This window comes from Amblyomma mixtum, chromosome 8 (assembly GCF_055824585.1).
Source record: "Amblyomma mixtum isolate Tamu chromosome 8, ASM5582458v1, whole genome shotgun sequence".
Classification (NCBI taxonomy): domain Eukaryota; kingdom Metazoa; phylum Arthropoda; class Arachnida; order Ixodida; family Ixodidae; genus Amblyomma; species Amblyomma mixtum.
The window spans coordinates 108684585-108748990 of NC_143019.1; the positions used below are offsets into that span (position 1 = coordinate 108684585).

The 64406-nt window shown below is 48.4% G+C and overlaps 2 protein-coding genes and 2 pseudogenes across 2 annotated transcripts; 3 read left to right on the forward strand and 1 right to left on the reverse strand.

The window, feature by feature from the left end:
- The first annotated feature begins 27868 nt into the window (after positions 1-27868).
- Positions 27869-29801, forward strand: LOC149333846 (uncharacterized). Its single transcript, XM_089556129.1, has 4 exons — positions 27869-27981; positions 28045-28250; positions 28494-28551; positions 29456-29801. The coding sequence occupies exons 2-4, from the start codon at positions 28158-28160 to the stop codon at positions 29734-29736; spliced, it is 432 nt and encodes a 143-aa protein (XP_089412255.1). The 5' UTR covers positions 27869-27981; positions 28045-28157; the 3' UTR covers positions 29737-29801.
- A 2117-nt stretch (positions 29802-31918) lies between these two features.
- On the reverse strand, positions 31919-37520 carry LOC149333847 (uncharacterized; annotated as a pseudogene).
- Positions 37521-40734: 3214 nt separating this feature from the next.
- On the forward strand, positions 40735-42715 carry LOC149333848 (uncharacterized; annotated as a pseudogene).
- A 16664-nt stretch (positions 42716-59379) lies between these two features.
- On the forward strand, positions 59380-60657 carry LOC149333849 (uncharacterized). The gene has a single exon (XM_089557813.1). It carries the CDS (start codon positions 59380-59382, stop codon positions 60655-60657), a length of 1278 nt encoding a protein of 425 aa, XP_089413939.1.
- Positions 60658-64406: the final 3749 nt, after the last annotated feature.

Here is a 64406-nt window from a genome sequence, read left to right on the forward strand (position 1 = left end):
GCCATGAAAAGGTGAAAAGGTTGGTTACGAGTCACAGATTTTGCTCAATAGTTTTACTGGAGGCAACGAGACCTTCCTTGATATTTGTATGTAATCTCTCTGAAGCGCTATTGTTAATTTCAGTTATTGTTAATACATCCTATTGCTGCTCTGTAGTGCATTTTCCTGTTTTTATTGCGAAAGCAATACTGCTAGCACTTTTCTGCCGTCAGTGGAGGTCGTTCCTTCGCTCCGGCGCAGCTGCGGCGCACGCCCACGTGACAGCGTGACGTCACGACCAGAGGAGAGCAGGGGCCCCAACTCGTCTCTTCGGCCGTAGTCGTTCCTTCGCTCGGCGCGGCGGCTACCACGTGACGGCCTCCTCAGCCCGCCTCGTGAGGGCGCTCGCTTGGAGAGAATAAACGGGGCGCCGCAGGCGCGCTCCGCTTAGTCATGTCTGAGGAGTTGTGCAAGGCGTCGCTGGAGCGACGTGCTGCGCGCAAACGCCGGCGCCGTGCCGAGGAGACATGAAGAAAGGAAAGAGCGGTTGGCTAAGCAACGCGCCTATGCCGCAGAATGGCGAGCCCAGCGGCGTTCTACAAGTTCAGTGAGCAAGAGTAGTTTCATGGACTCTCTGAATGCCGAAGTATCGTCTATATGCCAAACCACCAGCAGAGCCAAGCGCAGCCAGGGACCTAATGCTTTTGCAATCACTCAGGCTTAACCAGAGCTAAGCCACAGCTACTTTTTTTATTGCTCCTTGATTCTTACCTGCATATTGTTTCATTATATTTACTTCCTCGTATTCTGCTCGACTGTGCACACCTGCTACAGGTGATTTTTTATATGTTGTGTTACAGTCAATAATTGACTCACTACATTCGTATAAGCGTTTCTCGTCCCCTGTCACTGCCATCTGTACAGGAGCTGAGGGCACTTATGCTTGCTGCCGCTATTTTTCCCCCCTCCTCGCTCAAATTGTAACCCTGTTCCGACGAGACCACTATGTAGACGCTTAAATAAAGCAGCGTACGCAGGCATATGCTGAAAACTGTAGGCATGCCTAGCTTTAAGTGTTCACATTGGGGAAGTCAGTAATGACGCTAACCAGAAGACAACATGAGCCAATGTACAATTGTCAACAACTTGAAATATTATGATACTACACCATTATTCATGCAGTATTTCAGGGGAATCTCTCAACGGTGGAGTAGATTTGTGACAACGAATTAATTGCTCATAATCATCCACCCAAGTGCAGCCTTAATGCCACAAATAAAAGCTACACCGCTGTGCAGCCTTTTCTTTCAGGCAAATATGCTCCCACTTGTGTTTATGCTAATGAGCATTTACTGCGTTTACACAAAATAATTACACCACATGGGCAGGGAAGCACCATGTGCATACACAGTGTTGAAATCGTACCTCAAAGAGACGCACAGGGGGATGAGAATCAACCGACTCATTCCCAGTTGCAACAGAACTTATAATTTTTCTATGCGTACCAACTCTACCAATCTGCACAACGTCAACATGATGGGACGGAAGGCCCAAGGCTCACTGCAGTGCTCAAGTCACCTCTTTCAGCCGACATATGCTAAAGCTGGTCCGAAATTTAAAACCGAATACATTGCATGCGCCTCTTCTTTCTACTGTGTTAACATTCTTTTGATCAGTGCGACCTTCATGCATGCTGTAGACTGCTAAGACCGAAGCCAACCTGTTTTCAATATACACTGTAAACTATACATCATAGCACTAAACAACGGAAACACCAGAGAAGCTTCTTCTCTATTATCTTCGTTGTTTAGCACTATGGTGTATAGTTCAATCCAACCAGCCCAACTTTCCGTTATTGTAAAATGCCCCGTCAACAAATGGGGAAGGGGTGTAGTGTAGGTTTCAAAAGCGCCAAGCTTGGCGGGCATGATGCTACACTTGCAAAAATTAACGGCCTAAGAAGCTTCAAGCTATAGAGTGGCAGAATCGCTTTGAATACATAACTTCACGTGATCAGCATTGCTGCAAATGTGCTGCAACTAAAGGAAAGTAATCTTACTGTTCAGCAGCACATGCAGCATGGCATCATTTGAAAATATGCATGGTGCAAGGCCACTGCAATGCTTTGTACTGCAATGTACACCTAGAATGCAACTGTCAAGTATCGCCTCGACCAGTTCTGTCAGAACAAACTGACTGAAAGGTTTATGTGCTGCTCAAGACAAAAATGCCCCGTCGGCAGCACAGCACCTTGAAACACACGTTCTAAGTATACACTCACAGGAGTCTTCAACATGTTGCTGTGAATTTTTAGGTTCTCTTGAACTATAAGGAACATTCGCTACGCAAGGTGTTCCAGAGCTTATATGCACATGTCACGCTACATGTATGTCAGTAAATCGCACCCAGGCAGGAGGCTGCATGAATAAGGAATGAACACTCTGCAACATGAGCAATAGTTCTTTCAAACAGCTTGTTTATAATAATAACTTGTTTATTTCTATCAGTGATGGGGGAGACTGCGGATAAAAACCGCTTGACAACAAGCGACTTGACTGAACCCCGCAGCCTCCCTACAAAGCCGGCAGCGATAGAACAACAACAAAAAAAAACGTAGGAAGCACAATATTCAAAATTAATACACGCACACTTGATAGTCACAAGAGGTAAATAACAAAAGGCAAGATAACACTTTTAGTTGTTATTGTAAGCAAGGATTGTTAATGAAATGTTGGCGTAGGGTTCGTACAGAAATTGTATGCAAATCTATACCTGATTTGTGAAATGAATTTAAAAGGGTTGGCAGTGTGTATGACACTTTTTGCCTGGAATAATTTACCCGCGCAGTGACCACCTTCCACGGTTCTGTGTAACGGGTGGTGCAGAAATGTGTGTTTTTATCGAGATCTGATAATTCATGAAAAAACTTGAGATTTTCTTTCACATCCCGTTTGAAAGCCAGACTTACCTTATAGTTATAAAGATTAAATGCGCGTATTATGTTTGCTTTCGAAAATAGCTCTGAAGTATGGGAATGATAAGGTACATTAAAAAGTGCTCGAACAATTTTTTTTGAAGTATATGTATTCTTTCAAGATTTGTACGTGTCGTAGTACCCCAAACCAATACACAATAATACAAAGAAGAAAAAAGAGAGTATTGTAAATAAGAAGCTTTATATTGAAAGGTAATATAGCTCTGTGTCGCGCCGTCATACCAACAACACGAGATAGCTTCCCTGAAACAGATTCAATGTGCGCATCCCAAAGCATATTCTGTGTGAAGATAAATCCAAGTATTTTAACACTACTATCTATTTCGATTGTTTCGTTCTCGTAAAGAAAGGTGATTAGACTGCTGTTTATTTGCTTCGATTTCGGCCTGAAAATTACGGCTTTTGTCTTTTTTGTATTAATTTGTAGACTGTTTGCTGCGGAGCATTTATGAAGGGATCTTACAGCAGAGTTGGCTTTATTCTGAAGGCTACTAGGTTCAGGTGATGAAAAAAATATACTAGCGTCATCAGCGTACAAAATGTATTTTGCATCTCTGTAGATATGAACTAAGTCATTTATATAGACTATAAAAAGGAACGGGCCAAGAATACTGCCTTGAGGAACACCTCTGTTGATTTCTTTCAAATCTGAATGGCAGTTCTCTATTTGTACATATTGATGGCGATGGTCTAGGTACGATTTTAGAGGTTTTGACTGTGTCCTCGAACGCCGTAAGTCTCAAGCTTTTCTAGTAATATGGAATGATGGATACAATAAATGCTTTAGTGAAATCTATGTAAAGGCCGAGCACAAAATTCTTGTTGTCAAACTGCGACAGAATAAATTCTTTTTGCTCAAGTAGTGCTAATTCCGTCGATCGGCGTTTTCTAAATCCAAACTGGGCAGAGGAAATAAGATTATGCATATCGAAAAAATTAGACATTTGCATATGTATTAGCTTCTCTAATCCCTTGGATAGCACCGGTAAAATGGAAATAGGCCTGTAATTTTTGATATCGTTTACGTCACCTTTCTTAAACAGGACCGAAACTCTTGCAATCTGCATCCTCCTCGGAAAGACATATTAAAGATACAAGTGAGATATGGAGAAAGAATATCGAGCACATATTTGATTGGCCGGACCTGCATGCCTTCTACGTCGCAACTTGAGCTATTTTTGAGTGAAAGGAAAATTGACTGTACCTCAAGTTCCGTAAAAGGTCGAAAAAAAGTGAAAATTGATTTCTATCAGGCAGCAATCTCGAAATATCAGTCGATGCACAACTATTGGAGTAGCCCACAAAATAATCGTTAAACGTATTTGCTAGAGCACTTCCCGATATTTCTTTGCCACCAAGAAGTAGCTTTTCTACACGCGAAGATGACCTGCGACGATTTATTTATTTATTTTATTTATTTGGTACCTGCATCGCCTTTCAGCATTACAGCAGGGGGGCACTTTCACATTTTAAAAAAACAAAGAAATCATGCACTTAACGCGTGAAAAAAGGCATCATTAGGTAGAACATTAACAATATGTGGCGGCAAAGCATTCCATTCGCGAACTGTTCGCAGAAAAAACGAATAACGGAGTACGTCACCTTTAAAAGGAAATTCATGAAGCTTTAAATTGTGGTCCCTTCGCTTCGAGACATAGAAAGGCGGCTTCAAATATTTTGATCCGTCTATGCCAGTCTTGGAATAGAAAATATTATGCAAAAATTTTAATCTCAGATTTCTTCTTCGAGTTTTAAGTTCTGGCCACTGAAGATTCCTTTTGCTTTCCGAGATACTGAGTGTCCTGGAATAGTTTCCAAGTACAAAGCGGACTGCCCTATTTTGAATTTTTTCCAATTTGTCAATAAGTTCTTGTGTGTGCGGGTCCCAGCACACTGATGCATATTCGAGTACTGTGCGGACGCGAGTAAAATATAGCTGTTCTTTAAGATGCTGTGGAAGGTGGCTGAAATTTCTTCTTAACAAACCTAATATACCAGCAGCTTTCTTTACGACGTAATTAACATGCTTTGACCACCTCAGGTCAGCAGTAAGATAAACGCCTAAGTATTTAAAATTCTGTTCTTTTTTCAAGGCCGCATGGTTTATAGTGTAGATATAAGCAGGGTAGGAGCGCTTCCTCGAAAAGGTGACGTGTACACACTTTTTAGTATTCAAAGTCATGTCCCAATTATTACACCACAAGGCTATCTTATCTAAGTCGTCTTGCAGGCTTTGCACATCAAGTGGACAATCTATAATTCTATAAATCACGCAGTCGTCTGCGAACATTCTGAACGAAGAAGTAACATCAGCATTAATATCATTTATATACAACGAAAAAAGAAGTGGCCCCAGAACAGAGCCCTGGGGGACACCTGAAGTGACAGAGCCATAGTTCGAGGAGCGACCACCAACAATTACACACTGCTGCCGTAGGGATAGGTATTCAGAGATCCATACAATGACTCTTTCATTCAAATTGTAGCTGCGTAATTTAGAGACAAGCAGATCATGCGCAACAACATCAAATGCCTTCTGGAAGTCCAAAAAAATGCAATCAATAACTTTCTGTTTATCAATAGCAACTGCGATATCATAAGTAAACTCAACCAACTGTGTAGAGCAAGACAAACCTTGGCGAAATCCGTGCTGAGCAGGGTTAAGTAAATTATGTTTAACGAGGTGCGACATGATAGAACTGTAAATTACATGCTCCATTGTCTTGCAAGCTATACATGTTAGAGACACTGGCCTATAGTTTTCTACCAAATTTCTCGGTCCACTTTTATGGATGGGCAAATGTATCAGCGCAATTTTTGATAACTGCTGCTGGTAAATCATCTGGGCCGCTTGCAACCGACGGGTTCACATTGCACAATAACTTGCGAATTCCTGCTGTACTCAAGATAACTTCGGGCATCAGATCAGCACTTGCTGGAATCTGTAAAGCTCGCGAGTGGGATGAAGTAAATACCGACAAGAAATATTTGCTAAAGGTGTCAGCCTTACATGCCTCGTCTTCAATGAGCGTATCACCACTTTTTATCGTTGGTACCGAGCAGTCATCTTTGCCGCTACTGCGAACATGTTTCCAGAATTGCTTCGAATCCTGTGCCAGCCTGTCTCCAAGTGAAGAAAAGTAACAAAGTTTCGCTGTTCCTGCTAGCGATTTAAACTCAAATTTCAACCTTTTTAGTTCAGCTAGATTCCCAGGGCAACGCCTTTTTCTAAGTTTCAGATAAACTCGCTTTATTCTTTTCGTGAGAGCGCGTAACTGGCTGTTGAACCATGGTTTGTTTTTAGCTCTTCTCGGAGATATAGTTTGCGTGGGGATGAACATATCTTGTAGCTGTAAGAGTTTTTCTTTTAGAATGCTCAGTACTAACTGCTCAGTACTAAGTTAACTGCTCAGTACTAAGTTCATCAGCCAAAGTATCGAAAACCAAAAAATATGATTCTAACTCTATGTTAATGCTATCATAATTTCCCTTACTAAATACATAGACCTTTCGCGCGAGTTTCTTTGCGACTGACACATTTCCAATAGAAATGTCGGCTATCACTATATTGTGATCACTTATTCCCGGCAGTACTCTAACATCTGTTATAACGTTCGGGGTATTACACAGCAATAGATCAAGAATATTTCCAGAGCCATCATTTCGAGACGCATCATGAATGTACTGATGGAACCTGAATGAATCAATTAAATCGAAAAATGTCGAGTACAAGGAACCTTGAGCACTGTCTCTCGGGGTACTGGCTGACCAGTCTATGCCAGGGAGGTTGAAGTCACCGCCCAACAAGATAAGATCACCTTCAACAGTGTCGAGAATACTTGATAGGTGCTCAAATTCTGCTCGCGATGAACCAGGTGGGCGGTAGAATACCCCAATTTTCAGGCTTTTTCCATTCGATAATCTTAATTTACAAAACACGGACTCCGTAACAGTAGAAGAGTCTAACATTACACATGGTATTCCCGAAGCAACTAGAATGAACACACCCCCGCCTCTTGTGCAACGATCGCGACGAAAACACTGATATCCGGAAGGGAAAACCTCAGAATTCAAGACAGACGAATCGAGCCATGACTCAGTACCAAGAACAATTGATGGATTGGTAGATTGAACGAGAAGACAGAATTCATCAATTTTATTTTTAATGCTCTGGCAGTTTATGAGCAGCAAACTCAGCGGCCTTGTTTTCGGGGACGAGCCCAGTGGTCACAGCTCGACCACACCCCCTGAATCGCTATCATACTGATAACGTTTTCCGTTTAAGTGCAGCGTATCGAACTTTAGCACTGGTTTCTTTCCATCCTGTTTGTTTCTTTTTGCGTAGCCCCACAAAATCTTTCTTTTTTCGCCCACACCACGTGAAAAATCTTCAGATATGCTGTAAGAAGTGTCCTTCAGCTTATGCGCACTTGAGAGCACCGACTGCCGTACTTTAAAAGAGGCAAATTTTACAATGACAGGCCGATCTTTGCCAGCTTCGAATTTACCTAGCCTGTGAGCGCGTTTAATTGCCAATGAGGGAAGTGAAAGTTCGGAGGCGCATAGACTAAGAACAAGTTCTTCTGACTTGGCAGCGGTTTCGTTCTCAGAGTCCTCGAAACCAAAAATGATCAGGTTATTCCGCCTTCCTCTGTTTTCTAAATCTTCAATTTTTGCATTGAGAAACTTCAGCGCTTCATGGTCCTGACGCTGTTCTACTGAAATAGAATCTATTGCTTTGCTCATGTCATCCATTTTTGTAAGCTGCTTTTCAAGAGAGCATAAACGCTCTTTCAAATCATTCATTTCCGTTGTAATCTGGTTTTGTTTTGCTTCTATTGATGTTAATTTCGACATCATATTTTTTTGGCCTTCGAGTAATTGAGTCAGCTGTTCAGAGGTACCTGGGTTCAATTCAACATCTCCGCAACACACCAACAACAGGAAAAAATAAAATGCAGGATTACGAAACAGAGATAGTTGCCGTCTAACATGAACATTCCGCGACCGCACATAATTTCGCTGTGATGACACAATCAAAAACAACGTGTGGGGTGGAACCGGCAGCAAAAAAGCTTGGCGCGTAAGAGAACGATGACGAAAACCAACCTGCATTAACAGCAGAACAGTTGAGATGGGCATTGCCATGTCGCCGGTTCCACGCCCCGCTGGTGATGTGCCGCTTCGCAGCATTTGTAGCCGAAGATCGTTTACGCCCAGTGCACATTGTTGCAAACACAACGTTGAAAAAAGTTCGGCTTTGTCGGTAGCTGGGCACACTTGATTTTCGGGCTTGAAAAAGGGACGGAGATTTTCGTCCTTGAGCCGGCACACGTCGTCCATGAAGGTAGGCTCCGAAGACGTTCCTCCAGCAGTCTGGCACGCAGATAAAACCTGCATTAACAGCAGAACAGTTGAGATGGGCATTGCCATGTCGCCGGTTCCACGCCCCGCTGGTGATGTGCCGCTTCGCAGCATTTGTAGCCGAAGATCGTTTACGCCCAGTGCACATTGTTGCAAACACAACGTTGAAAAAAGTTCGGCTTTGTCGGTAGCTGGGCACACTTGATTTTCGGGCTTGAAAAAAGGACGGAGATTTTCGTCCTTGAGCCGGCACACGTCGTCCATGAAGGTAGGCTCCGAAGACGTTCCTCCAGCAGTCTGGCACGCAGATAAAACCTGCATTAACAGCAGAACAGTTGAGATGGGCATTGCCATGTCGCCGGTTCCACGCCCCGCTGGTGATGTGCCGCTTCGCAGCATTTGTAGCCGAAGATCGTTTACGCCCAGTGCACATTGTTGCAAACACAACGTTGAAAAAAGTTCGGCTTTGTCGGTAGCTGGGCACACTTGATTTTCGGGCTTGAAAAAAGGACGGAGATTTTCGTCCTTGAGCCGGCACACGTCGTCCATGAAGGTAGGCTCCGAAGACGTTCCTCCAGCAGTCTGGCACGCAGATAAAACCTGCATTAACAGCAGAACAGTTGAGATGGGCATTGCCATGTCGCCGGTTCCACGCCCCGCTGGTGATGTGCCGCTTCGCAGCATTTGTAGCCGAAGATCGTTTACGCCCAGTGCACATTGTTGCAAACACAACGTTGAAAAAAGTTCGGCTTTGTCGGTAGCTGGGCACACTTGATTTTCGGGCTTGAAAAAAGGACGGAGATTTTCGTCCTTGAGCCGGCACACGTCGTCCATGAAGGTAGGCTCCGAAGACGTTCCTCCAGCAGTCTGGCACGCAGATAAAACCTGCATTAAAAGCAGAACAGTTGAGATGGGCATTGCCATGTCGTCGGTTCCACGCCCCCAAGAGGGTATTTAGCTTCTGCCATAAAATATCAGGTTTATTCGAGCAGCGGTCAAATTCGGCATGAAAATAGAATTTCCTATGCATGTTTAGTTTTCTGTTCAGTTTGTTTCTAAATGATTTATATTCCTTTAATACGCATGGATCCTTGGTCTTAATAAACTTGTGGTAGAGTGCATTTTTACAATTTATTTGTTTTAACAATTCGGGAGCTAACCATGGCTTTCTTATTTTTTTACCCAGTCTAAACTTCTGTTCTGGGAAATGGCGCTTATATATTCGAGAGATCTCATCAATAAGCTTGCTGTACGCGATGTCTACGTTATCTGTTTCCAGAATTTCCTTCATATCGCAACACTGTAACTCAGCTCTGAAACTATCTAAACCAGTCTGTGTAATGGTCTGTATGTGCCCCTGTTTCTTTTAAGCCTTGTGACAAAGGTAGCTGTGAAGCTGTATGGAGGTGTTGCAGCCCACAGTGCGGTCGTGTGCATATCCTTTTCCGAGATATTCAGTTTTAATACGAAAGGAGCCCACAAGACGGTTGCCCGCGGTGCTCCTAAGTGAAACTGCATCTTCCTGTTGGTCCGCGAGGTGGAAGCACCACTACTGTAGACTGCCGCCGCGGTGGCTCAGTGGTTACGGCGCTCGGCTGCTGACCCGAAAGACGCGGGTTCGATCCCGGCCGCGGCGGCCGAATTTCGATGGAGGCGAAATTCTAGAGGCCTGTGTGCTTTGTGATGTCAGTGCACGTTAAAGAACCCCAGGTGGTCGAAATTTCCGGAGCCCTCCACTACGGCGTCTCTCATAGCCGGGGTCGCTTTGGGACGTTAAACCCCATAAACCAACCAAACCAACCAACTACTGTAGACTGTGCTTGTCACTGCATTGAACTACAGCAGGCCCCCTATCCGCCACATGGGGACCGCACTCTCTAGCAGGCAGGTTCTACCAACAGTGCCACTGCATGGTCTGGTTTCCCAGCCGTTCAAAAAATAGGAAGGTGGAAACGTGAAGCACTCAACCATATAATTAGGGCACATACACAATAATGGTACTGGCGAAGGTGATACTCGACACAGTCCAGAGAACAAATGTAGTGGCATATGCACAGGCAATAATCTCGGAAAAGGATATGCACACGACCGCACTGTGGGCTGCAACACCCCCTTACAGCTATACAGCAACCTTTGCCACAAGCCTGAAAAGAAGCAGAGGCACATAAAGACAAACACAGGCACACAGAGGCAAAGGGGCGAAACAAATAAAGTGATGTCATCAGTAGGGCCCGGAAATTTAGGCCCTAAAGAACCCCGAAATAGGCAGGCATCTAGGCTCTAAAAAATATTTAAATAGGCGCTATAAAGCAAAAATAGGCGCTTTGAATAATACTCTTCATTGATAAGTACAAGATTTGTAATTCAAGCACGGAGCGTACGCAGTCCTCACCTGAAGCAATAAAGCGCACTTTCAGGCTTTCGAACTTGAAGCACCTTCGGTTTTCGCTAAGCATAGCTTTGTACTTTAAAAGGCTTCTTTTGACATCACATGAACTTAATGGCGCGAACCTAAAACATGAGAGTTGACAAAGGCTTAGGCCTTCAGGTGATGTGGCCGTATCGTCTCCGTGTAGAAAGTGTCTGATTTGGGAAATTGTTTCTTGGCATTTATTTTTTTCTACCAATTGTTGCATCTTCGTAGAAGCAGCAGCGTCCTTTCCTTCCAGTCCCCGAAGTGCTGCTGGTACTTCTGCCACAACCTTTAACGATTCATCTATTGAGAGTACAGCGTTTTCCAACTTTGTCATCCTTTCCGTCATTGTTGTGAAGTTTGCACTATTGTATGTCAGGTCTCTTTCCAAACTCGCCTCTTGCTACACTTCGAGATAAACACTTCGTTGCACTACTTTCAAGTTACAATTCGAGAAAAACGTTCGGCGAGACCCACGCCTTTGGTGCGTGCATCGGTGCGCGCCTTTCACCATACATGGACAGATGTCTCAAAATTCAAAAACGGCACCGAGGACCGAAGTGCCGGATTTAGGCATTTATAGGTAAAAAGTGCGGTTAAATAGGTAGTATGTCCTAAAAAAAACGACAAAAAGGCAGGCAAGTGCAAAAATCCCCCGTTTAGGCATTTATAGGCATGTTTAGGCAAATGCCTGAATTCCCGGGCCCTAGTCATCAGGCATGGCACACGCAAAAGATGAAAACCTTGAGGCAACTTTCACACAACAGACTGACATGCACATGTAGGTACATGTGATGCGAGCTCTGAAGCCAGGCCAGGGCACTAAACGAGGCCTGTTAGTCTGAACCGGGGCCATCCGAGCGCATGTGAAAGGGCCCGTTGAACCAGCCTCAGGCCAAAACCTGGTAGAGGCAGTTTAACTACAGCAGTGTTGCCTTTCATTCTGGTCAGTCCTGGCTGTCGGCAATGTCCTGCATGACCCGGGCCAAAAGCTGTGCGTGCCTCCTCCCTGGAACATTCTTTATTAGGTGGGCTGCATGTAACAAAAGCAATTCTAGGTGATGAAGGACCGAACTGTGCCTTTTCGTGCACATTCGTTTGTTCTGGTTGTCTCCTTAACCATCTGCTTGGCGCACAAGGCAAGCAGCAGTTCGCCCTCGGTGGGCTCGGTGGTCTGCCGCTTCCTTTTCGGGACTCGCCGTCCAGGCGGACCAACTCCGCCTGGCAGCCTCTTTCCACCTTGTGGTGAGTCGTTGGAGGGGACAACGTCGACTCGTCGATGAATGCTACTTGACTCCAGTCGTCCACTGTCCTCTGCAGACGCTCGTGCGCAAACCGCAGGCTTTCCGCCTTGCTGGCGGCCGAAAGCACTGAATTTTGGGCCGCACATCTGTTCGTGAGGCCTGCTTCACGAAGCCGTTTTCGCACAAGCTCATCACCTGTGTTCAAGCCGACAATTCTCTTCACCTGGCCCGCAGTCATGAAGCGTTCTGCAGCAGCTACAGCAACATTGGCCATATCTTGCTCTGGTATTGTCATGCGGTTCTAACATATAGGTGTGTCTCCAATGCACCCTTCATCACGGAAGGCTAGAATAATCCTACTAACTGTTGCCTCCCTTACGCCAACTTCCCGTGCTATCTGCCTTAGAGATTTTTCCACTGTCGCCAATGCTACAATACGCAGCCGCGTTTCCTCCGGGAAGCGTGCGGGCATTCTTCTTGCTCCTTGACAGCTAGTGAAAAAAATCCGACGGGCCGATGGCATTTTATACGCACCACAGCTGCCCTGTAAAGAATTGGGTCTTCGTAGTGAACGTTTCGCTGAATAAAAGCTACCGACATGACTAAAGCCTTATCAGAGATTTGTCCATGCTGTCGTTCGCTACTTTTTTCTTCCCCATGACGCCGCTGTTATTAGCCGGGGGGAGAGGGGGGGGGAGGACACGGCCGAGATTGGTCGCGATAGTGGGAAGAGCCAAGCAGACGGCAGTCGTTGTGTGGGCAAACTTGCGCGCACGCGGTTACTGTCGCTGGCTTCGCCACTCGGAGCCGGGAAGGCGCCGACGAGTAGCTTGGTCGACGCTCGCGCGGTACTGTTACAGAATTGACCGGGTGTACAGGTGCGGCCAGAATAATACCGAGCACAGGAAGGGTCGAGGAGCAGAGGAAACATGCTTATGCGCATTGCCTAGCAGTGGCGACAGGAACTATCTTAATTTGGACGCGGCGAGATGCCGCCGGTAGCACGGACTCACTTTTTCCGCAGGCCGGTCAACCTCACAGCATATCACATGCAATCCCTTGCTCTATTATCGACTGATCCTCTGCTGACAGCGCCATGCGCTTCGTTGCCCCGTTTCTCGCATAGAGAAGCGGCGCGCGCTGTAAACGGGCGCAAGACGGCCGTTTTGGCATTACTGTCTTATCTCGGCCCTTCAGTCCGCGCGGCCACCGCTTTGCAGTTTAGTCGACGGCGCGCGACACCGAGGCTGAAGTGAGCACGCCTGGATGAAGACAGCACCTGGCGGTGTTGCCGAAACCAGCTCAGCATCTTTCGTACAGTGATAACGGCAGGGTTGCAGCAAAGAGGGGGACTCGGCGGCAGGCATGCACTCTCGCTGCGCGCGGATAGCCAGGGGTGTCTTTGTTGTGCTGATAGGTGGCGCTTAGATGCACTTTCTGCTAGCTTGGCCGCCTTTCGCGTGCTCCGTATTATTCTCGCCGCACATGTACGTACATTTAATGCACGTGATAGACATTCACCGAGAAAGTAGCTTACCACATAGGAAGCGCACAAACGCGGGCACAAGAAACACGGTCGAGCGGGGACTAAAGCCCCTGCGCGGCCAGCCACATAGGCAAGTTCTAACGTTGCAAAGAGCTCGTAAGAAAAAATGGTCAGTGCCTGGTATAAGTCGAACAAGCCAATTATTCGTTAAAATTTCGATTTAAACACGCAATAACAAATACATTTTATCGCACCTCCATGTCAGAGCAAACAAAATTATTGGGGATTTCACTTAGCTCACGCCGCATGGTGGGCCTGGTCGGCTGATGGCGTCGGTTGTAGTACTCTTTATGTGCGATGCAGGAGCAGAATTCGTCGGCCCGACCGATCGAAAGGAAAGATCGGCCTTAGTACCATGGCCTACGCTTTATGCAGAATATGGGAAAGAACGGCGAGAGACCAGTTCAAAGCCGGAGCTCCGAGCGAGAACACCACATAGATTGGGGGCGGGAGCGTCTATAGCTGTCCTCGGGCCTAAGAAAGCTATGCTCTGCACCTTTTTCTGGATTTACGATGCCGCAACATTTAGTTCACTGCTGGCGGCTACCCCTGCTGGGGTACTCCACTCAACACTTCCCCCGTCCGCCACGTCATTGCAAGCGAATGAACACAGGCGTTTTTAACAAGCTGTTTCGTTTGCGTTTTCTTCTCTGGCTAAAGCCACTCATTCTAAATAACAATGCTCTCCACCCTATTGTTTTCCCCCGTCTCTAGTATGTTCAACTATTCCACCAATTCTTTACATATTATCAGCGTCTAATGGAATGCGAACCACGGAAAGCGTGGCCACTGGCATAGCTTGTGCCTCAGCCTGTCGACAGGAAGCATAGGCGCGCCTATCCGGTTCCCGACACTTTTGCTTCTTTCTTTTGACGTTCGTTAACGCCTTTTGCCACTGGAGTGCCACATCCATTCTTTCTACAATACGTGCGGAAACTTACGAAGCGCGCTTTCGCTGGCTGCAGCGGCTCAGGCCCGCGTGGTTCAGTAAATCGGGCGTTCTTGGCTCGCTTGCCTGAAACGCTGCAATTTTGCTTCTGTCATCGCCGTATTATCAGCGTCTGGCTGCAAAGCGAACAATAAAAACTGATCGGGCCATAGTCGGGATTCTCAATCCTTTCTTTCTGGCAGCAAGTGATTATGAAATCCACAATGCTTGAAGACGTGCGCATGAAGTCGAGAGCGACATACATTATGCTGTGTGCGCCGTTTTAGATTTCTTGGCTTCGTCTGCAAGCGGTGTGAATCCTATGATGACTGAAGGCAACCAGCTCACCCTGCCAGCAACCAATCCTCTTCTGTTAGTGAGCACAGCTTTGTTGCCGCCGGGAACACCGTACTAAAATGGGAAGCGCTCTTCGACGCGTCATGTGAAAGCGACCAGGCCAAGCGTCCGGGCGGAAGATAGACGGCGAATCGTTTCCCTTTACCTCCACGGTGTGCAACAACGTGCCATTGCAAAGGAAATGGGTCGACGACCGTCGACAATTAACAAAAGTTGCAAGGCATACCGTGATGAGGGACGGCTCTGTAACTTGATACGTGGGCACAGACAGCGGGTGACAAGCAAGGAACAAGACGAGCTATGCAGCCGACGCACCCAGTATTACTTCTCGTTAGTTAAAAGGGACACACGCCGCAGACCTCATCGCGGCACACAGTGGTGCTATCTATTCTCTGATTGTGAACATTCCGGTATTCGCGTATGTTGCGAATACATCTGTCTGCGGCAGACCATCAAACATAAAAGCTGATCGTGCGACAAGGTGCTACCTGCAGAGGTATAAACAAATGGTATACGTTGCGCAGGGGTGCGTAATTAGAATACAACGCCCGGGGCTTTTTCGCGGTGATGTTGCACCGAAAATATCTACTATATACAAAAAGCGAGAACCCTTCGTACGAGCCACACGCGAAAGACCTTCTCTCGGAATGCAATGGTCTTGTCGGTCTCTCATTGTGAACGTTGCGTATGAAATTCGCGTTTGGTGCGGATACATCTGTTTGCACCACAAACCAATGAACAAAAACGGATCGTGCTACAAGGCGCAACAGAGTGTGCTATGTAAACTGAGCGCTCAGAGAATCTTGCGCAGAAGTTTCAGCGAAAATTACTACTATACAAACAGCAAGTGCCAGACAGCGCCGTCTGCGTTTCCCCGCCAACTCTACAGTGGCCGAGATTGCTGGGCTTCACCTTGCCGCTGATGTTATACTTGATTCCGTAAGCACAGAGACGCCCATCGCAATTCTCTGCGACTGCCAGCTGGCACTTGGTAGACTCCAAAATCTAGAGATGGCTACCCAAGGAGAGATCAGCCTTGCCAAGGAGAGATCATAGTCATGGTCTACCGGATCTCCATCCATTGGATTCCGTCCCACGTAGGAATTACGGGAAACGAAGAAGCAGACTTTCTGGTCAAGAAAGCCCGTACCGCCTGTATTCCTTTGAGTGACGCGGTAAACGAATCCGACTGTTTTCGTCAACGCTGCGATGTCAAGCAAAAGGCACTCCACTCCAAACCATGACACCTCCAACGTGCTTCAAAACTTGGGAAGGAATGAAAAAAAAAACTGTTAGGAGATGTTGGGTGTAAAGCTTTAATGCGTTAGTATTTTAAGTCGCTGTCGATTCTGTTGTTTATGAATAAAGTTTACATATACATTTGCGAACTTTCGTTTCTTGTCTTTGTTTTCATTTTTTACAACACAGTGTATCGCTTCATTCGATCACATACGCACTTATTTTCCTTTTCTGCAGTTGGTATTGTTAGGTCCGTTATCGGTGAGGTGTATGCGCTAATCGTCGTTACATCCGAGGTGATAAACTTTGGTTCGCTACATCTCAGGTCAGCAGACAGAAGTTCGTTATACCACAGGTGGAATACTGGGGTTCGGTACGTCCGAGGTAGGAATGTGAAGTTCATTGTATTCCAGGCGACCCGCTCGATGACAGACATTTGCGACCTTTCTAAATCTGATGCTTCGACAAAAGAAAGCCCCTTTCGGCATTACAACTGGCCACCCTCTGCTTCACTCATCAAAATCGCAAAGGCCCTCCTCTGCCAACACATGATACTCCCGCGCCACCACACATCTCTAGCTTGCTAGGCCGATTACCAACGTGACTTTCATAAATGTGTTGTGTTAAATGGCACATAAGCTGCTAAGGCTATCAAGCACCAAACTCAAGATATACGATAAGTCTTTGCAGTTTTTTTGCGAATATGTCCAAAAACAGTGATTTAGGGGTTCTAAAAAGATAGTTGGTTCTACCTGGTAAAGTGAGAGGAAGCTAATTTTATGAATGGCTACTAGTAAAAAGCTTGAAAAAAGGCCGGGAAATCTCATTTAATTTCATTTCTTTATTCCACTTTTTCACGGAATACAAAAAACTGAGGACGGCGAGAAAAAATCAGTGTTCCACTACTGCTTGACAATCCTCGCCGCCCCTGATTGTTGGCAGCAGCACTTAATGCAGGAAAAAAAATACATAGGCATTGACTGATGTATGAGCATTCAGGGATAGAAAATTGAAACAACACTTGGTATAAAATAGCACGGCATGATATAGAAGAACACGTCATATATTTATAATACCAGTTGCTTCTGTAGAAATAGAAAAATTAGAGAGTACATTCTTATACTATCACGAACAGCATTTCGAGCATGGTGCTTTCCAGAAAAAAAATACCGTTTTAGTTAACAGTGAAGTTAGATACACAGGTTACGAATTGAAGACAGTGACATGATACTAAGTTCATTAGCGAAAGATGTGTTTAGAAACCGAGGCAAGATAGACCCGAGCATCATGAAACCATAGTTGGTTCTGATTTGTGAGGTTGCATACGAGCCACAGCTTCTAATGTGATAAGAAGAGTGGCGAGGTGTAAGTGTAACAAGATTAGAAAAGTAGGTGTCATCTTTGGATATTTTTCGTTTATAAAAGCATGCAAACCTCTAATCAAACAAGTGTCACACACAAAATCCTGTTCTCGCGGAAAATTGACGGGATCGGTGAATCATAAGGTAAATTGGCAACAGCAAGCAGCATTTCTTTTTGTAGAATGGAAAGTTTGTTAACATTCGTCAAAGCCGTACTTCCCCACACAAGAAAACTAACTAAAATACGAATGAAAAAATGTGTTATACAGATTCATCCTGACACGCAAGGGTAAAAGATTTTTAAGCCGATAGACAATTCCAATAGGTCTAGAAAGGGTTAGAGAGACAGCTTCTACCTGGACATCCCATGTCATTGTCGATGTAAACAGAATGCCAAGAGATCTGAATCTATCTACGTATCCGATAGTACCATGACCTAAATAAAGCGGGGCAGATGTAGCACGTGCTTTCCCTTGGGATAGAAAAGTAACGCAGCAGTTTTTTTCTTATTTATTTCTAGAACACTGTTGAGTGACCATGTTTCTAAGGCGAATGGTTTGCAGTGTCAGCAAGTGATTGGATATGATCGGAGCTAAAGGCTTGTGTCGTCCGCGTATATGATGTAAGTCGCTTTGTCGTACAGATAGGGAATATCATTTGCATATATGTTAAAGAGCAACGTACCCAGGATACTACCCTGAGGTACAGTGGTGAGCAGCCTTGTCTAGAGCGCTCGGGCGGTGCACTTCCTTGCAAACAAATCCAGATTTTGTGGCAGCCTCTAGGATCCAGCTGCAACGCTTGCACGGAAGTAGCGCCAGATAGCCTCGTAAACAAAGCAGGCACGAAAACTTTGCCCTGTAATGAGGGGCTGCTCTCTAATTTCGGTTTTTGTTACCAAGTGCGCACTGCTCAAGCGCTCTAGACAAGGCTGCTCACCACTGTATGCCTTTTGTTACGGCCAGCATGTCGGAGCAGTAGCAGTCAATTTGTACGTACTGAGATCTCGAGCCTAGATATGATATAAGGTACAGCGGTGGACCGCGCATGCCATAATGTTCCAATTTTGCGAAAAGCATACGACGGTTAATGATAGTGAAAGCTTTGGTGAAGTCTACAAAAAATACCAAGAGCCAGTAACTTTTTTTACAAAACAATTAAGCACGTATTCTTTGTGTGCAAGTATGGCGTGTTCTGTCGATCTGTGGGGTGTGAATCTGTATCGATAATCGGTTATTAATGAATACTTGTTAATAAATTTTCGCAGCCTCAGTAGAATTATTTTTTCCAAACCTTTTGAAAAGTACGGGAGGACCGATATAGGCCTGTAGTTGCCAAGGGCATTTTTATCGCCTTTCTTATAAATTATTACCACTTTTGCCAGTTGCATATCGGCAGGAAAGACGCCTGTCTGAAGTGCTAAGTTATAAATGTGCGTGAAACACTGAACTATTTCGGGAAGGATGTATTTAACAGGCCTGCTCTGGTTCTTATTAGCGTCGAGGCTATGTGTGTTATTTATGTTACTATAAATGGAGTATACCTCTGGTTCGACAGTTGCCTCAAAAAACATAGAGTCTGAGGTTTTTGCAGCCAAAAAACGATATATACCTGCGGGAACACTGGAACTGTGACTAACGTCTTGTTCAGTGAAGTACTGATTGAAGGCATTAGCGAGATCTATTCCTGAGATAGCACAACCGTTATTCCGAGACTTGTTGGATACTGGGTACATAATTATTTGTTTAAGACTGTATTCAGTTCCCTGCATTTTCTCTGTGATATCTAGCAAGGCGATATGGAAACAGATTTGCATAGTATTCATTTCTCGCAGTCTAGATTTCTTTATTTACTTTATTACGGAAAGATTTGTGTCGCCAGTAGTTTTCGCTCTCATAAAATCTGCGTATAGTTTGTTTCTTGCTAACAAGGCAAATAAGTCGATGCGTCATCCATGGTTTACGTGCCTTCGTACATAGTGTGACCGTAATTATAGGGAAACAGTCATTATATCTCGGAGTAAGAAGGCTGAGAAATCTTGAAGAGGCAATGTCGGGGGAAGCCTCACTGTACAGGGGAGTCCAATCTACGTGAGAAATTCGGTGAATTCCTCAATCGCCTCTGAGTGACAAGCTGCCGTCGAATGGCGGAGGTAGGCTGCGGGCAAGGCAGCTTTGCGATGCATGAATAGAAATGCAGATGATCACTAATGTCCGCCGCAATACGCCCCATAAAAGCACAAATGATCAGATCTAGTATAGAAGAGCAAGCGATTGTGATACGGGTCACCTGGTTAATTAGGCGTCCAAAGCTGTGGCTTCCTAAGTTCTCATTTGCAGCTGTGCAGTTTCAGTGCTACCCATATCGATATTGAAATCAGCTGCTGTGTAAGACCGGTAGTTTACAGGCGAGAAAAAAGACAGCTGGCGCTCGAAGCCATCAAAGAAATTGGTTGTGTTTCCCTGAGGCGGGCGATACACGACAGAGAACGCCAGGCGACCTGACCGCAGAGTAAGCATTTCTATGTCACTGCTTGAAATGCTACGGCTGGATAGCTCTTCGCACATGTAGCTGGTCCTTATCAAAATATGGACACCACCGCCATGTTTTTCACAGCGATGTAGAAAATATGAACTACATACAGGTATATTTATACCGTCAATGCCCGACTGATACTATCTTTACGATGGGAATACAACATCAAAAATAGGTGACAGACTTTGCAAAAAGCAGATAAGTTGGTCCGCCTTCTTCACTGCTGATTGCATGTTGAGGTGTATTATTTTAAGGAACTCCGTTTCATCAAGCCTTAGAAAACAGTTTAACTGAGCGGGAGCAAACAGAGGGCACTCATCCACTTTAGTGAGACAAAAAAGCGTCTGTATGTCGAGATCATGAGAGAGCTCATGTCATTTTTGAAATGTCATCTCGAGAACGAATTCGAAGAACAGTAGATACATCTGTCTTACGGGCAAGGATGATGCCATTTTTGGTCCACACGTACTTCCATTCAACTTCTTTCTTTTTCTCAACTGCACCCCAAGCAAGCGTTTCGTTTCTGGTGTGAGATGCTCGTTCCCTTAAATATTTTGTGCAGGTCTTGTGAATCCAAGATATGTAGTAGTGATTCTCTTTTTTTTTGCAGCACCCAGATAGGCGTCACGCATGGTTTGACAGCAGAGTCGGATGATCATGTTGGCCTCATTTCCCTTCTTTGTCGGGACACTGTGCGCAATGTCGATGTCAGATTCATTTATTGCGACGTTACTCACCTGCGAAACATTCATAGCAATCTCAACTGCTTTGTCCTTGACCGTGGCTGCCAGTCTCTTGATTTCGACATTGTTTAATAGGCTGTACCGTTCCAGGTCCGCGATCCGGTCCTCTGCATGACTCAATTGAGCGCTTAGATTCTTATTTTCGAGCCTTAGTGCAATACAATCTTCCCTCACTTTCTTTAATTGAGTGGTGGTATCATGTAGCTCAGTAAGGGGCTGCTTGAGACATCTGCAGAATATGAACAGTCCTTGATGCGTTGATTTACTGTTCACAATTCGGCTCGCATTTCGTGTTTAAAGTCTTGCAAAGCCTTCATAACCTCTGATATATCTGAACGCATAGCAATATAAGAACAACAAACATGAAATAAGCAGGGTAGGGCAGCAGCGACAGCGAAATACTGAAGCAGTGTTCGACAATACAAGACTAACCTGGGATAACACAACAGAGTTTGAGCGTTGGTGGCTTCGCTACCACTTGTTGCCAATCTCAGCGACTGTCTTTGGCTATGCAAGGATCCTGAGGTTCCTAACCAACCAAAGACCTCTGCCTTGTTCTCAGAACGAGAAAATGGCTGAAGTGTATCATACACCAAATGGGAGCAGTGGATCAAAATATGCAATTTCTCAAGAACGCTTCCTTATTATGAAAAGCTTAAAAAGCAAGACGTGCTACCAATGGCATTTTCACCTCGGAGCAGGACTATGTGCAAAGGAATGCATTCATTAAAAAACTTACTCAAGTGCTTCTTTCTTGTTTTTCAGAGTTCTAAACAAGAAAATAAAATTTCTTATTGTGAGGTCGTCTCTACATCTTTCACAAAGAGGTTTGTCTTGTTTCGCGGTAAGAAATTATGCCTAATGTGTGTGTTCCTATGCGGAGACGACATATAATTCTATAAATCGTTCCTGGCGCCTACAAATCTTCCACTCACCCAGTACAAGCATTACAAAGTGCACCTTGTTAACTTCGTTGTCCCAGCAAGCCTGCCATTTTGCTCGCAGTTTATTTTGGACAAACTTCATGCAGTCTTTATGTGGTATGTTTAATGTTTACTTGTTTACCATTGCGGGCAAGTCCGGCACATACTTGAGCTCTCTCGTTCCCGTTGCTTCCCACGTGACTAAGTGACCAGCAGAACTTTATTGCATGTCCTTGTGTATCAGCTTTTATCACCTTATGTAATATGACTCATATTATGGGTTCAACTGCGTTTCTAGGTTTATTACTATAATTAGACTGAGGAATCAATCTAGATAACACTGTTCTGTATGTTTTTCTTCAATATTTGTTCCATCGTTGCTGCAATGGCGAATCATTCTGCTGTAAAAATTGAAGCGCACTGCGGCAGCCTGACTACTTTCTGCCACTTCCCTTGTATTATCGCACTTCCTAAAAAGAGTGCTCTTCTAGAGCAGTATATGTAGAAATTGTTTTAATTATCGTATTTTTCACTTACTGCAAAAACTCTTGCTGTATATATTCCGGTCGGGTTTGCGTTATGTTAATATGTGTCAATATCGCACTCCAAAGAAAAGTTCTGTTTCAGAACAGTATCTGTAGAAATTGGTGTAATTATCGCATTTTCACTTACTGCAAAAAACTCTTGCTGTATATATTCCTGTGGGGTTTGCGTTTTGTCAATATGTGTCAGTGCGAAATCTAATACATCAGAAAACGTGCACCAAGGTGGCAACGAATTGGATCTCCAGGCAACATCGGGAAGTGCATCTCGAATGTTCATTTCTTGGCAGTTTTCTACAATTTGACATTTGTTGGTAAATAGTGTTCTGGATGGGTATTTATTAACTATGGGGTAACACAGATGTTTTGGTAGCGACCTTATTTACGGTACGTATGCACAGGTAAGCATATTTACGGGGGATGTTCTGTATGCTCCAGTTGAGAGGCGCAAATCAAGGTTTCGTACTGGATCCAGCCCTTTAAGGTACGATGGCCTCGCAGACCCATAAGCTATTCATCCATAATCTAAGGAAGAGCGCACTGCTGAGCGGCACAATAGCACATCCTATCGGACCCCCACCCTTTTCGTGACAGTATTTTGAGTATATTCAGGGATCCTGATTTTTTAGGGCGTTTTTGTGGGGTACAAACGTGAGCTTTTTGTCAAAAGTTAGGCCTAAAAACTTGCGTTCTTGCCTTACTGGAAGCACGGTTTCATTCAAGAGGAGGGAGGGAGCAATCTGCAACCCTCTTTGGAGTGAGAAAACGACAGCAACTGTTTCTTGCGGGGAAAAGCTAAAGACATTTCCGCCTGCCGAAACCGTTAACTGTTTATTGTGAGTTGTGTTTGTCTTTCACATGTTAATAAGCTTGAGTGTGTGCACACAATTTGAAGGTCATCGACGTACACTGGGTACATATTGGACTGGGGAATTATGTTGTCTAAGGAATTCATTTTTACTATGAAAAATGTAGTGTTTAAAATTAATCCTTGAGGCACACCACTCTCCTGAGTGAAATTCTTCGTGGGGTTAGCACCGAGACGAGCATGGAATTAACGGTTGGACAAAAATTCGCTCAAACATTGCCATCCTCCCGCAGATGCCACGTTGTGCAAGGTCATCAAGAATACCGAACGCCCGCGTTGTGTCATATGCCTTCTCCATATCGAGAAACAGATTAAGGAAGTGTTGCCGGTGTATAAACTCCTCTCGGAATGTGTTTTATAGGCGGACGAGACGGTCAACTGTGGAGAATGCTTTTTTAGGCCACATTGGTTTATATCAAGAACAGGTAGGGTGTCTAGAATGAACATTACTCTAATATTGAGAACGCTTTCAAAACATTTGGCAGGACTACATTCGTAAATGTTTGGCAGCCGGTCCAGTCGGCGAGTTAACAAAGCAGAATGGTCGGGCCTGCGTTGGCTACCAACCATGTATGCAAAGAAGTTTGCAGCCGGCGGCATTACCCTGCTGACTGGCCAAGTGCTGGCGCACCAGCCTGCTGGCAAAAGCACGGTAACGCTTGGCCCGACCGCTGCTATTGTTCAATAAGACAAGCTCGCAAAAGCGCGCCACTGATCAGCCATGCTGCCTCCGTAGCTTCGATGGTACGAAACTACATAATTTGTACGTATTCAAGATTTAAATGCCAAATCTTCTATTCATGTTTTGCTCTGCCACCAATTTTTTTATTTCTTTCTTCGGCTCGTCGTATTTTTGTCAAGTAAAACCAATTGCCGTGCCAGTTGGTACATACTGAATAAAGGAAAAGTTCCACAGCGCTAAAAAGGACAAGCACAGAGAAGAAAAGGGCGCCAGTCCTGTCCTTCTCTTCGGTATGCTCCTCTCCTTTGGTGCTGTGGAAGTTTTCCTTTATTCATATTTTCATTGAGTTCTGTCGCGGCTAGAAGCCGAACGAAGAAGTGACTTCGCATTCATGAGGCGCCAATGTTATCATTCTATCTGCCTGTTATGGGGCCCTGCAATAATGTAGCATCACTCATACCATTGATATATGCCCACGTGTCCGCCCAGTTAACGAACGTATAAATCGCAGCCACCACGGAAGAGTGAATCACCAAGCAAGGTCGATCGTCTCCGTTCATACCAGCCATACTTACTGCGTAGCAAACAAACACGCATTATTCCGAGAGTGCTTCGTAACGTTTGATGAGCAGCGCAGTGGAAATATTTCCTTAAGAAGCGGTGTCGACTGAAAGCCGTTCGACTGCGATTGCTCATCGCATGCTTTTCAGAATTTCTTGAAGCTTACACAGCACACACCACACCGAAGGCACACGCTTGAGTTGTCGTCGCCGATACGTACGGACTCAAGAGCGATGAGCTCTCCGATCTGCGGTCTACGACAGGATTCAATTATTTCAATAAGTTGTTCTCGATCCCAAGGAGTCTATTTCTACAGAACGCGTTCGTAGCAATGAGACGAAGCAGAACGCGAAGCTACGGCGAGCATCCGTCTTCCGTTCTCCGTCGCCGCTTGCCGCCGTGATTGCCGGCGCAGCTTGCGGTGGCCAGCAGCCCATGTGATCATGGTGCCCTTTCCCCTCAGGGGTGAATTTTCTGGCAGCCAGCGAGCTGCCCGAGCAAGGCATGTCGAAGAAGGCCAGTGGCTGAGGAATTTGAATTGAGGTGGAGGTCGAGACCGCCGAAGCAACCGAAGAGACTTCGTAGTTCGTGAAGTGCGAGAGCATGCTTACACGTACTGCTAGCAGCGAGGAGCACGACGTAGGAACGGGCGAACGGTAAGAAGGTGTCGGCAGGTGCAGCGTGTCCACAGGATGCGCAGCGCCGAAGGTCCGCATTTCCCCGAGGTAATCCCAGGCAAGCGTGAAGGCGTGCGCAAACACGAAAAATATATGCACGAGCAGAGTGCCTGGGGCTGTCGGAGCGAACAGCGGACGCGGCCGCTCTCCTAGGACGCCAGCGATGGAATGAAAAAAAATTAGCTGGGGTTTAGTTCTGGTTAAACCTGGCAGGTTGCGTAAGCCCGTCTAGCAGCGTCTTGAGCGCGCCGCTTAGCAAGGCGCTGTTCGCGTTCATCTGTCTCCGACGCCCGTTGTCGTTTCCTGGCTTCGTCAAGCCGACGTAGCCTCTCCTTCTGTTTATCAGGCGGCATAACGCCGAGTGGTTGGTTGGTCGCGACTGACAGAAGCATGAAAAAGAAAAGTGCCGACAGGCTCAAGCCGAGCCACCACTGCTGCTACATGCAGATAGAAGAGAGTTGAAAGATAAGAAGAAAGAGAAAAAGAGAGAGAAAAACAGATAGACGGCCATAGCACGAAGGCTGCAACCATGGCTGCAACCCCCTGAGTCGGCAAGCGAGCGAACGCATTTTATTCCCTCTCCCTCCCCCCCCCCCCCCCCCCCGTTTTGCAGCCTACTCTCCACACTCCAGAGCTGGCGAGAGCGCGGCGACGGCAGCGCCTCCACTCGGCAGCGGCGCGGCTCGCCGTGCCTGATCCGACGGCTTGAAGTGGGAGCCCAGCGCCGGCCGTTGTTGTTGCCATGGCAATGACGCTCCATCGGTTGCACGCCGTGCCTCGCGCTGCCCTTACCCGACGGCTTGAAATAGGGGCCCATCTGCGGTCGCTCTAAAGGTCAACCGTGCCTCAGGCCGCCCCTACACGAAAGGCTGGAACCTGGCGTAGTAATGCTTACGCAATAAAACCATTGACTGTGGTTTAGCTCTGGTTAAACCTGCAGTGATGCGATAGCTACAGCTAGCCGAGTGGAACTCGCTCAGTCGAATGGCTCAGTCAGTCTTTCGCCGCTGGGCTTCACTGGGCGTTCCTTCTTCTTCATCGTCCCTGGTCGCCGCCGCATGGTTTCATTCTAACGGCGGTCTCTGCCTTCCGTCAGCCGATCCGACTCGTCCATCCCTAACCGGGTTTGTTGTTGCTGCTGTTGTTTCAATTGAGAGAAGGATGAAAAGGAAGTAGCATGGGCGTGCCGACTGACTTGAGCTCAGCCACCACCGCTGCCAAGTGCAGAGAGAGGACAGTTGAAAGACATGAGAGGCAAGAATGAAAGAACAGACGCGCGTCGCAACAACCGTGTCCTCCGAAGCGGGGACGCTGTCTGTAACATACCCCAGAGCCCTATAACAAAACGGTAGAAGAAGCAGAAGACGAAACGCAAGCTTGGACCTCGCATTGCACAACTTACGGAGCAGGCTGCGGCATACGGCCTTTTTCATTTTCCTGTACTGCCACCTCGCGTACGACGCCGGAAGCTCATTGGTAGGGTACTGTGTGCCCAACCCGGCCGGATGAGTGCCGCTGCGCAGCTCGTTTTGTGTGAATCCGTCGACGATGGCGTGTCCTGGGCAGCACCTGGTACCTGGAGGATCTCTAGGGCTGTCTGACGGCTGGGTGCGAAGTGCGAGGCAGGCTGCTGTGCCCACTGAAGAGCAAATTCCTCAGTATCTGTGATCATCCGGCATGCGATGCGATCGCCAGCTAAGCAAGGGCCGCCGCTTCAAAGATGAAAGCTACGTTCGGAACGTAATGTTCAATCAAATGTCTCCGATCAGTGAGGTTGCCGTTTTCCGCTGTATATGCCTGCCATCCATAAAAGGCGGATACTACATCGTGCACGCCATAGCGCAGAAAACGACTGGGGTCATCATCGAGGCTTACTGCCATTGCCCAGTCGGGTAAGTGAATTTTCTTGGTATTGTGTGATTATTGACGACTAGGAATTTGCTTCTGCTTACCTCGCATTCTACATTATTAGCATCATTTCGCATTTATTGGCGGTAGTGCTGTTTAGCTTTATCAAATCGTGACACAACGTAGTTGCATGGAGGCCGATCTGCATACAGTCGCGATACTGAACGTGCAGCCTCGTGTGTGCTTGCTGGTGTGCGATTCCAGTTTGCAGTGTTTTAATGTAGGAACAGAGGAAATGGCCAAGTTTTTGCCTGGAGTGCCCGCTATGTTTTTTCCGTTAAACCGTCCGCCCGTCCGTAGGGATCCGTACGGATGCTACAAAACTTTTGGAGATAACTTAAATATGCCTGATTCAGTTTTTGCCCTACCGGGAAGCAAACCTAAACTCATTTTTGGTGACGAACTGGAAGCGTGCGAGGCTACCGCCGCAGTGCACCTGTGCTTGTTTCTTGAAAAACAGTTGGCTGCGACGAGCGCACGCCATGGTATTGATACGTGGACTTTAACGTCTGACACATGGGCTGTGTGGGACGCTTCTGTGGAGGGCTCCGTATTAATATATGCGACCGTTACTTATTTCACGTGCATTGACATACACAGCACACTAGCGCTGTGTATGTCAATGCACAAGTGGCAGCTGCATCTACTACATCTTGCCATGATTCATAGTTGTGGCTAGATAAGTTATGCCTCACACACACAGAGCAAAAATGCTCGAAGGCCACATGTTTGCAGAATCTTGTTACATTCATCGACTATACTGTTCATCCTTACAATAAAATTTCTTTACTCATGCTAGTATGTGCTGTTTCATGGATACTTTAAAGAGTAGATTAACGCCCTCACAGGTACACTAGCACTTTATAAACCAAACGTATAAGTTGTTGCATTAGTGCGGTTAGGAATGGTATCCATAAACAGTGCTCGATGTAGGCTAAATATTATATTTGTGCTGAAGCCGACTTTTGAAGATTAATGTGGTTCCTTATTGTATTTGCAGTTTAAGCGGAACTTGCCAGCACGTGGTAGGTTTGCTGCTGACTGTAGTTGGCGCTGATGCTGAGCCAGAGCCGACATGCACAGATTTGCCCTGCGCTTGGGTTGTGCCGTCATCAGGTAATCCTTCATAGACGTCACCAGAGTGCTCAAAAGTGTGCTGATCATACCATTTTCTTGTAGCCAAAAAGGTGGAAGTGACCAAGCCCCTCAGTGACATCACTTTCAGGACAGCCGATCCTAATAGAAGGCAAGGCTTGAAGCGCAAGCGGTCATATGACTCTTGCCCCAATGGAATGCCATCCAATGCTGGCTGTTTCAGAAGGAAGCTGCATGATGCTTTTCCCCGTGCACTGTGGCTTCGATACAACAAAGAAGCAACCGAACAGGTTTGCCTTTCTTATGGTTGTTCAATTATTCGTACAAATCACCACTTAAAGCTGCAACGTGTCATGTGATGAAGTATTTCGTGACAGCTTTTAACAGTCTAATGTAGTTGATTATTGAATCAGCAATGAGATCAATTCATTTTCATGGTTGTCAGAGCAGAACATCCATTATTTACATGAATGTTTATTTTGTTTTTGCTATAAGAAAGCAGGGTTTCTTATTTGTGGTGGTATTTGTTTCAGCCTTCAGTTTCCCTCGAAGCAAATGAAAATGAGCAGCCCACTACAGAGGTCACATCAGGTACGGTTATATTCATATGTGGTGATTGGTAGCCCAGCAAACCAGGCATGTGTGGTTACAGGCCATGGAAGTAATAATGCGACATCCAGACATGTTGACAGTTTTATTCTATGCATAGTTATACACAAATATCATGCCACTTCAGTATAACTTGGACAGAAATTCAAAATATTTGAAGAAGCATTTGGTATTCTCCTTAGTCTCAGTGACTAATGGCTTCCTTCCTATAGTTACCATAAAGAGCTCCTCATTTCCCTTCCCTTGTCTGCTCACTAAACTTCTTGGATATATTAGCTATGTGAGAGAGAAGTTTTCAGTAGTTTTTTTTTATACAGCCCTACCTCGATCTCCACCTCCAAAAGGTGAGGTGAACATTACAAATGCATCCGTCTGGATTCCAGGAATCGCTTTTCTGGCTTTCGGTTGCAGTATCACGCATAGCATTGAGTAAGCAACTGAAGTGTTTAGCCTGCTGCAGGTGTTAGCCTCATTACTTGTTCGTGCAAAGTTTTAAAACCACTGTGGCAGCAAGTAGGAGATAATGTTATCGGTAGTAACGCATCATTTTGGTAGCAATTATCATATGGGAAGCCTCTGTCCAAAGGAAGCAGCCCAAGGGAATTGCTTGTGAGCCACGCTGTATGGCTCGTAATGTATTGCCAAGGTTCCAAATCCCTTCAAGCCGACGAGACTTTTCTACTTGCACCTCCAGTACTTTGGAGTTCCTGCGAAGCTTTAACCATCTTATTACATAGCTTAAAAGAAAACCCTTGAGGGTTTTTACATTTCAGAAAGGCTTTGCTTAGAACAGTGGTGTGTTTGCACACAGATAATATGCATATTTTTGTGTTGCTGTTACAGTGCACATCTTGCACCAGTTCTTGTTTGTTTCTCCTTGCTGCAGCACACCAGGGTGTCCCAGCCCTCATGGACCTAATTAAAGAGCACCGCCAACTTACAGGGCCCGAATTTCTAGCTTACCTTAAGCAAGCCTACACGGGGGAGGACATTGCTCAAATCGAGCAACAAAGAAAGCTGCAGTCCCTTTCATCACAGTGGATGCTCTACAGGCAAGGCATGGTCACTGCGAGTAGAGCCCGTGCATGCCTGACGCGTACACGAAGCTTGGACAAGGAGCCACGGCCCCACAACCTATGTGGGATTGTCAACCTAGTCCTACAGTAATCAGCATTCAAGAGCTCTGCCATGAACGAGGGACTTCGCAAAGAAGCGGAGGCCGAGGCTTTTTCTATTTCTAACCTTCGGAAAAGTGGCCATGCTGCCTCTATTGCACCATATTCAGGAAACTGCCTATTGTTGGGGCATCACCTGATGGTGTAGTCACGTTTGACTGTGAATGCTGTACAGGTGCTGTTCGAGTACTTGAAGTGAAGTGCCCTTTGGAAGTGAAAAATTCATTTAATGACTTGAATGAAATGAAGCCAAAGTTGGTATACCAAAGTCAGATGAACGTCACAATGGGTATTCTGAATATTCCCGAGTGCGACTTCATTGTCTACTGCAACAGAGACGAAGTAGCAACTGTAACTGTAAAGTACGATACCGCAGGATTTAATGAGTTCCTGGAGGCAGCGCAAAAATTGTTTGTCGAGTTTCCATGGGAAAAAGATTTTTCCACGTAAATAGCATTTACAGATCGTTAAGAAAGACAACTGGTTGGTTTTGCAGTGCCAAATACCAGCAGTTGATTTTTTATATGGAAGTGTAATATTTTGTGGAAAGTGTCATAATTAACCGAAATAGTGACATCCAGATTTCATGACCTTTCTGGAAAACACCCAAAGCAGCGTGAAATCAAGTTCTATTTTAAAAATGTGCAGTACATTGGAAAATGTGCTAAAAAAACAGATTCCTTTAGTCAGGGCAAAATGTTTCTGCATTAAAATGGCGGGCGACATACTACCCCTCTCACTGTTGCACGAAATGTTAACTCCATTCTCTTTTTCGGGGAAAAAAAACAAATTATTTTAGACATGAAAGAGGCACAATTCACCCGAAACAGTCAATGCTAGGTGCAGCACACTGCCAGAAAAACCTGCGAATTGTGTTTGTACAAATTGTGTGCATAGCGTGTCAAAGGCTTAAAGCGACTTAACCATTCCACACTTTTGTTGTATTTTTGTTGTATTAAACAAGCACTTGACATCTCTCAGAGGGACTGTTATGACTACTCCTTGATGCAGGTGTGAATGTGCACAAGGGTAACAATACACAAGGAATATGAGAGAAGCCAACAGCCACAGAAACCAAGGGGCACAGGGGATGTTTCTGCATTAAAATGGCGGGCGACATACTACCCCTCTCACTGTTGCACGAAATATCCCCTGTGCCCCTTGGTTTCTGTGGCTGTTGGCTTCTCTCATATTTATAACGAGCCCCTCATTCCCCTTTTCTTGTCTGCTTAATACACAAGGAAGGATGAGGAAACATCCCACGGTAATATCTCAATACCCTTTGCTGAAGACATCTCTCTAGCAAAACATGGTTTCGATATCAAACCTTCTGGATCGTCCCTTAGTCTACACCAGTTCGCTAAACATCGTGTCCTCTCACAATCTGAACTTGGATACTGCAGTGAGATAAAGCTTTTCTGCAAATCAAAATCACAGTATAATGAGCATATCACAGTGCATGTCCTTTATATAATGCAGCAACACCCATCCCCTGGGCAGTTTCAATGCCCTTGGGGGCAATGGTAGGTCGTCCAGTGTCCCACGGCACTTTTAAATGAATGCTCAACTTGATGGGAATCAACTCAGTGGTGTTAGTCAATCGCCAACAGAATCTCAAAGGCCCTCCCGTGAAAGTGTGCCTTCCAAGAGCCCAGCCACCTACCTTACAGCCTCGATCTGGCCACTAGTCAGTTTTTATTTTCGCACCTGAATAATTGACTTAAGTAAACAAGGTTCGGTGCCTTGAACACACTTCAAACCCTGGTGGGTTGACGAGCAGGAAGACAGGTTTTTTGCAAACTTTTTTTTCTGAGGCAAATGGGCACAGTTCATTAGTGTAGGGGTCCATTCTGTTGGGAAATAAATTTCTTTTCAAAACCCTGTTGTTTTTTATATGCGAGTTGCAGACCTTTTCGATCCCACCTCGTAATATGCAACACAATGCAGGTACAGCAGATACTGCAATGCACGCACAATATGCAATATTAACAGGGAATGTTCATTACATGAAAAGTTATCACAGATACTCTTACATTTTAGGCTAAAATGAAAATGTGCAAAGAACGACACAATAATACGCAACACCAACAGGTGTAGCACATAATACAGTTCACACAACATATGCCAGCAATATAAGCAGGGAACATTGGTCAGGTGCACTGGTGTGGATATTCCTATTCCTGGGACAAAGAAAAGCACTTAAAAGTGAGAACATAATACACAATGCAATTTATACAGTCTACCATTATTAACAGAATGTTTGATGAACTCTTGAGAGTGACTACTGCCATGCAAAATGAGAAAATAAAAAGCCTGTTTAATACAACTGGGTACAACAATTGTAGTAGGACATTATGCGGCAAAAATGGTACAACACCACGTTGGAAATGGCTGTGGAACATAGAGTAACAGGGCACTTCTGTAGAGAAAGCAAGCAGTGTCATGATATAGACATTGCTGAATAGCTCACATTGTTTCAAATACAGCCTCTTAGATTCAGATTCCCAACATATTACACGGCTTTCACAGACTACAAAAGTGAAAAAAAAACACCCTCAGTTATGCTGCCACTGCATAAGGCAAGGTGTCAAAAACTGCTTGCCACAAAAGACCTACAAAGGCTTAATTGCAAGCGCAGCGTTTTTTGGGCTAATTTTTTTTTAATGGGGCTGTATTTCAAAGGAAGCTAAGTATTAAAACATTCGTGCTGTGCGTGCAATGCCAGCACTCTTTAAAGGACCCCGACCAGTGTCACTCATAGTCGATATGTTGCTCTGAAACATTGAACCTCGGCTTAGTTTATCCTTAAATTAATCTGTGTCAAAAACAGTAAGTGTTTAAGAGAGGTTTATAACTTACCAAACAACTAAAACTTTCCTTTGCAATAAACATAGCATATCAAAAATTTTCTGCTGTCTTCAGCTTTGCGCACTGGGAAACGTGCATTCTGTAAAAAGCATTTTCAGGTACAAAGTAGGTTTACCATAGAATTAAGGGCCCTATGTATATAGTGGGGGTGCCAACGAGCCAAATGTGACGTGAAGGAAGTAGTACTTATAGGCGCACTTCCATAATAGGTGGCTGGAAGTTGCATAGGAATGCACAGACCCTAAATAGACTGCTTGCTATGTCCCGCATGTTTATCGGGAATGGGCTAATCAAAGAAATGAAGCTCCTTGATTCGCCTTATAACCCTTTCAGCATGAATGCGGGCACTCGCAACCTTTCTTGTTCTTCTCACCTCTTCAGCAGAAAACTGAGGTGCTCTTTTGAAGGGGGGCATATAAAGTGTTACGCCTGCAGGAAGACTGCTTTCTAAGCGAAAGCCCTTGTCAGCCATCACTCCATCTCCTGGCAGCAAGAGTTCGAGCAAACCGCTTGTAACAACAATTTCTGTGCCACTTACATGCCCACCCTAGAGGTCAGGAATGAATGATACATAGCCGTCTGGCGCAACTCCTATTACTGCCTTAAATGTGTTATAGTGCTTGTAAGAGGAAAACGTCTGCTTTTGAGCACCGAGGCGAGACAGCTTCTGAATTGTGACTTCAGTGCAATCCAGCACAATCCTGGTCTCAGGAAACGGCCTGAATGCCTCTGGCATGTTTTGTTTTATCTGCTCCAGTGTGGGGAAGCTGTTCAGTGAGGTCAGTTCCTTGTCTAGAAAGTTCACCCATGTGCAAAATGTCCTACTCACTGTGGACTCGAAAACTCCAAAGTTTCTGGCTCTTTTGCACATGTTCCTGTGCGCAGTCGGTATAACACCATAAAAAGCTCCTCTTTTTTGTCAGATGTTTGTCTCCATGTTCACTTCCACTTCTTTCACTTTTTTTCTGCGCAGTCCTAGTACTGCATTATGCTTGCATTATTCAGAACATGATTGTACAAGCCATCAAACAGTCTTCTATTTGCAAGCCCAGTATAGAACTTGAATGAAGTTGGGTCAGTATTGTCAACAGAGAGTGTCCGCCTTTCCAGTTTTTTTTTACATTTTGCCTTCCACTTTTCTGCGTCCTTTTTAAGAACTAGGTTTTCTTGAAGTAGTTTTGCGATACTTTGAGGGCACCTTTCTTCTGACGCCTGTGTGTCATTGATGTCGCCTGTATCTGTTGCTGCCCTCTCCAGAAGCAGCAGGCCATGCACAGCATCACACTCCTTTTGGCCTGCAAGCAATAGTTTACCATATGCAGCTTATATGAACTACACAAAGCGCACCACTGCACCCTTTACAAATTATAAACCATTAACCTCTGTTTGAAGAAGCGCTGGCTGCAGTATTATCGGAAGACTGTTGGCTCTGATTACCTAAAGAAAGAAAAGCCCAACTTGTTAATGAACCTGCCAACCTGACAATATCACTTTGGTTATAGAGCACAAACCTTGCAAGTCTCCTTCACTGTCACCATCGATGTCCATGTCATCTGGAGAAATAACAAGTCATGAACAATACTGAGCTTAACACAGCTGCAAAATTAACACAACTACACCTACCTCCATCGCCCTGTACCGCAGAATCAAGAGTGCCAGATGGTGTGGTACCTAAAAAAAATAAAAAAATGAAGGCCTGGATCTATAGTAATGAAAGTGTTATGAGGGGAGGCAGAAGCGAAAGAATGAAGATGTCACAGAAGAAGCGTGCACCCCAGAGAAACGCACGCAGCAAATGCATCCTACCGTAGCACTAGTGCTGTGATACCAACTAGTGAATGCCACAGCATAATGCCCATGCACAAGTCTAATCAACAAAGTGTGGAAGACAGTCGGCACACAACGCGTCATGCAATATTTGGGACATGTTTACGGAGTAGTAAACTGTCCACGACAGCTTTAATGTGACAGTCTTTGCACCTAACAACAGAGAAGAAATAAGCTTTGAGTGAGAGCACGGTAACGATTAACGAAAAATACCCACAGTGCCATCCGAACAGTTCTTTTTAATGCTATCTCGACTGCATTACGCGGATATGCGTGACATATCTGCACAGGTTTACAACATAACGATTCCATTCAGCGCCTAATCGATGGCAGGGCTCAATGCGTGGCCGCCGCGCCTGCCAAAGCACGGGTGCGCATGCCATGAACATAAAGGGGCAGGCAAGCACAACGGGCTCCACGAATAGGTGCATTGGCTGTCATGCTGGCGATATCTGCAGGCGCGCCCGAGCTGTGAGCGGCTCAGCAAGCGATGCGAAGTTTTCATGCAAGTTGCCACAGTTTTCACAATCAATTCTTGTGCTCAAGCGCTGCCGAGTAGCTACACGAGCTATAACAGCACAAGCGCACTTGCAACAAAGCAGCTCTGCACTTTGTTTTCACGCAGCACACCGCTGCATAGGTTAAACAAGCATGCGCGCCCATAAAGACGAGCGCGAGAGGCGCACATTCAGCCATGCCGGCGATACCACGTGTGCACAGCTCTTCATGGATATGATGCGAACACACGCATAACGCACCTTGCTGTCTTAGCTTCTTTTTCGTTGTCCGCTCCATCGCGCGTTGAAAGCGGCTCACAGCACTCGCCCGTTTGGACTTCTTGCTTAAGAAAGCAAAAAGCGTCGGAACGAACGAATTCTGGGTGCCGCGGTGACATCCGAGGCCTTCCTGCCCATAAATAAGAGATTTCGTGATAGACTGCACACGCATTTAACCATAGTACCTCGTCCGTACCTGTCACAAAGTGATTCCCGCACAGTCTTGACGTGCTTGACGGTGCCCAAGGGCGGCCACGATCGTCGAGCCGGCGAACAGCTTTTATCCAGGCTTCGCGTCGAAGACGATCCCGGGAAGCGTTTCGAAAGCGAAAAAGTGTTTCATTTGCCCCGTTCCTATTGGCCGGTCGTGACCAGCGGCCATACTGGTTTTTTGCGTCACCGGCCGACGTCATAAACGTGCAGAACTGTTGATGTTGCTCACCTAATTATACGAGCCGATTGAGACGATTTTTCGGGATTGGAAAGAGCGGTCTCAAACCGCTTGAGACAGAAAATGGCGGTTGTTTACATCGCCGATGTCCGCGCGAGCAACGGTGTAAGAGGGTGTATGAAGACGGTTTTGACGTGCCGGACGAGTTGTTTCGACGTTTTGACATAGGCAAGAGCACAATGGCTGTGCAACGAACTCGCCGTTGAACTTGGAGGTGTGCGGGTGAGTGCGCGGTCAGTGGAGCGGCAAGTGCTGTGCGCGCCTTCGCTGCCGGTGGGTTTCAAGACACCGTAGGAAATGAAGTAAACGTCGACTCGACGTAGCCCAACCGACTGTGAGCAAGTGTTTGCGATGAGTTGCGCAGACCACTGTCAAAGTTAAGTCGCAGAAGGTGCGCGCTTTCCGGCGAGACCCCCAAGACAAGGCGGCGGCGAAGGAGGACTTCCTTCTAATAAACTTTCGCCACCGCAGTATCCCCGGCGGCGTCATCCGAGCATCATCCGAACGGAACGGTAACAATACCAACACGAATATCAAGTGCTTAACCCCGAAGCGGGCGGCATGAGTTGGTTACGAGGCGTCGTGAGTGATTGTTGCCGCAGTGACCGGGCGTGCCGGCTCTTAATTCCCGCAGTGAGATTGCAAGCTCCGAGCAGCTGCACCGGTCTGCTTCCGTATGTCGGCAGTTGCTGCAGTGTGATTATTCATGGTGGCCGGGTATTTTGTGAACAAAAATCTCTGCCTCTCCCGTAACCGAGAGTAGAGTAAGCATGAAATGTTTACGGGCCTAATGTCATCTCGGTGGACACCCGCACCGTACAGGAAGGGAGGAACGCCACCACCCGTTCAGCGCGATGCCTTGCCATTTGAACGCAAGGTTTTTTGAGGAAAGGAAATGGCGCAGTAATTCTCTGCCATCTCGGTGGACACCCGAACCGCAGCGTAAAGGAAGGGAGGAACGCCACCACCCGTTCGGCGCGATGCCTTGCCCTTTGAACGCAGCGCTTCTCCCCCGGATCACGTATGACAACGAAGTGTAACATGCCATTTATGTGCTTTTTGCACGCGTTATTAGAAATCGGAAATTATAATTCCGTGCATTATCAAACCCACAGCTCCACTGATATCTTGATAAACATTGAGAAGGCACTGGCAGCAATTATTTTTTGTCTCCTTTGGAGACCAACCGGCGCTTGCATGCTGGTCGCGTAGGAGGGCTTACAGAGTCTCGTTAAATCTCGTTAAGTCTCGTACGGTGCCCGGATGTTCTCGTTTCAGAGCCCGTGCTTCGTTGCTACGGGAGGCTGATTCTTCTTTGTCCAGTGTTTGTTCTATGCACTATAGGCTGTAATTTGTGATATGTACGGTGTGTTAAAATAAGGTCATGGTGTTTCTGGGTGGCCACCCACTTTGTATACATTTGTTTTGCCCTCAGTCATGAGTGTGTTTCCAATGTTTTGTTTGTTTGCACTGTTGAATAAACTTCCCTTTTATTCAGAGCCCGGATGACTGGAATTCAGTGCCCGTATGAGTGGATTTCAATGCCCGTATGAGTGGATTTCAATGCCCGTATGAGTGGATTTCAATGCCCGTATGAGTGGATTTCAATGCCCGGATGAGTGGATTTCAATGCCCGGATGAGTGGATTTCAGTGCCCGGATGATGGCTCTCGGTCTCGGCGTGACGTCACCATACTGCCGACAACGGGGGCTAAAAGCATTTCATGCTTAAAAATCCGACTCTGCTTCTCCTTTCATATTGGGCATTGCAGCCGTATGCAACACACGTCGTAGGCATTGCCAAATGCCTCGTGCTGAACGCCCGACGGCTGCAGCACGGTAGGCAGCCGGTTTGTTTACACTTCCAGTATGTTTCGCGACACCGCCGCCAGGGGATGGGCGCATGCGCAGTCGCGTCGTGAAAAAGGCGGCTTGGACAGAACGCTGCAACTCGGCAGCGCGTCAGATGAGCTCCAAGAGGACTTGGCGTCTCTTACGCAGCCTCATCTACAGTTCTCAAACGAAAGGGGAGACGCAAAAATTGGCTGTGGTTTAGCTCTGGTTAAACCGGGTAGATAGCTAGAGACACCGAACTCGGCACGTTGTCTTCGACCGTTGCGGATTCACTGTCGGAAGCTAAGCGAGCTCGTCTAGCCGCGTCGTCAGTACGACGCTTAAGCTGGATTCACACGACGGACCAAATCGCGAAGTGCCCTCGCGGATGGGCATCACGTCACCCTACGTCACTGATTCCTGCTGCTCCGCTTCACTCGCGAGCAGCGATTCGTGATATGGCCGAGAGACCTTTTCACACTTCGGATCGCTTGAGATCCTTGGCCGTGACTCTCAAAGCAGTAGCGGTTAAACTGTTTAGTCTGGCAACGAGCAAGCTTACAAAATCCAATACAAGCCTGTGGTCGAACCAAAGTACATGAGAGCGCGAAAAACTACATAGTCCTGTTGACAGCTGCGAAGATGGAACCACTTGGCGAACTTTCTAACAGCCAAAGCGCGTCTTGTTCGTACGGTTCTAGGTTCACAGATGACGCAACCTTTTTTTTTTCTTGCCCTTGTGGAAAGTTTTCCCGCTCTGTGGGATACGCACAGAGACGATTACGCCGACAATGCGACAATCCGACTGGCTCGTCCGCGCTGTCGTCTGCTGCTTCCTCCCGTCGTGTGAATGCTCGCCGCGGACGGGGGGACCGCGCGTCAGACATCACGTGACCGATTGGTCCGTGAAGCGGTCCGTCGTGTGAATCCACCTTTATCGAGACGTTTGACGCGCTCTTCCGTCTCTTCGGCACGCTGTCACCTCCTTATTTCGTTCCGACGCCAAGCCTGGCTTCTTTCAGCCTAGCCGACTCATAGCTCTCCATAACAGCTCGCCTACCGCTGTGTTGTTCTTGCGACGGAATGAAGGATGAAAATTGGCGGGGGCTTGACTTTGGTTAAGCCTGGTAGGTTGCGAAAGCGAGCGCAGCGCCTCTGCCTGAAGGAACGCGGCGCGCCGCGTCTAAAGGTCACGCGTAGCTACCGGCCGCCGCTGCGCGACGACTCGACTTGGTAGCCCATCTCTCACCCTGGTATTACGTCACGCTATGACGTTACTAGGCATGGCATGATGTCATAGGTCATTCTATATGTCACCGTGGCTACCGGCCGCCGCTGCGCGACGACTCAACTTGGTAGCCCATCTCTTATTTATTTATTGTTTCCTCAAGGGTCCACAGGGGACATTACATGAGGGGTGGGCAAACAAAAAAGTTAATACGAACACAGATGGTCTTCAATGGCGGTTTTGAATAGAACACGATTGATGATGGTCGCCACTTCGGATGGAAGGTCATTCCAGTCATTGGCTGTTCGAAGAAAAAATGACATTTTATATGTTTCGGTGCGGGCCCGTTCAGGGTAGACGGCGTTAGGGTGACTATGACGATAAAAGCGATGAGCGCGTGTTATCGGGGCAGTTTCATGATCGGAAGTGTGATAAAATTTATGATACAGCGAAAGACGGGCGATTTTACGCCGACAGGCCAGTGTTGGGAGATTAAGCTGAGATTTTAGTGCTGTAACGCTAGTATAATGAGAGTAGTCTGAGCAAATGAATCTGGCGGCGCGGTTTTGGACTGCTTCGAGCGTGGTGATTAGGTTAGTATAGTGGGGATCATATGCAGCACATGCGTAATCAAGTTTAGGACGTATGAAAGTTATGTAAGCAAGAAGCTTAATGGGAGGGGGAGCTAATGATAGGTTACGGCGCAAATACCCTAGAACTTGATTAGCTGAATTGGTGATTTGGTGAATATGATGCGACCAGGTTAAATCTTTACTTAAATGGATACCAAGATACTTGTATGAGTCAGCGGACGAAATAGGATTGTTGAGAATTGTATAAGTATTTTCACGGTGGTTGCGCCGGCGATGGAAAGAAATAAGTGACGTTTTACTGCTATTTAGGGACATGAGCCAAGTACTACACCATTCTTCGACGCGTGCGAGATCTTCTTGAAGAATGGTGGCGTCGGAGGAATTATGTATTGGGCGGTAGATGACGCAATCATCCGCAAAGAGTCGGACATTAGATCTGATGTTAGAGGGTAAATCATTTATGTAGATAAGGAACAGAAGAGGGCCTAAAACGGTCCCCTGAGGGACGCTCACCCTGATATGACGTCAGAGGTAGTTCTAAAGGTCAAACGTGGCTACCGGCCGCCGCTACGCAAAAGGCCGTTCATGAGCGTAGTATTGCTTTCGCAACAAAAGAGTTCCGGCGTGCTCTGCACGGGTACCAAGTACGACGGCGCAACTTGCGGACACTTTGTGCGACAGGTACCTCTGCCGCACAAATGACCCAGTTGGGCCCGAGTACACGTATTCCGGCAAGCCAGATCAGGATTTAGACGGCTCTTTTGCATGACCTTCAGGCGGCTCTGTCTAAAATGCGCCAAGGTGGGGCACCGGGTCAGGATCGTGTAACAGTGAAACTGTTGGCGAACCTCTCGGACTCGGCATACCTCTATTTGCTACAGTACGTAAATAAGATCTGGGGTGGGTGTCCACTCCCTCTCGAATGGAAAACATCGCTTGTAACGTTCATCCCCAAAACAGGTAAAGCCGTGACTACGGACAACTTGAGACCCATCTCATTGACCTCGTGTGTGGGAAAGCTCATGGAGACGATGGTACGGGATCGCCTCTCTCCATACACGGAGGCTAAGGGCCTCTTTGCATACACTATGTTCGCGTTCCGCCCGCACATGTCTGCACAGGATGTTCTACTCCAACTACGAAGAGACATAATACGACCCACAGCCATGCAACAAAACGACAAGGCCATTCCTCGATCTTAAGGGGTCGTTTGATAATGTTAAATATGGTACCACACTAACTTGAACACCGCTAACTGTGGGGCGAAGGTCTTCGCCTATGTCATAGACTTCCTCTCTGCGCGTCAGGCACTCCTTCGGATCGAGCACGAGGAATACGGCCCGTACTCTATGGGTACACGAGGTACACCACAGGGGGCGGTGTTATAACCGCTCCTTTTCAATATCGCCATAATGCACATGCCCGGCCAACTGGCTCAGGTGGAGGGCATAAAACATGCATTCTACGCAAACGATATTACAACCTGGACCACCAAGGGGAGCCTTGAGGAGATGGAGGACCGCCTTCAGCAAGCCGCCTCCATAGTCAATGCATATGCTGCCGACTGTTGTCTTCAATGTTCTCCCGCCAAATCAGAGCTTGTACACGTCAGGACAAATCGCAAGGACAGTACGTCTCTACACATATCTCTGTCGGGCGGTCCCATCAGAGAAGTGGCAGAGCTCCAGATCCTGGGTCTGTTTATCAATAAGAAGCTTAGGCAGGACTCTACAATAGCGAACCTCAAGCGCATAAGTGACAGGTAGGGCGCATGATCCACTGCGTTTCCAACAAGCTGGGTGGTATGCGAAGCAGGAACGCGCTACGGTTCACCCATGCCTTCGTGACTAGCTGGATCCTATACGCCGTGCCGTACCTACGCACCACCAAACAAGAAGACGAGCGTATTGACGCCATCATCAGGAAGGCAACAAAGCAAGCCCTGGACATCCCGGTGGTTACCTCCAACGCCAAACTGAAGGTGTTGGGGGTGGTAAACTTTTATCAGGAGTTGCAGGAGGCCCCCCCCCTCGTGAACCAGTATACGCGGCTATCGCAAACGGTTCCTCAGCGCCGCCTGCTAAACCGCTTACACATCCATCACACATGCATACCAGAGAGGACGGAGAACATCCCGGTGGTGTGGCGCCACATGCTCTGGGTCTCTCCGCTTCCGGGGAACATAGACATAGCTTCACATGAAGGCAGACGACAAGCGCGGGTTCGCAAGCTTTAGAGCCAATATGGATCTAAAGAGGGCGTCTACTACGTGGACACCATAGGGCCGTCACCCGCGGGATTCTGCACGGCTGCCGAAGCCCACCGGGGAATGAATGTCGATGGGCTATCTTTTCGGGCCCCAAATTCAACACGAGCGGAGGAAGTTCCAATAGCTCTCGCTTCCGCCGGTCCAAAATCGAGAACGGTTATCATAGACTGTCGCCGGGCCTGTGAACATTGTTTTGCAGGGGAAATATCACCTCTTGCCTCAAAAATTCTAAGACGGGCTCCCGCCGATCCAACTCGCACAAACGTAATCTGGGTTCCTGGCCACCAGGGTCTACCAGGCAATGAGGCCGCTGATGCGGCCGCCCGAGCGCTCACACACCGGGCTCCTCATCCTAGCTCTCCTGGCTCAGAAGCTCATAAACCGCTTCTGCGTTTCCGCGAATTCCTAATTCATTATTGTGCCAGCCACCGCCTCTACCCGGCACCTGCCATGGGGTGGTCGTGGTGGTGAGAACATTTATTAAGAAGGCACAGGAGGTATGTTTGTATCAGCCCGTAAGAGACCGACCTTTACAAGCACTAGGTGGAGGTCCCTAGTAGGGGACCGCAGGGGTGGTGGCCGCCACCTGGGCGCGCCCGACTAAGGCTTGTTGGGACTGTAAGTCATGGCAGCCGAGCGGGGCGCCTCCCAGCCCTCCCGGGTTGGGTTGGGGATGGGGAGAATAGCCGGGTTGCAGGGGCAGGCCCACACCATGTGATAGGTGGCAGAAGACACCGCACTACAGTGCGGGCAGCTGCCGTTAAAGAAGGGGTCAAAATGTTTTAGTGGTGCCGGGCACAGCAATGTATTGGAGAAAAGGCGGAGGAGGGCTGAGTAAGACGGAGGAGCGAACTCTGCGGCGCCTGCAGACAAGAACTCTTCTCTGCCCTGCCACAGCACAACACTTCGATCCGAACATAGATGGCCGCTGCCCGCTCTGGGAAGAGACCTGCGATATCTTTCACATGGTGTGGGCGTGTACTCAGAATTCTCACCTTCCCCCTTCCCCCACCCCCACCCGAGAGGCATGGGAGACTGCCCTCCTCAACTGCTCCACACTGGAGTCCCAAAGGGCTCTAGTAAAGCGGACGCGAGACGGAGCCTCGTCGTGCGGTGTCCCGGACTAAGGATACCGACCACGGAGCGGGGTTTTCTGACCTGCAAACTCTCTGTGAGTATTAAAGTTTTTCACCACCACCACCATCCCGGGGATGCACCGCCAAGCGCCTCTTCTGAGGCGAAAAATGTACCGGGCTTCCGTGCGGGTTATAGCAAGGGCAATTCTAAAACTGCGATTCTAAATTTTGCTCGAGGCCGAGTCCATGTCCCTGCTTTTGGCATACTGGACTCGCCCGATGCCCCCCCCCCCCCCGCCCCGCCAAGTGGAGCTGATATGGATGGTGGTGAAAAACATTTATAATGCAATAAATATTTACAGAGAGGTGATTGGGATAGGCCCTATTGGCCCTTTCCCCTAACAATACTAGGTGGAGCCCCTATTCCGGGGCCCCATTGGCAAGGGACGCCGCCCGCGTCCGGTGAACCAAGGCCTTTTGGGTCTTTAGGTCCTGACAGCCGAGCAGGGCCGCCTCCCAGTCCTCTCTGGTGGGGTTGGGGTTGGGGGGGATAGATGGGTTTGACTGACACGCCCAAACCATGTGGAAGGTGTCAGCCACCTCCCCACAGAACTGGCACGCGCCATCAAAGGATGGATTGAAATGTTTAAGCACCGCCGGGCACAGTACAGTGTTGGTAAGAATTTTGATGAGGAGGCGCTCGTCAGCGCGATCCAGACCCTTACAAGGGGCCGGGTAGCGCCGGTGCTCCTCCTTGTAGTAATCGGTGATTTGTTTGAATGTAATGGCCAGATTGTCTGATTGGGAGTACCCTTCCAAGGACAGGGAGATAGCCCGGGGAGAGAGTGCGCGGGCGGCCTGATCGGCCTGTTCGTTTCCCTGGAGTCCCTGGTGACCGGGGGCCCAAATCAGGTTGCGTGGAGTTGGATCTTCAGATCGACAGCTATATTCCAGTATGCGCCAGGCAAGCGGGGGAGCCCAGCCCAACTCATAGTTCCGACAGGCCCCTCGCGAGTCGGTGATGATGCCCGCGCACTCCGGGAATCCCGGAAACGAGGCCGCCAACCTTTTAGCCCGAGGTTCTTTAAACCGGGCTCAGGTGGCCTCTGATCGGGGATTCACGAAGGAGCGCATGCACCCATTCAGTGAGCTGACCCAGGCGCACAGAGCCTTACGCCAGCTCTACCCCCCGCCCCACCCCTCCCTACATAACAAACACGCAACACTCTGGAGCAGACTACAGACACACACACTCCCTTCACCCCTTACCCTAGCCCATTATCATCCCTCCTTCCCCACTCCGGCATGCACTCTATGCCCAGAACCCTTCGCTTCTTCCCTCCACATCCTTTCCCTCTGCCCGGCGGACCCTCCCCCGCGGGACCTAGAGAACCTCAAGACCTGGGAGGACTGGGAGGCCCTGCTGCGCTCGGAGGACCCGGCCGGGCAGACCATCGCCACCGGCCGTGCTGCCAGTGTTATGGACCTTCGGAACATAAACACTTGAGTGCAGTGGGGTCGTGCGGGGACCCTGGGGCGTGCCCCGAATTCCTCTGTAAATAAAGTTTTCTCTCTCTCTCTCTCTCTCTTCTGAGGCGAAAGCGTTTACTGCCTCATCGTTGTCGAGAAAAGGTTGTCAGCACGAGCTTGTCAGCAGAGGGGTAACGCTTTTGATGGGTATTCATTTTGATATGTTCGACAGTTACTGTGTAATTTCCTTTCCTCAAATACAATTTTCATTTTCTTCATTAAGGCCCCTCTTTCTCTTTCTTCTTTCGCTCCCACTTCCTTCCTTCCTGTACGGTGCGGTTCAAGTGTCCACCAAGATGACAGAGAATTACTGCGCCATTTCCTTTCCTCAAAAAGCGTTACGTTCAAAGGGCAAGGCATCGCGCCGAACGGGTGGTGGTGTTCCGTGTACCGCCTGGCAGCGCTACGACACGCTTTCGCGTTACACTCCTAAAGGCGAAGCATAAGCGTCATTAATTAGAAGGTAATTAGTACTTAGCTTTTAATCTGTAATTAGTCATTAATTGTAAATTGGTCAGTACTTAGTAATTAGTCTAATTATGTATGGCGTCATCCAGTGGTCAAGTCACCAGTGTCACAGAGGTAGCGAAAGTGGTGCAGAAAACGCTTTCATCTCTACGCAAAGTCCCCCTGATTTTTTTTTGTTTTCGGGTGCCTTCTGTATTCGCACGTCGCGCCTGTGCTGTTCACCCGAGTAAGACAGTTACTGCGACTTTTCTTTCCTCATAATTTATCTTCACAATTTCATGCCGCCAGCCCTACACCAGGACACCACCAAGAATATGCCACTGATGCAGTTACAACGGTCTGTTTGGAATTAGAATATCGAAATCATGCGCTCATTTTTCCAGTTTGGACATCGCCGAGTATAAAATTTTCCAGTGGTTGCAAAAACGCTCTGAGAATCATCGCGGAAGACTTCATTTTCAAAGAAATACTCAAGTTAATATCAGCCGGATGCAAAATATACCTTGAGCACCTTAGCGTTCTCTTCATGAGGGCTCGAGGGCTACATTCCCTTTGTGGCTTTAATAACTTCAAAGCGCATTCAGGGTCAATTAGAGGTCTAGCTTTGGCACGCTACAGTCACCTGCGTGGTAGCGCGTGTCTTTTGGCGCGCGGTTCATGCGGGATTCCGTGGGCAGGGCATTTCGTACTTCGTCTCCCGCGGCCGATTCCCCAGCGGCCGTTTTGCTCGCCTGTTAATTGTTGCGGGTCTTTTTAGTTTATGGCGCAGTCGATGCGCCGCGGTCGCTGGTGGCTTTCGACGCCGCGCTGTGTGGCCGATTCTCGGCCGTCTCCGACGAGAGCTCATCAGTTTTTTGTCCGAGGAACTCTTTTTCTTGGGTGAGGAAGAGTTCCTCCGGCAATGGTCGTGCCCATTCATTTCTGTGAATAATAGTCGTCTTGTCCTGGTTTTTAGGCCAAACTGGCGCTAAGGTGTCTTTTTAAATATTTCAATGTCAAATTATTGCCTTTTCACCCTTGTGTCAATAGGTATTCTATTCTGTTTTACATCGCCCACGAGCAATTCATATTAGTTAGAGATGTTTATGGTAGCTGTTTAATTGGCTCGCCTTACATGCTTATTGTCATGTGTTCTTGGAAATGTCACTGTACCTGGTAACCTTGGCATGTGTACATATGTAAATAAAATTTTTCTAAACAGCTTTGGCAGGGAGCGATACGGTACACGCCACTGCTTATTCAGATGACATCACTCTGTACTTACCTGATGAACGCAGCCTACTTGAAACTCTAAATGTTTTTCGTGAGTAGGCCTCCTTGTCTGGAGCTGCTCTTAATTACTCGAAGAGTTGTGGGGTCTACCCAGACTCGTATTACATCTGCAATACCTTTGCAGTGCTGCGCGCAGATGCACATTTTAGGTGTGACCTACGACTGTGCTGGATTATGGGATGGTGTGTGGTCTTCGGTCGTCGAAGACATTACAGCTCGTGGGCGAAGGGCCAAGACATTCGACCTGCCTCTGCTTGAGAGGCGCTACCTGGTTCAGTCAGTCATTCTCGGTGCCTTCTGGTACCTCCGCTATACTGTTAAACCACCCCTCCGTGTCATAAGGCGGGTGCAGACTACAGTTTTTTCTTTTTTTTTTTGGATCAGGCGGTACCGAGCTTGTGGCTCGTGCTCTTCTTGGACAACCACGGGAGAGAAGAGGTTTTGCCTTTCCAAATATGTCTGTTACGTCCTCGCTGTCAGCTTTAAAGGGTATTTTGCGTATCCTGCTAGGAAGGAAGGAAGGGAAGGGAAAACTTTATTTACACTAATGGTTGTTCCTGCGGTTTGGGGCATCTTCAGAGACGTCTTGGTTCTACCCCCAGGAACTTTCTCTGTCGAAGTCGTCCGCCTCTAATCAGTGGTCGGTTGCCCTCAGTCCAGGGCTCCGCTGGCCACTGCCGCCCGTTGAGCTCGCTGTACCAGACCTTGTTGGTCTTCACAGCGGTCGCTGGACAGCAGAGTCTCCCACTGCTCCGCACTCGGGTTTTGTATTTTGGGGACCACGTCTATGTTTTGGCAGGCCCATGTGATGTGGTATAGAGTAGGTTTTTCGTCGCACCAGGGACATTTGTCCGTGTGTATCGTAGGGTGCATTTTGTTTAGTATATGTAGGTTTGGGAAAGAGCCTGTTTGTAATTGTCTCCAAGTGACAGCCTCCTCTCTGCTGAGAGATTTGTGCGGTGGGGGATATCGCATTCTTCTGCCTCTATAGTTTTGTAGTATGGCCGAATATTCCCTGGGTGCTGGCGCGAGTTCCGCGGTCTCGTCGGATGCTCGGAAAGTAATGTATCCTCGAGCTATCCTGTCGGCCTCTTCGTTCCCTGCCACCCCCGTGTGTGCCCCGGTACCCACACAATTTTGTGTTGGATCTTGTCGTTTTGTTCTTCCTGGTTTTTAATTCTGTCGCTCGCTGCGAGGAGTATACGGAGCGCGTGACGATCTATCCTGCCATTCATGTAATTTCGGCAGGCTGTTTGAGAGTCCGTGAGTATTGCTAGCGACCGCCCGGTTCTGTAGCCCTCCGCCACCGCTAGAGCAACGGCTACTTCCTCGGACTCTGCAGCTGTGCAGCCTCGGAGGAAACGCGTCTCCGGCGCAAACCCTGACTCGGTACTTTTAAGGCAGAAGCCTTTAATGCCTCATCGTTGTAAGCAGGAGCTGTCGACAGAAATGTCACGCTTTTCAATTGGTGGAAACGGTCGTGACGTCACAGTGCGCAAATTTCAAACGGGGCCAATTGTACTTTGGCTACTAACCATGCAACCAATTAAAGGGATCGTATAGTGATGCTCCAAGTAAGTTTGACTGAGTTTAGTTAATTGCTTACTTAATCAATTAGTCTAATTAACATTTCTAGTCAGACCAGATAAATAAATAAAACCGAGTAAGAAATTGGCCGCGCTTGAGAATCGAACTCCGGTCTCCGGAGAGCGAGTCGAGCACGCTACCACTCCGCCATGCCAGCTTTTTTTTTCTTCAACATGGTATTTATTACAGTGATGTAATGTTCTATGTACATGAACTATATACAAGCCATTATGAAAACAGTGTTAAACAATACATATTGAAAAGACCATGCACTAGAAAAGGGGCAATGCAGAGCACATCACTAATAGTGAGTGCCACTCCGGTTCGTACTCAGTCTGGGCATACAAGTCTCTTAGATGAACAACCATTCGACTGAAGTGATCCTTTGTAGACACAACAGGTTCACAGTGTCTGTCCATCATGCGGGTTTTCCAGAGGCTGTGCAGTCCAATCAGAAAGAACATGTCCAGGGGTTCATCAAGAAATGGCAGCGCAGTGAGGTAGCGAACAGAATGTGGAGCCAGATGAATTCTTTTTTTAAATGTGCGTTGCAGGATATCCCAGAAGAGTACTGCATCTTTGCAACTGATGGAACAATGCTCAATTGTTTCTGGTTCATCACAAAGGCAGCAATTAACGGTAGACACAAAAATGCCCTTTTTCTCTAACCATTTTCTAACGGGCAACGTACCGGTACTCCGCCATGCCAACTCGATGGGTTAGGAATGAACAAAGGTGCGTCTAATGAATACGGTGTCTTCGTTCGCTACCATCTTCCTCCCTTCCCGTTACGCCGAGGTTTAGGTGTCCACCGAGATATGAGAGACAGATACATTTCCTTTCCTCAAAAACCAATTTACCGACGAGCAAGGCGTATTTGTCCGCGTTTCAGATTGATCCAAATTGTCGTGACGTCACCGCGCGCGAATTTTGACCGGTGTCCACTGCAATATGTGAGACAGTCACAGCGCAACTTCCTTTCCTCAAATACAATTTTCGTCTAGTGTCTACTGAGATATGTGAGACAGTTAATGCGTAATTTGCTTTCCTCAAATACAATTTTCATTTTCTTCATTACGGCCCCTCTTTCTTCTTTCACTCACACTTCCTCCCTTCCTGTGCGCTGCGGCTCAGGTGTCCACTGAGATGACAGAATTACAGCCCCATTTCCTTTCCTCAAAAAGTGTTGCGTTCAAAGGGCAACGCATCGCGCCGAACGTATGGTGGCGTTCCTTGGACTCCGTGGCAGCGCTACAACACGCTGTCACGTTCCACTCCTAAAGGCGAAGCTTAAGCGTCATTAATTGGCAGTTAATTAATGCACCAACAAAATGTGCAGTGAACAATCGCGTAGCAGAATGCAGCACTCAGGCTTTCGCCTTTCACCACTTTAGCCGCTAAAGTTCCTCGTAATTTTTTTGGACCCTTCTTTACGCCTTTTGGATCCCGCGGCCCCTGTTAATCAAGGACCTCAGTCAGAGCAACCTAGGGGGAGCCGAGCGGAGCGGACGCGCTTCACATGGGTGCTGTGAACTTTCGCCTTTATTTTCCCACTTACCCATCATAGCGCCCTAAATTCCTACCTCAGGCTTTCGTGAACCCCCAAGGGACCTTTACGAGGACTCCTTTGTCCGTGAGTACGCCGTATTTTGCACAAGCACTTTACGAAGATCTCCGAAGCGGAGTCGCCGCACTAAGCCTAACCCCTCTCGGCGGCCCACGGCGGAGCGGCGTTCCACGTCAACGCCGCCTCGGCGGCGCACGGCGGAGCGGCGTTCCACGTCAACGCTTCATATGGCCGACGCCGCTGCCTTCCCATCCAGCCACAGCGGGTCGTGCTCGCTGTCCACGGCAGCGGAGGGAGTCCACGAACTTGCCGACATGGATACCCAGGACGCCATGCCCGGAATTTCTACCACCGACACAACGGAGGGGGGCCTACCGCACGGGACGCAACGAGACAGGACTGAAGCCTACCCGAAGGCGACGCCATGGTTCAGGATGATCGACGCACGCAAAAAACGGTTCAAACCTGTAACGGAGGCCGAAGCACACACACCTGCCGAAAGATCACGACCCGCACGCCCCATCAAATTACCGAGGCTGCCGCATGATGACTACAAGGTGGTAATACGTCTACGTGGAGGGGTGACGCTGCATAACAACTCCGGTAGGTCACTTCTTGCTGCTTTGCAATTCAAGCTCAGCCGCCAATTGACCCACGAGGCCAGAGTCAGGATCAAGCCAGCACAAAACATCGCTATTCTGAGCACCCCAGATCCGGACCTCACGGAACAGATATGCAACATCCAAGCAATCAATCTAGGAGGAAAGGAATATTCAATGAGCGCTTATGCAGCCTCACCAGATAACTCATGCAAAGGCATCATTACCGGCGCCTTACCGATACCTTCAGAAGAGGAATTACTAAACTGCACGGAAACATATCCCCAACAAATCAACATCATTCAAGCGAGGCCTTTCGGCACCAAGGGGGCATGTCTATATACCTTTGAAGGCAAAGCAGTGCCACGGTTTGTCTACCTCAGCGGCATCGAATACAGGTGCAAACCATTCCGACCAGTGATGCAGGTTTGCGGATGCTGCCTGAAAATAGGGCACCGTGCTGACATTTGTCCCACTCCGCAGGAGAAAAGATGCTACAATTGCGGAGTACGCAATCCTCCACCAGGACATGTCGATTGCAAAAAGTACTGCATCGTCTGCGACACATCGGACCACTCCACCATTGACACGAACTGCCCGGCAAGACAGAAGAACTACACCACAAGAGGGAAAAAGAAAAGCAAAGCTGATGAAGGCGTAATCCGACGTCATCATTATAAAGACATTGCTGCACAGAGCCAAATGCAGAATAACCAAAAGCCTGAGCAGAAGCAAAAGAATGCGCAGAAGAACAAGACTGAACAGGAGCGCGAGACTGAGCATCGGCCCAAATTTAACCAAACCCAAGCCGACCGGCCGGGAGAACTTCAAGGATATAACAACAGCACAACACTTCCCCCGAAAGGGAATCAGAAAAACGGTCCAAGCAAGGCACTCGCCATCCATCCAAAGAAAGCTTGGAACAAGAGCAGAGAACAATGGCCACCCCTCCCACCACTGAGGAAGGAAAACCCAGTGGCCACCACGGGTGTCCAGACACCTTTGGAGCAGACCATGGAGACCGAGACCTCAGAACCGTCGGACAACCAAGATAGCAAAGACCACACGGAAAAGTGCAGTGCGGACACCGTGAACGCTGGATGTAAAACTTCACAACGCGATTTCACACAACTTCAACCCCTTCGGGTGCCCAGTGGTGCCGAGACAGACGCCACCGAGCCACGAGCCTGTACCTCGAAAGCCAGTGATTGCGCATCCCATATCCAGGAGACCCAGGAGACGCAGTCACTCCGGAACGCTACACCCGAGAAAGAAGCCGGCTCTGCTAAAAGCGGTGAGTTGTCCGTCCAAGGAGCCTCCACTCCCACCTCTTTTCGAAACCCTGACTCCCCTATTACACCTCAAGAGGCGGTTAAACAGTACATACGTTCCGCTGAATTTCGCTCAGAAATCACTGCCATAATAAATACTATAGTTGCTGAACAACTCGGAGCGATGCAGCAACAGCTCATACTAGCCCAGGCACAGTTGATACAGTCCATGGCTGACAGGATAGAAGCTACGATTAACACACGCTTGGAAAAACATGAAGCCGGCATCAACAAGCTTTTCGAACTTGTACCGCATCAGGAATTGCCTCGCAAGCAGCGCGCAGTTGAACCCGCTGCCTGTCCTCATCCACTCAATCCAGACCAGCAACATGGCGCAGAACAATAACACGCGAAAACGTCGGCGGCGACACCAGTCCAACACACCAGCAGAAACAATTATATGGCAATGGAACTGTCGCAGCATACGCCGAAAACAAGCACAACTAGCCGCATATATAGCAACCTCCCCTAATCCCCCCCATGTCATCGCTCTGCAAGAGACGGAAACAAATCGCATTCATATCCGCGGTTATCACACGGCAGCCCTTACACCACGTACGGCAATCTTGACACTCGCATCTATGCCGGTACTAGACCGCACACCGACAAACACGCCCGACAGCAAGGGCACTCAATATACCGCGATAGAGCTAAGCTCACCAGGACACACACATGGCCTCACTATTATTAACATATACAGCAATCCTAAAGATAAAGGCAGAGTTATTCCGGGTATCCTGGGCTCCTTCCGTTCCTCAAACCTTCTTGTGGTGGGTGATTTTAATGCACGTCACACGCACTGGGGATACAACTCCGATACCCCCAAAGGTAATCTGATTTCTACCGCAATGGCTGATTACAACCTTAGCCTGATCACAAACCCCACCGTACCCACTCGCATTGGCACAAGCGTCACCCGCGACACCACACCCGATCTCACATGGGCCACACAGAACATAATCGTTAAATCTCACACGGTGCTCCAGGATAGCCTTGGAAGTGACCATTTTCCAGTCTCCACTATTATATCTTATGAATCCAAGATTTTCAACCCTCGTTCGCAGCTTCTCACTGACTGGGATAAATTGCGCTCATATTTGGCAACTGATTCGACAGAACCCCGTACTGTCACTGACTGGACAGACCGTCTGGTGAAGGCCATCCAGGCGAACAGCAAAACCATTAAAAATACCCCTAAGGCACCGCAGGTTGATCCGCATCTGGCTCATCTATGGGAGGCCCGACAGGGACTTCTCAAGCGCTGGCGTCACCAGCGACACAATCGTAAATTGAGACTCCGCATAGCCGCTCTCACTCGCGAGGCAGAAGAATACGCGAACACGCTAGCCCGCGCAAACTGGGCAACCTTTTGTAACGACCTGAAGGGTACATTAAGCACTAAACGCACGTGGTCCCTCCTACGCGCTCTCTTGGATCCAACAACCACTAAATCTCAGACACAAGTAAACACACAACGTCTAATACAACTAGAGCTCCAAAAGGGCACCGACGTAATTGGCCAACTACGGGACACTTATATACCCACATCTCTTCAGTCGGCAGATCCACCCAATCTACCTCCACCTAACCCAGAACTTGATGCCGACATCACCTTAAACGAAGTCCGCCGAGCACTCTTTAGTATTCGCCGCTCTACGGCGCCGGGGCCGGATGGCATAACGTACAAGGCACTACTCAATCTGGACGATGTCTCCCTCCAGGAACTCACGGAGCTCTTTGATAACCACTGGCAAGCTAGGACGCTCCCATCAGCCTGGACCCATGCCAGCATGCGATTTATACCCAAACCGGGCAAAGCCCTCACTCTTCAAAATTTGCGCCCCATCTCCTTAACGAGCTGTGTCGGCAAGCTCTTCGAGCACGTCATTCTCAATCGCCTGCAGCCATTCCTAGAAACAACAGGCTTTCTCTCAAACGTTCAATTCGGCTTCCGCCCAAACATCTCGGCGCAAGACGTACTTCTCGCGCTTAAAGAGTCCCTCTTTTGCACTAAGCGTCGTACAGCCTCTACGCGAGCCATACTGGCCCTGGATATCCATAAGGCTTTCGACACAATAAGCCATGACCATATCCTCACGACATTAGCCACCACGGGGTGCGGCACCCGCATATGGCAATATATTCGGGCCTTCCTTCAGGGGCGCACGGCAGACCTCCACCTTGGGGATATTGCCTCCCAGCCTTTCCCCCTGCCTAACCGGGGAACCCCACAAGGGGCGGTTCTATCACCTTTACTCTTTAACATTGCAATAGCGCCACTGGCAAACGCCCTTGCTGCTGTCCCAGGGCTCCACACAGCCATATACGCAGATGATATAACCCTCTGGACAACGGCAGGATCCCTTGGAACAGCCCAGGATATCCTACAATCTGCCATAGACATCACCACCACTCATTTAGCAAACACAGGCCTCCGTTGCTCTCCAAATAAATCGGAACTCCTGCAGCTGAAACCCCTCCCCAGTGACCCCCCGATTGAACTGCACATGTATGGGAATCCAGTGCCCATTGTGCCTCAGTCGAAGATTCTCGGCCTTCTAATTAACAACACACTCGATGCAACCGCCACCCTTCAGCTCTTGCAGAGACAGACCAAACAGGTCGCTGCACTTATCAGGCGGGTGGCAGCACGCAATCATGGGCTGTCTGAACGCGAGACCCTCAATATGACAAATGCACTAATCATTAGCCGCATTACATATCACCTTCCATACCACATACTCACTCAGCGGCAAAGACAACAGGCAGACATCCTAATACGCACGGCTGTCACCTCTGCCTTACGTCTTCCACGGACGGTTAGCACGAAACGTCTCCTGGCCACTGGTACCCACAATACAGTGATGGAATTAATAGAGGCTCAGCGCACCAACCAATTAGTCCGCCTGAGTCGCACGGAAACAGGACAATGCCTACTGCGACAGCTACGTCTCAATCCACCAATTCCCACCCCAACAAGTCCTACACCTTACATGATTTCTCTGCGCACGCAGGATCACATTGTCAGAAGCCCCTACCGCGCAATATGAGTGCTAGTCTCCATCACGGTAGGCGGCAGGCACGAGCGAGCTATTACACGAAAACATACAGCAACCGCTCCGATATCCTTTATGTCGACGCGGCACAAAATTCTAAACCAGGATATTTCACGGCAGTCGCAGCCTATGAAGACGGCACAGTGGGGGCCGCTGCCACTATTCGAACTAATTCGCCTGCAGAGGCGGAAGGAGCCGCCATCGCACTTGCTCTGGCCCACTCCATCATTGACAAAAACATAACAGAAATTTGCACAGATTCACACGCCGCGTACCGCCACTACCTACAGGGCGTGGCGACTCCGGCAACACACCGTATTCTTACCACGGCCACCTCTCTCGACCGAACGGTTACTCTGTCGTGGGTCCCTGGGCATGCCTCGATCCCCGGTAATGAGCGCGTTCATGCGCTGGCCCGAGAACTCTCCTCCCGGACCCCGGAGGATCAGGCACCCAACCCTGCGCAAGAAGCCCCTTCGGTCCTCTCTACATATCACCAAATTACCACATTTTACAAATTCAGCCGCATGACACTGCCACCACCCCACAGTACCTTGTCGCCCTTATCCAGCGCCACATGGCGGCAATTACAGACAGGCTGCTTTATTTCACCCCACCGCCTCTCATGCTTTCATCCCACCTTTCCTCCTGATTGTAACACCTGTGGCGTGCCCAAATCCACACTTTTCCATTACCTTTGGGAATCTCCTTCCCCAAAGGCAGTATCCCCCATCCCCAATCCCACTCATTCTTCCTGGGAGGCTGCTTTACGGACCGCTCAGCCCACCGGCCAGAAATGGCTAGTGGATCGGGCTTTACGTGAAGCACTAGCCCGTGGACTCCTGGACCAGTAGGGGACCACCCTGGAAGATTTTTTTTTTTTTTTGTGTAATAAAGTTGTTTCCATCCATCCATCCAGAGCAACCTACCGCTTTCTATGCTTCGTCAGTGGCCTTTTACAGGCATGTAACAGCAGTAGCACCTGATGTCAACATCGTCGCAGACCGCGTGGTGGACATTATGGGCTCGCTATTGCTGCCTGTTGTGCCGGCGGCTCGCCGCTCACGCGCCGCGTTCAGTGGGCGGGCTTAGCGTCGACACCTCTCCCAGACCATCTACACGACTTTGTCTGGAAACTTGGCTGGGCAGTGCTCCCTACTTGTGATCGGTTAGAGCGGTGTGGTGTGTCACGCTCCAGTACCTGTCCGAAATTGCCCGCTCCCGGAATCTAATCGTCACGCTACAGTCACCTGCGAGGTAGCGCGTGTCTTTTGGCGCGCGGTTCATGCGGGATTCCGTGGGCAGGACATTTCGTGCTTCGTCTCCCGCGGCCGTTTCCCCAGCGGCCGTTTTGCTCGCCTGTTAATTGTTGCGGGTCTTTTTAGTTTATGGCGCAGTCGATGCGCCGCGGTCGCTGGTGGCTTTCGACGCCGCGCTGTGTGGCCGATTCTCGGCCGTCTCCGGCGGGAGCTGATCAGTTTTTTGTCCGAGGAACTCTTTTTCTTGGGTGAGGAAGAGTTTCTCCGGCAATGGTCATGCCCATTCATTTGTGTAAATAGCAGTCGTCTTGCCCTGGTTTTTAGGCCAAACTGGCGCTAAGGTCTCCTTTTAAATATTTCAATGTCAAATTATTGCCTATTCACCCTTCTGTCAATAGGTATTCTATCCTGTTTTACATCGCCCAAGAGCAATTCCTGTTAGTTACTTAGAGGTGTTTATGGTACCTGTTTAATTGGCTCGCCTTACATGCTTATTGACATGTGCTCTTGTAAATGTCACTGTATCTGGTAACCTTGGCATGTGTACATATGTAAATAATTTTTTTTTTCTAAACACAAGATCTTATGCGTAGATTTGGAGGACATGCAGGCACTCGAGGATGAAAACCCTGATAAAAAATTGGCAGAGGCTCAGCTTGGTTAATCCCGGAAATTGCGAAAGCAACTTCATCCGTTTCTTCAGCCCGCCGTCGTTTCCTAGCTTGAGCGAATCGTTGCAGCCTTGCCTTGCGCATGTCGGACGACATGGCATGGCTGAAACGCACAGCGTGGTTACGCCGGGACGACTGCGACGAGTCGGGTCGGAGTCCGATATATCTCCGTCTGGCGTGACGTCATCACAGCGAGCGCCTCCTCGCGGCAGCGGCGCGCAGCTGCTGCTCGGCGCACCGTGGTTACGCTGGGACGACCGCGACGAGATGAGTTGGGGCTCTTTCTCTCTCCGTGTGGCGTGACGTCACAGCGGAGGTCATGCTGAAGGTCAAGCGTGGTTACACCGCCGGGACGACGCTGAAGGGTTCAAACTGCGAGCAGTATTGCTTTCGCAATAAAAATGTGCTTTGGATTGTACTGTCGACGTCGACTGAACACTTCTGTCGGGCTACAGCAAAAGGAGGAAGTACCAAACCCTGATTTTCCTCACCTTACCAGAGTGATCCTGGCTCCTGGTTAGACTAATCGCATATGAAACTTTCATCGGCACTAAACTTGAATATGCATCAAGTATTTGGAACCCTCATCAAGAGTATTTAATACGTATGTTAGAGGCCATTCAAAATCTAGCTCCTCGGTTTATAACATCAAATTATGATTCTTGGATGAGTGTTATTAATATCAAATCCTCCGTTGGTTTACCTTCCTTCGCATCCCGTCGTAAGATAGCAAGACTGTCTATTTCATAAACTTTATTATAATTTTCCCCAACTGCGTGAGAGCCTACTTCTGCCCCCATTTGAGATCATCGCAACGTTTGTTTAATTGCCGTAGTGTTCAACGCATTCATGGCTCAACCAAGGCGTTCAATTTCTCGTTTTTGCCAGCTGCCATAGCGGAGTGGAATGTCCATCCAGACAGTTTTGTGAATGAAGTTAATTCCCTACAATTTAAACAGATGTTGATTGATTTATTCCACGAATAAGTCCTGTTGAAGACCTTTCTTCTTTCTTTTCTTTTTCTTTTGTTTACCTACTTGCTCGCTTGTTTTTCTTTTGAAGTGTTGACAGCCGTATCTACATATGTGTAAATTTATGCTCCCAACTTTAATTTTTGTGACTTGTGATTACTGTTCGCCCCCTTCCCCCTTATGTAATGCCCCCTGTGGTCCTTAAGGGTAAATAAATGATGATGATGATGATGACGACGACCTTACCAAAGACTCTGGTGGTCTATCGCACCTCCGTCCTTCAGTCACAGAGCCCAATAAGCATCTGCTCCTGTACGCATTGATACAGCCGGCCAAATGTTTAGCTCTAACAATATCCCTAAGAATCTAAGAATATCCCTAGAGTGAACAGCTTGCCCTTAGTATTTTCCACTATTAGGTCGTTTGTTTTATTCAGAGCTTGTTCTGCAGACCTATGCTTCTGAAAACCATATTCGGATCTTGCAATTACTTTATGCTTTTTAAAACGGATGTATGTCATTCATTAATAACGCGCTCAAATATCTTAGAAATCAGCGGCAAAACGGAAATCGGTTCCTAGTTATTGAATTGTTTATCTTCGGCACCTTTGTAAACAGCATTGCGTGCATTGCGTAAACAGCTTTCGGTATTTTCAAGTCATTTGGAAATTCACCGTGCGGAAGCATCTCGTTTATTATATGCGCTAATGCAGGACTAGCATGCGCGACATACTTGATAGGTGAGACCTTAATTTTGGTGATCCTGGCGGCAGCGCAATTATCTAGTGTTATAATTATTTTTTTTTATTCAGTTACCCTAAAGGCCCGTGAGGGCATTATATAAAAGTTTAGAATGCGGAGAAAATACACAAACAGGCGAGTGCACACAAAATTCGAACATGAAGTGAATGCGTCATTGCAGGTAGATATATGCGGCTCATACAACATTCACAGCCCCACGAAGCACTTCAGACTGTCGACAAATGTGACGTGGTCAATGATGGACGCCACGTTTTCCGGGAGCTAATTCCAGTTGCGAATGGCAACAAGAAGCGGTGACTGAAAAAACAGATTTGTGCGGGCGAAAATGGGCTGTACTTTGTGTTGGTGATCCAGTCGCGGAAATACTGTGTTAGCTGGTACTACGTGTAGGGCAGAAAAGGGTGAATGACTATGGTAAAGTTTGTGAAAGAAGGACATGAGCTGAAGCAACCTGCGTTTCTCTAGCAGAGATAAGTTAAGAGACCTTTTTATTTCAGATACGCTTGCTGTGCGTGAGTAGTTCTTTACGATGAACCGGGCAGCTTTATTTAAAAGAGATTCAACTTTATTTATTAAATAGGTCTGATGTGGATTCCATATAAGCGACGCGTATTCGAGTTTTGAGCGGATTAATGCAGTGTATGCCGTAAGTTTTGTAGACGAGTTGGCCAGATGCAAGTTCCGCCTAATGAAGCCAAGCGCTTTGGATCCCTTGCTGAGCGTCATATCTATATGAAGGTTCCATGACTGGTTGGATGATAAATTAACGCCTAAATACTTTATGTTGGACACTGATTCCAGCTGGGCATCGTTTATAATACAAGTATAGGGCTCCGGCTTGATCGTCGTGAACGTGATGGCTTTCGTTTTTGACACATTAATCTCCATCTGCCAGTCTCTGCACCAATTACCAAGATTTATGAGGTCCCTTTGTAAACAATAAGCATCCGTAGGGTTATTGATCTGTCTATATACCACGCAATCATCTGCAAATAGACGGACTGTAGAGCACAGGTTATTACTGATGTCATCTATGTAGACTAAAAACAATATTGGTCTGAGTACCGAACCCTGTGGCACTCCAGATTTCACAGAGGCAAGTGCAGATGGATGGTCATTAACGAAAACTGACTGGGTGCGGTTTGATAGAAAATTATATATCCATTGGACAACCTTCGTGTTTATATTTAAGCATGCAAGTTTTTTAATGAGGCGCTGATGTGGAACCTTACCAAAGGCCTTTCTGAAGTCGATAAATATCGCATCTATTTGGCACAAAGAGTGAACGACATGATGAACATCGGTAATTAATTCAAATAGCTGCGTTTCACAAGATTTACCGCGCAAAAATCCATGCTGGTTAACGAAGAAAAAGTCTTGTCGGTCGAGATAATTCATAATAGCTGATGAAATAATCTGTTCTGTGATGACGAAGAAGTGCCCGCGCGGCAGCAAGACTGCGCTCGGCGAGCGCGCGCTTCCTGTTGGTGCGATTGGAACGACTGACTGCCGGTGGACGCCGTTCAGCGCTTTGTGCTCTGTGCCGTGTCCTTTGTGTTCTGTGCCCGGAAAACCCATTACAAGTGGTGGAGGTGAACTCTCATCCCGTCCTGGAGCTGAGGAACGGCACCATTACCACCCCGATGCCGAGAGACACAGCCCCGGCGCCAACGCCGCCGCCATCGGCACCGCCAGCACCTGTTATCTGCGCTGGCATGCTTCGGCAGCGAGACCCAGCTGTCTTCAGCGGCACAGGTGACAGTGATATCGAAGATTGGCTGGCGTCCTACGAGCGGGTAAGCGCACACAACCGCTGGGACGATAACATGAAGCTTAACAACGTAATTTTCTACCTCGCTGACGTCGCCAACCTCTGGTTCCGCAACCATGAAGCGGACATAACCACCTGGTCGGCTTTCAAAACGACCTTTGCTGAGGTATTTGGCCGTCCTGGTGTGCGCAAGCTTCGCGCTGAACAGCGCTTGCGTGAGCGGGCGCAGCAGCCAGGTGAGACGTTCACCAGCTACGTGGAAGACGTAGTAGACCTGTGCAAGCGTGTCAATTCTGAGATGACTGAAGCCGATAAGATCCGGCACATTATGAAAGGCATCGACGAGGACGCCTTTCAAATGCTACTTGCCAGGCAGCCGGACACCGTTGCCTCCGTCATCAGCTTGTGCCAGAGCTACGAGGAGCTCCGCAAGCAACGCGTCCTCGCTCGTCGCCCTGTGCGGCAGGCCGAGGTACTATCGGCGGATGCCGTGGTCGCTGAAGAGCCCCAGTTCATGCAGGAGGTGAAGCGGTTTATCCGTGAAGAAGTTGCACGCCAACTCGCGCTCGTGCATGCGCCCACAGCACCGTCACCAGCACTTCCGCCGGCCTTTCAACAGACCATCCAGGCACAGGTCGCAGACGCACTGCAGGTCGCGGATGCCGTGCCACCCGTCCCTCAGCAGGCAGTGGCTGCCCCGCTTACCTACGCCGCCGTCCTGTCCCGCCCGGCTCCTCATACCACGGGCACTTTCTCCGACGCCACAGCAGCTCCGCCGCCTTTGGCACCACGACCCGTCCGGTCGTATCGGGTTTCTGCCCCACCATCGTCGCCGCACATGGCGTCGGCCCCCCTTCCCTACGGTCGCCCATGGCGCACTCGCGACAACAGGCCCATTTGTTTTGCCCGTGGCATTGCCGGACATGTCGCTCGCTACTGCCGCAATCACTCCTATTATCCGCGTACTGACGTCATGACGCCATCAGCATACGGACCTTACACGCAGCACTACCGCATGCAGCCTAGTTCGCCACCATCTTCGTTCACAACTGACAACCAGTCCGCAACGCCGCACCGCTCCCATTCTCCGCGGCGCCGTTCCATCTCCCCGATGCGCCGCCGCGTCAGCCCCAGTGAAGCGGAAAACTAGTAAGCGCAGTTCCCGAGGCAAGAGCTGCGCCTTCGGCGAACTTTACAAGGCCTCTGACGTCCCCCGCCAATGTCGTTGATGTAGTCGTAGACGGTGTTGCGACCTGTGCCTTGATTGACACCGGGGCAGCCGTATCAGTTATAGACGCGAAATTTTGCCGCCGCATCAAGAAAGTTCTGACGCCATTCTCTGGTATTTTACTGCGTACTGCTGACGCCCAGCAAATTCAGCCGCTCGCCGCTTGCACTGCACGAGTTGCTATCCAAGACGTCATCTACGCAATTGAGTTCGTAGTACTCTCCTCCTGCTCGCATGACGTCATTCTTGGGTGGGAATTTCTGTCGGACCACTCGGCTGTCGTCGACTGCGCTCGGGCTGAAGTCACACTCTCTGTCCTACCCGACGACTCCGCTGCCGAAACCGCTGAGTATCCGGACAAACTTCTCCTTTCCCATGATGTCGAACTTCCTGCTTCCTCGTCCGTTGTAGTCTCCCTGTCCTGCGTCTCTCGAGCCGACCCACCCGACACACCTGTACTCTTTACTCCCTCGGAATTGTTCGTTCGCCGCAAGAACCTACCGCTTCCCTTCGCTGTCCTCACGATGACTTCCGGAACCGCAACCATGCTTATCAGCAATCATCTTCCCTCTCCTTTGACTCTGCTTCGTGGGGAATGCATTGGGTACGTGACATCGGCTGAACTCCTACAAGTAGTTAACGACGCCGAGGCCGCTCCTACACCGTCGCTCGAGGCTCTCACTCCGGCTCCCCTGTCACACCAACCATCCTCTGATGTCCTGTACAGTGCTATCGATGGCGACCTTCATTCGGTGTGCCGTGACCAGCTGTTCGCCCTTTTTTGAGAATTTCGTTCGTCTTTTGATGCGTGCCAAACTCCCCTCGGCCGTGCTGCCGCTGTCACACATACCATCGATACTGTCACCCACCCTCCTCTGCGCCAGCGACCATATCGCGTGTCCGCTCCGGAGCGTCGCGTCATCACCGAGCAAGTGGACGACATGCTAGAGCGCGGGATTATACAGCCCTCGAAGAGCCCATGGTCTTCCCCGGTCGTTCTCGTTCGGAAGAAAGACGGCTCTATCCGATTTTGCGCGGATTATCGACGGCTGAACACTGTAACCCGGAAAGACGTTTATCCTCTGCCACGCATAGATGACGCCCTCGATTGCCTACAAGGAGCAGAATTTTTTTCGTCCCTCGATCTGCGATCTGGTTATTGGCAAATACCCATGGCCGAAGATGATCGCGCAAAAACAGCATTCGTCACGCCTGATGGGTTATATGAGTTTAACGTAATGCCATTTGGGCTTTGCAATGCCCCTGCTACATTCGAAAGAATGATGGACAATGTCCTGCGGGGCCTACGCTGGAAGACAAGCCTCTGCTACCTTGACGACGTCGTCGTGTTTTCGGCCGACTTTCCGACACACCTGACACGCCTGCGCCAAGTGCTCACTTGCCTCACCACCGCTGGGCTGCAATTAAATTTGAAAAAATGCCATTTCGGAGCTCGCCAACTGACCATCCTCGGTCACGTCGTCTCTAAACACGGCATCTTTCCGGATCCCGCAAAACTTCGTGCAGTCGCCGAATTTCCGAAGCCGTCCACGCCCAAAGAACTGCGGAGTTTCATCGGCCTATGCTCATATTTTCGGCGCTTCATCCTGAATTTCGCCACTATCATTTCACCTTTGACACGACTTCAAGCCCAAAATTCCTTGTCGTCATGGTGCTCCAAATGTGATGATGCTTTCGCTACAATGCGCCGGCTCCTTACTTCACCACCCATACTTCGTCATTACGACCCGAACGCTCCAACCGAGATCCACACGGATGCTAGTGGCATTGGCATTGGTGCTGTGCTTGCACAACGGAAGCCTGGGTTTCATGAATATGTCGTCGCCTATGCCAGCCGCACACTGTCTATAGCCGAGATCAATTACTCCGTGTCCGAAAAAGAATGTTTGGCCATTTTGTGGACAATAACCAAATTTCGACCATATCTCTACGGCCGCCCCTTCGACGTAGTCACCGACCGCCATGCTTTATGCTGGCTGTCGTCCTTGAAGGATCCATCCGGCCGACTTGGTCGTTGGGCACTGCGACTTCAGGATTACGACATTCGAGTCATCTACCGTTCCGGACGCAAGCACTCTGACGCCGACGCCCTCTCCCGCTCACCGCTACTTGCCAACGATGCGACCCTCTCTAGCATTGACCCCGTGCTCTCTTCGTTACGCCCTCCAAACATGCATCTGGAGCAGCGCAAAGACGCCTGGATAACCTCTCTCGTGCACCTTCTCTCCGGCCGCACTACGTCAGCGCCCTCTCGCTCGCTTCGTCGTCAAGCCCGCCACTTCACTCTGCAAGATGGTATTCTTTATCGCCGCATTTACATGCCAGATGGTCGAAAATGGCTGCTTGTCATACCTCGCCACTTACGCGCTGAAGTCTGCGCATCTTTTCATGCCGAACCCCAGAACGCTCATGCTGGTCTCTTCAAAACATACACGCGCCTTCGGCACCGGTACTACTGGCGCGGCATGTATACCTTTCTACGAAAGTATATTCGCTCATGCCTTGACTGCCAACGCCGCAAGTCACCACCGCAGCGCCTTTCCGGGCCATTGCAGCCTTTACCTTGCCCTGCCCGTCCGTTTGATCGTGTGGGCATCGACCTTTATGGGCCTCTGCCGCCTTCTACTTCTGGTCACCGCTGGATTGTCGTCGCCGTCGACCATCTTACGCGCTATGCCGAGACGTCCGCTCTTTCGGCGACTACAGCCAGAGAAGTCGCTTTCTTCATTCTTCGCAACCTCGTTCTTCGCCACGGTGCTCCCCGCGAGCTTCTCAGCGATCACGGCCGCGTGTTTCTATCAGACGTTGTTCAGGCGCTTCTACAAGAATGTCGCGTAGTTCACAGAACAAGCACGGCGTATCATCCTCAGACGAACGGGCTGACCGAAAGGTTTAATCGGACGCTCGGTGACATGCTCACTATGTATGTCACTCCCGACCACTCTAACTGGGACCTCGTACTCCCATTTGTGACGTACGCCTATAATACCGCCGTTCAGTCTACTACAGGGTTTTCGCCATTCTTCCTCCTTTATGGACGCGAACCTACCTGCTTGATTGACACCATTCTCCCTTACCATCCTGACGCATCTGACTGCTCGCCTGCTTCTGAAATCGCCAAGTACGCCGAAGAATGCCGCCAACTAGCCCGATCGCTCACGTGTGACGATCAACATCGTCAGAAAGAACGGCGTGATTCTGGTCAACCTTTTGCCCACCTACCTGCCGGCTCCCTTGTTTGGCTCTGGGTCCCTTCTGGACCTCCTGGCCTGTCGTCCAAGTTCCTCACCAAATATCACGGCCCCTACCGTGTTTTCTGTCAGAGTTCCCCCGTGAACTACGTTGTGCAACCTTTGACACCCTCATCTGACCACCGCCGCCGTGGCCGTGAAACCGTTCACATCAGCCGCCTCAAGCCCTATCACGAACCCGTCATGTGCACCACGCCGTGAGTCGCCAGGATGGCTCCTCCTTCGCCGGGGGCCATTGTGATGACGAAGAAGTGCCCGCGCGGCAGCGGGACTGCGCTCGGCGAGCGCAGTCCCGCTGCCGCGCGGGCACTTCTTCGTCATCACAGTTCTAGTAATTTGCAACATGTGTTAGTTAATGATATAGGCCTATAGTTTGTGGGATTTAATGGGTCACCAGAC

What these genes read in the sequence shown, in the direction of transcription:
- LOC149333846 (XM_089556129.1), top strand. Translation starts at nt 28,158, where the DNA reads ATGCCATCCAATGCTGGCTGTTTCAGAAGGAAGCTGCATGATGCTTTT. An exon ending in ACAAAGAAGCAACCGAACAG is followed by an intron (nt 28,251 to 28,493) that starts GTTTGCCTTTCT and finishes TATTTGTTTCAG; the next exon opens with CCTTCAGTTTCCCTCGAAGC. An exon ending in CACTACAGAGGTCACATCAG is followed by an intron (nt 28,552 to 29,455) that starts GTACGGTTATAT and finishes TCCTTGCTGCAG; the next exon opens with CACACCAGGGTGTCCCAGCC.
- LOC149333849 (XM_089557813.1), top strand. Translation starts at nt 59,380, where the DNA reads ATGCCGAGAGACACAGCCCCGGCGCCAACGCCGCCGCCATCGGCACCG.